The 72,089-nt window shown below is 33.7% G+C and overlaps 2 protein-coding genes across 2 annotated transcripts; both read left to right on the plus strand.

The window, feature by feature from the left end:
* The first annotated feature begins 15,227 nt into the window (after nt 1–15,227).
* On the plus strand, nt 15,228–15,818 carry LOC126721310 (uncharacterized). Its single transcript, XM_050424362.1, has one exon. It carries the CDS (start codon nt 15,228–15,230, stop codon nt 15,816–15,818), a length of 591 nt encoding a protein of 196 aa, XP_050280319.1.
* A 5,064-nt stretch (nt 15,819–20,882) lies between these two features.
* On the plus strand, nt 20,883–21,752 carry LOC126721311 (uncharacterized). The gene has a single exon (XM_050424363.1). It carries the CDS (start codon nt 20,883–20,885, stop codon nt 21,750–21,752), a length of 870 nt encoding a protein of 289 aa, XP_050280320.1.
* The last annotated feature ends 50,337 nt before the right edge of the window (nt 21,753–72,089 follow it).

Genomic DNA, 72,089 nt, shown 5'->3' on the forward strand with positions numbered 1-72,089 from the left:
ATCCTTAATGGGACTTGTTTTGGGTCAGGTCATTGCTAGAGTGCAATCCCACCTGGTTTTGGAAATATTGATTTGATCCTTCATTGGACTCAATATCATTCGACTATTTTTCAGTTCAACCCCTATGATGTTTTTTTCAACATCATATCTTCAAAGTTTATGTGATTCTACGACTGTTATATATATATATATATATAGACACACACACATATATATGTATGTTATTTTCATACATTTAATAAAATATTTATATCAAGTGTATATAACATTAATAAAATTTAAAGGATTCTTAACTCCTAACCATGAAATCCACATTTTTGGTTTCTTTTAAAAGGGAAAAAAAATATTGTCCTTATTTCTAATTTTCTAAAAACATTAAAACATAAATAAAGAAGGTTTTTACTAAAAATATTTGTAAACTTTCCTGTTTTATATATATTATAGATGCTTATATTGGTGATAATTGCACCAATAAACTTCACATCAATATATCTACCTTTACAGGGCAAAAGGATTGAGTTCCATAACTCACATATTTCAACTCATCATCTTAATAATAACATAAGCAAAGTGAACTATTTCTACAAATGTTTCAATGGTTCGATAAAAAAAATCAAAACAAATATTTCATTTAAAAATTTTCCATGTTATGCATGGAAGAAACTTAAATTTTACCATTCAATCTCTTTGTGATTTTTACAAAGGGAGACAATGGTGGGAAATGCGTAAACATATGCATAAAAATATTTATTAATATGTTTATATTGGTGATATAACATTTGCATAATACATAATATGAAATGTATTTTATATTAACCATCAATATAAATTATAAACATATCATAACACTAGCTTATACTCATGTGCATGTACGCGGTATAATTTAGAATAACAATAATTACTAGTAAGTAATGGACTGTACGTATTTATAGTATTACATTAAAGACAAATAATTTGAATTTTTGATTTCAATATTTTCTAGGATTACTTGCTTGTAGATATAATTGATATAAATTAAAGAATAATTTAAAGGACACATAATAGAAATTGGATTGCATTTAATTATCTAAAGTCAATTAGATTGAATTGAATAAAATACTAGCTTGTAACCAATGCATACACATGGATGTATTGAAAATAATAAATATAATTGAATTTATATTTAAATTCCCACCTAAGTTTAATCCTGTTGATGATCATTTTTTGATTTGTAAGGATATAGTTTGGTAGAGTATGCAAATTATTAATGCTTGAGGACTTATAAAAAAAATGTTCATTCTTGATAGTTTTGTTTTAGAAAAAAAATTGTTTCTTCTTAACTTAATTTTGTTATTGTGATGCAATAAATGTATTTCAGCTTTACATATTCCAAATAAGACATGAACGACTAATTTTTAAGATTATGATTAAATTTCACATTAAAATTTTGTTAGAAATGATCATAATTTTTTAAAGACAAAGTTTGACTACAATTTTCTTTAAAATAATTAATATTACTACATATTTTGGAAAATGTAATCCAATTATGCCAAATTAATATCATAATACAACTATTGCAGAAATGACTTTAATTGGTGACATGAATGGAATAGTTAACTTGAAGTATTAAAGTCAATCCCACTATGGTATGAAAGTAACAACGTGCACCTACTGGCTAAGGAAATAATGGCATAAAGGTTATTCTCTCTAATATTATTATTACCAGATTCACCTACCACTTTTTACTCCTACAAAATACAAATTTCAAATCTGATTCAAATTTGAAATCTACCTAACCAATTGCACTATATATATACACGCACTAGAAACCACTTCTCAATTATGAATGAAGGTTCCTAAACAAATCCATCCATAATGACCATGAAACATTTCAATGAATTTATTTTCCACAACATAAAAAAGCATTACCTACTTATCATTTGGTGTTCAAGTAATAACCTAGGAATATTTTTAATCATAATATACAATAGAAAAGGCATCAAATGAGGTAAATAACATGCTGAAATAGATAAATAGCATGAAAAGGAAGCACAAAAGAGGAATACAGCACTTAATAAAGCCTACCATATTACAAAATTTTCTCATGTGACTACACGACAGATTCTCAACTTATCACCTCAGTTTACTAAAATTTCATGGTATTTAAATATCAGAACTGGTTGCAGTACTTATCACCACAATTCATAGATTGGCAAAGTAGACTAACAAATGTAATTTAAAATAAATAAATAAACGTTATAGAGAGCTTGGTTTTACTTGATCACAAATAAATGTCATCTAAATATCAGAAGATTAGTTAGTATCTGTATGTTTTTAGACCCCTTAAAACACAAGTTGTTTAACCTGGTTATTAAGCCAAGTGATTACTTAGATAAATTATTCAGATCTAGGTTAACACATTCAAATCATATCATTTAAATAATGCAGAAATATAAAGAACACACGATATAATAACCCAAGAAAACCAAACTGGTAAAAAACCTGGGGAGGATTTAACCTACCTATCCTTAAGGTAAAATAGATCCACTATGAAAGAATTGAAGTTTTTACAATAGAACTTAGACCACTAACATCCTATTGCTACCTCGAGTAGAAAACTCACTACCATGACTACGTGACAACTCCAAGTCAATGGACTACTTCTTTCCTTGATCCACTGCAACCACAAGTACTCCCACTTGTGACTTTAAGACTCCACTCAAAGGTTTCAGATCTTCTTTAAAAAAATTTATGCAGCAACTGAAGCGATTACCAAGTTCTCAACATAATCTTGATTTTGATAACCCTAAGTGTGTATGAAGGTAAACACCTCTAGATCTCACAAAAGATTCAACACATAGCACATCAAAGACTTCTAAAACGTAGCTAGGGTTTTTCCTTTTATACTTGGAGTAAAACATAAATCCCTACACGTAAAACCAGGCTTGGGCTGAATTGGAAAATTCTGCAAGAAAAATTAATCTGCACGAGGTTCGATTGATCAGGTCTAATTTACGATCGATCAAGCCTTGCAGATTTAGTCCAATAAATTATGCAATCGCTCGATTCCAACTTTAATTTAAATCAAACTTTGAGCAAGTCTAAACCTAGACTAAATGTTTTGATCATGGTTTGCCAACATATACAAATTGAAGTTCTAATACATTATGAGGCAAAACAAGAAACTTCTATGATTACAAGCTTGTTTTCTAGGAAATATGAGAGTTATATGATGTAACTCTTTAGGTGATAGTCTCTTTCAAACTTATGTGATGAATTTTGTAGAAATTGTGATTGATTACTATCTACATATCACCTCACATGTATCTCAAACTATTGTTAGTTGCACACACTACACAAGTTAGTCTTTGCTAAACTTAGTACAAGATATTGTGTGTGATCTTGTTGTGGCCATCCATGATTAAATGTTCCCTGATTTTAATGCAAAATATGTTCAATGTTTGAGTTTTGAGGAAAAATTGTTTGAAAAACTTGTTTTAGAAAGATCTGGGTTGAATTCAAGTGTTTTTGAAAAACTTTTAATCTCATACTCATGCATTTCATTCATGAAACACTATGCTTTAAGGAGTTTCTACATTAAATTGCTCTGTTTTTCAAAAATTTAAGTTTTCCAAATTTTCAATCAATTGAAGCTGTCTCTCGACCGATGGAAAATGCGATAAAAACTTTGGTTACAATCTGCCTGGCTCGATTGATGCTCAATTGATTGAATTTAATTTTCGATCAATCGAATCTAATTTTCAACCGATTGAAATTCGAAAGTTGAGTTTTATAAAAAGTTTTTTCTCACGTGTTCTTCACTATTTCAAAAAGCTTTTTCAATCTTTTCCTCACTTTCTCTCCTCGACCGATCCAATCTAAATTTTTTTTTCATTTTCTTCCTTAAATCTTCAAGGGTTTTTGTCCTCAAGTGAAGGTAAGACCTAAATACCCTTTCTTTTTCATTAAAATCACATTTTTCTAGCATTTTAATTAGGATTGTTTTTATTCAATTTCAATCACTGGGTTCTTGATCCTAGATCATATACATGTGATTCTCACGCATTAATTTATTATTTTTGTGTTTTGAGAAAAATTTGAAATTCTAGGGCTTGAAAATTTGAGAAATTGGGTTTTTGTTCAATTGGGCTAAAATTGTTGAAATTGACTTGTGTTTTTGATTGATTATGACATTATATGATGTTGTTTAACTAGTGTAATGATTAATTGATCAATTTGGTTTAATTTTTGAAAAAGGTTTTTCAAAATTTGGGGTTTTTTCTCTAAAACTCTGTGTTCAAGTCAATTGATGGTTTATGAAGTAAAATTGAACAAATTTCTATGCATTAGAGCATGCATCATATGTGCATTCGTTACATGCATTATATAGATTGTTATTTATTGAGTTTTTTGTGCTCTAACCCTCTCTAATGCAGTCTGTCCTTGTATTTTTTTTCCCCCTTTTATTCTTCTTTCTTATCATTATGGGTAGGAAAACTAGAGCAAATAAGAAAACCACCACCCCCTCTACCCCTGTGTTTGAGAGTGATAGGTTTAGAATCGAGAAAAACCATGAAACCTATGAGAAGCTTAACATTTATAAGTCGGTTTGGGCTAAGCGTAAGGTGATTCTAGATGAGCTTAATGGGGAGATTAGGAGGAACTTTGAGAGTAGGGGTTGGTTACCTCTTTTAGATGTAGAACATCCTCCTCCTCCTGCTTTGATTAGAGAGTTTTATTCAAACCTCTCTGTCCACTCCAATGATTCCAACACTCAGCATGTGAGGAGTTGGATAAGGGGTGAAGAGTATGTCATTACTCCTTCTGTAGTGGCCACTGCTCTTGGTGTACCTTTAGTACCGCAACCTGTGTACCCTTACACTAAGACCCCTCCGCTTGATGACATTATGCCCTTACTCATTGGTACTTCCATTAGATGGGGTACTAATCCTTGGATCACCTCCCATGAGCTTATTGAGCTCAATTATCTATTTTTCCGGATTTTTTGTCATTCCATTTGGCCTATCTCTCATTTACACACTATTCCTCTCGAGAGATGTGCATTTTTGTATGCTCTCGTCACTAATGCTCCTATCAGTTTTCCTTTTCTTTTTATTAGCTCTTTCGTTGAGGTTCATAGGAGTAATGCAAAATCTCATGGTATTTTCTTTCTAGTTTTTATTCATAGGATTTTGTTATACTTAAGTTTAGAGGATTTTCCTGCATCCGAGCATGTTCATATTATAGCTCCCATAGGTGCCACCTTCCTTCAGCAAAGAGCGGCTCAGATGAAAGTTAGCTCTAAATGCCCTAGGGTTGAGTCTTCTATAGGTGCATCTAGACCTCCTACATCTAGTGACCCCACTACTGAGGAGTTTTTGGATCCTACAGCTGCTATTGAGCCTCCTGCATCTTCATCGAGCGATGATTCTATACTGAGTATGCTGGACACTATCATGACCGTTCAGGCGGCGCATGGTTAACTCCTTTTGGATGTGCTTATTGAGCTTCAGGCTTTACAAGCAGATTTGGCAAGTACTAAAGGATCTACTCCACAGCCTCCACATTTTGATGATGAGTCATGATTGCCCTTTGGCAATTCGTCATTAAAAGGGGGAGTACATAGCATGTTGATAGGGGGAGTTTTTGCTTTGGAGCTTTAGATTGTATCTAGGAGCTTTATGTGTATTTTTATTTGGTTTATTTTGGCTTGAGATGTATTTATTGTTTATGGGTTGTATATGTTAGGGGGAGACACTATGTTTTATGTTTCTTTTATTGTTTCTTGTTTGACATATGATACATTGGTTGTTGATTTATATTATGAGGTTATTCCTGGTATATGTCTTATTTTATGTTTTGTGAAATCAAGAATTTATTTTGTTTTACTTGTATTTTCCACACATGCATTTCTGTGTTTGTTGAATTGTTTTTGGGCATTTTAAATTTGAATGGGTTGTTTGTAACTTTGAGCATTTCATTTTTGTGATGTGTTTTGTCACGGATTGCCAAAGGGGGAGTTTGTTAGGTTCTAAGACTTTAGGAACTAAATATATTAGAACTTCATTATATATTATGTTGGCAAACCATGATCAAAACATTGAGTCTAGGTTTAGGCTTGCTCAAAGTGTGTTTATTTGTAAAAGTTGGAATCAAGTGATTGCAGGATTTATTGGTCTAAATCTGCAAGGCTCGATCGATCGAAAATTAGACTTGATCGATCGAACCTCGTGTAGATTAATTTTTTCTGCAAAATTTTCCAACTCAATCTAAGCCTAATTCGATGTGTGGGTTTTATGTTTTACTCCAAGTATAAAACGAAAAACCCTAGCTACATTTTAGAGATCTTTGGTGTACTGTGTGTTGAATCTCTTGTGAGATCTAGAGGTGTTTACCTTAGTACACACTGAGGGTTATCAAGATCAAGTTTATGTCAAGAACTTAATGATCGCTTCAGTTGCTGCATAAAGAACTTTAAAGAAGATTTGAAACCTTTGAGTTGAGTCTCAAAGTCACAAGTGGGAGTACTTGTGATTGCAGTGAATCAAGGAAAGAAGTAGTCCATGGACTCGAAGCTATCACATGGTTATAGAAGTAAGTTTTCTACTCGATATAGTAATAGGATGTTAGTGGTCTAAATTCTATTATAAAAACTTCAATTCTTTCATAGTGGATCTGTTTTACCTTGAAGATAGTTAGGTTAAATCCTCCCCAGATTTTTTACCGGTTTGGTTTTCCTGGGTTATCATATCGTGTGTTCTTTATATTTCTGCATTATTTACATGATATGATTTGAATGTTTTAACCTAGATCTAAATAATAAACCTAAGTATTCACTTGGTTAATTAATTAGGTTAAACAATCTAGTTTAGAGGGGTCTAAAAACGTACAGTATCAAAAAGCAATTGATATTAAATCAATGAAGTATATGATGCTCCTTTTATGTTTTCTTTTGCTTTTCCTTATTGTAATATTGAATCAATGAAGCAATCATTACGTACTTTTCTACTGGAAAGAATCTGTGTATTCATATGAATAGTAAAATAAACTTTTGGAATTAGGTCTCAAGCGGTCTCAAGTTTAATTATTACAGTCTTTAATAATGAATCGATTACATAAGCCTTGTTCACAGTTTCACAATTTTTAATAATGAATCGATTACATATTTCACAGTTTTTATAAGATTTTTTTTATAATTTGTATAGTACACGTGAATCAGTACACTTATATACACAGTGATATATGCATGCTTTTAAGCATAAAGTATCCTAATCTTGCTTGAAAATTGACTGTTGTACAAAAACAGAAATAAGCTATTGATATCTCCAACCAGCCACTACTACTAATATTAAGAGAAGCATAACATGAACCACCTTGCATAACATGAACCACCTTGCGACAAGGCAACTAATTTCAGCCGAAGTTGGGTTGGGTGCGGGATAAACATTTCACATATTGAGCGGTCCCGTTTAGGGATGGGACTTCATGCTCTTGCTCACCTTCAACCAGCCTAGTTTTCCCGAGTTGCAGCCTCTTAAATTTTGAGCTTTTCATAATCACAGAATTGTGTATATTTATATGCATCTGTACAGACCAGGTTGCCCATTTTGCAACCTCTATTTTCAGCTTGCATCTCAAAGTTTTGCAACCTATAGCCAAAGCTTGGACAAGAAAAATATGTTTTTGATATATTCTCATAAGTTGTTTTTATCATCTATGTGCCCAATGATTCTAGTTTTTATTTCATATATATACCTATATTTAGGATATTATCCAAACTTAGTAGGGGACATGCAAACTTCAGCATTTAAATTTGACACAGAACTGGTTACACTTCCTTTCACTGTTGTATCAAAATTTTTTTCATAGTTCTAAAAAGATTCTCATTGCACCTTCAAGAATGGCGTACAACATGCAAAACACATATATGAAAATCCATATATTACAAAGTGCTGCAAGTAACCCCAAGTGCTCTATTACAATGTCCATTTCCTCTCTAACATTTCCTCTCCCAACATTTAAAAAAGAAACACAAATCAACGCCGAGAAATGATAAACTATTACCGACAGCTTAACAGAGGATAACAAATACAACAACCAGGTGAAATGCTTGTCTTTTTGAGATTCTAAAAAAGATACCTATCGGGACAACAGAAAAGCCATGTTCTCGAATGGGGTCAGCCATAAATCCTCAACATATTAATCTACCATAAATCTCGTATTTGTTAGTTAATTAATGAAACATTATCATTTAACAGCTTTACCAGCCGAAGAAACAAGCAAAGAGAATCACTCCAGACTAGCTATAACAAAAAATATAATTTATATATAGGAAACTTAAAAATTAAAAGAAATCAAATGTTTCTTTCCCAGCAACCAAACAAAGCATTAGCAGACACCACACATTAAAATGACAAATATTGAATTTATTGTTAATAAATAAAGATTGGGGAATAGAGGAAATTGAAGATTGGGGTACCTTCTAATTCGCAAACAAAGAATGGGGTTATGTACTTTCTAATTTGAAATTGAAGATGCAAATCACCCATTTCTTACTCGATTTCATCAATGTCGAGATTGGTCTTGAATTAACATGGACTAACTGGGTTTTATTTGGACTCTTAATGGTTGAATGGGTGAAATCTGTTTCGTATAGGTTTCCGATGATAGGGACGATTGTGACGAAAGAAAAGGAAGTAGATGGCAAGAGAGAATGAGAATGACAGTGAGAGGGATAGGCAGAATTTTGGGATTGGCAAAGGAGATTGAGAATGACGTTTAAGGGTCGTCAAGGGCCGGGTCGGGCCGGCCCGACCCATTTTTACTTGGCCCATGGGCACAATAGGCTGGACATAATAGGCTATTAACTAGTTAATGGGCTGGGTCGGGTTGGGCTGAAAGAAAAAACCTCAGCCCATGACCCTACCCATGGACAATACCCATTTTGTTTTTAGCAAGTTGGGCTATCGAATTGGGCCTAATGGGCTACCCATGGGCTTGTGTTAGCATATTATTTTATTATTTTTATAAGGAAAGAATCAATTTTTTATAAGGGAATAATCAATCTATTTCTTTAAAGGAAATAATTAAAGAATTTAATACTTAATTACAAATTTTTTTACAATCAAATCTATTTATTTATTTATTTTTTTTTTTTTTTTGTTGATGGAAACCTATTTAATTTTTTTTATTAAGGCTTTAAATAGTTTTTTATTTTTATCTTTAATACAAAAAATGTCAAATGGTTAATTCAAATTTGCTAGACTAGTAGAAAAATATATATTTAGTAAACTAAGTTTAGCACAATTACTTTGAGTATTTTAGTGGCTGAGGGAATTCATAAGAAATTTCTCTATAATATCTCAAGATCAATCCTTCATACACTTCTTATATATTTTTGTTATAAATTATAAGTTATTGGGTTGGGCCAATGGGTTAGGCCAACGGGTTGGGCTATTGGGCTAGCCCACCGGGTACCCATGAGCATAAAAACTAGGCCACGGCCTGACCCACTAGGCTAGTGGGCTACCCATGGGCCTCAATAACAATGGGCCAGGCCGCCTATTAGCCTAGTGGTCCGTCGGGTTTATGGGTCGAGCTATGGACTGTGGGCTATTTGATGACCCTGAATGACGTTGAGAGGGATAGTCAAATTTCTAGGATTGAAAGTGAGAGTGAGAGTGAGAGTGAGAGTGTGAGTGTGAGTGACATAGTGTGTAATATTATATCAACATAGAACTTGAGCTTGTGAAGCTCGAGTTTGAGGTGGCATTTTAAAATTGAAAATTCCAGGTTAGCCACTGCCATAGTTTCAATTCTTAATGGAACTCGAGTTCTTAAATTGTGGTAGATCCCTATATATTTCAGAAACAGCGATAGATTCCTACATATTTTGCCAAAAAGTGGTATTTGGCCATTTTGGCCCAAGTTTTGGGAGTGTTTCATTGATCTTAATTTTTTTAATGTTTTATTAATCCTTAATCTTTTGCTCCTTATTTTTATTGTTTTAAATAGTGACTATAAAGTTATCTGTCTCTCTATCGCTAAGAAAGTGAGCTTTCTCTCTTCTCTTAGGTAGTAGAAGTTTTAGTCCCTTCTTTTTGAAGGAGAGTTTTGTTCTCTATAGGTAGCAAGTCTATCTCTAGAGCTTGTGGGTTTTTTTCTTCGTGGGTTTAGGAAACACATCTGTCTCTTGTGCTTTTCCTCTTGGCTAAGGTATGGAAGATTTGGCTGAAAAATGGAGCAAGTTTTCGCTTTCAGAGAAGGAAAGTGCAGGATTTGTTCTTAACAAAGATCAACGTTCTGGTGAGTTCATTCTAGCAGCACAATTTCTAACCCCCACAGTTTCTAAATATGGAGGCCATGGCAAGAACCTTCAAACAGTTGTGGCGTTCTACGAATGGATTCAAGATTTGCAACCATAATGATCATAGGGTTCTGTTTGTCTTTGACAACCTAAGTGATGTTGACCGAATTATTCAAAGTCAACCTTGGAGCTTTGACAAGCACCTAGTAATGCTACAGAGATATGCAACGGATACCCCTGTCCGTGAATTGGTTTTTACGAAAACACTCCTTTGGGTACAGGTTCATGATATTCCATTGCATTTTATGAATAAGGACGTGGCTGAAAGTCTCCGTGAAGTTGTTGGTGAAGTTCAGAAATCCATGAAAGCAGTGGACGATGAGGGAGTTATTTCATCCGGGTTCGAGTTCTAATAGATGTTACACTACCTCTATGCAGGGGTAGGGTAATCAAAATGGAGAATGGAGAGAAGAATTGGGTGAGCGCCAAATATGAGCAATTGCCGAATTTCTGTTTCTGGTGTGGACGTCTGACTCACAGTGACAAGAATTGAGATCTGTGGCTTGATAGCAAAGGCACACTTCTACCAGAACAGCAACAATTCAACTCTAATCTGAGGGCAGCTCTGTATACGTCTGTGGGAAAGTCAGTCATTTATGTTCCAGGTTTTTACGAGGGCAGAAAATCAGGTACACACAAATCTCAAGAAGCTCGGGCACAATCTAAACCAGTAGTGGCAGCACCAACGCATGGCCCATCGGAGGTGATTCAATCAGACATGGAGACTGAAACCGGTGAGGAAGGAGGGGAAAGTATTAAAGTTGGTGACTTGGCAACTGCTGAAACCAATAAATTGGAGAATACGTTACCACAGGATATTGATTCCTTTCCAAATAGGGACTCTATCTCCAACGGATCCTCTCCTAATTTATCTCCAATTAATTCAGTGGTACATTCAAAGGCTGAGACATCATTCCCTACTTCAGTTACATCGGCTGAATTATCTGAAATTCAAATAAGGGAAATTGATGAGGACATGAATAAATATGGACAGAATACAGGTGTGAAGGTGAAACCGATATCAACTATAAGTGAGAACATTAAGCTGCGGTTTCAAAGTGAATCACTTCTGGAAGGAGGCAAGTCACATGAGGGGAGTAAGCAAGTAACACGTGAGTCACAAATAAAAAATACACGTGGTAGCATCCTGAAGGGTTCTCCAAAAATTAACCCTACCTCAGAGGGAGAATCAAGAAACAGAATAGGGCAGGGGTCAGGGGTCAGGGGTGGCAGCACTAATAGCAAACCTGTTTATGGCAAGCGAAGCGGAGATGATCATTTGGAGTTACTTGGTAAACGTAGAGTGGTTTCAAAAGATGATGAAAATTTTTCTTATTCAATGGTGGAGGTTGAGGTTCAGCCCCGCCAATCGCAATGAGTTGCTTAGTATGGAACTGTAATGGGCTTGGGAACTCATGTATAGAAAACGAGCTTGCTGAAATGGTGCAGGCAAAAGATCCCTCTATCGTGTTTATAGCTGAAGCATGGGCAGATGAAGCAAGGCTAAACAATGTGAAAAGGAAGATACAATTTGAGAATATGTTCATAGCCCCTAGAACAAGTAGAGGGGGCGGTTTGGTGCTATTTTGGAGATCATCAATTGCTGTGACAGTTGAGAGGTCTGATAAAAATCATATTGATGCGATAATTAATAAGGATATGGAAGATGAGTGGCGTTTCACTGGCTTTTATGGTGAACCAGAAACTTTCAGAAGAATTGAGTCTTGGAACCTTCTTCGAAGTCTAAATCAAAAGTTTCAAACTCCATGGCTATGTGCAGGTGATTTTAACGAGTTGATTAGAGGCAACGAAAAATTGAAGGGGAATAGGAGGAGTCATACATAGATGCAGCTCTTTAGGGAAGTAGTTGATGCCTGCAGCTTCATGGACCTTGGCTACTCGGGTTCAAAATATACTTGGAGCAAGCACTTTGCCAATGGTCGGTCACTATAGGAGAGGTTAGACAGAGCTTTTTGCACCAATGAGTGGCTCCAATGATTTGCAGGTACTAAGGTCCATCATTTAACTTGTACTACATCTAATCATATCCCCATATGGATTGTGCCCAATGGTCTTGAACCACCTCCCATCTCAAGACCCTTCCGCTTTGAAGAAATGTGGCTAACGGATAAAGGTTGTGGGAGAACCGTAGAAGTAGTATGGAGAAGCTCAATTCCATGTGATCCCAACATCAAAGTGATGAGGAAAATTGATAAATGTGGTCACGAATTAACTCAGTGGAGCCGGAAGAATTTTGGGAATGTAAGAAGAGAGTTGATTGAGAAGAGGAAACTACTTGCTAGGGCCGAAAAGGAGGCTATCCAATTTGGTGTAAATTTCTAGGTTAGAGAGCTTTCAATGGAGATCAATGAGTTGATGGTAAAAGAAAACAAAATATGGAGACAAAGAGAAAAAAGTTTCTGGTTGGTTGGGGGATAAGAATTCTAAATACTTTCACAGTAGAGCAACACAAAGGCACCGTCGAAATAGAATCACAGGTATCAACAATTCACTTGGCAAATGGGTTCATCATTCTGAGGAGATAGCCAAAGCTTTTATTGAGTATTATCAAAATCTCTTTACCTCATCAAATTCAGTTCTTGGAGACAATGATCTGAACTCAATTCCAACACTTGTCACAGCCAAGATGAACAGCCAATTGTCACAGGAATTCATGGAGTGGGAAGTGCAAGTGGCGCTTAAACAGATGGCTCCTCTTAAAGCTCTAGGCCCCAATGGTATACCTCCCCTCTTTTATCAAAATTATTGGAATCTTGTTGGTGAAGATGTGACAAATAATATTTTATCTTATCCCAATTCAGCAACTCTCCCTCACCCTTTGAATCATACTTTCATCACTCTAATCCCCAAAATAAAAAACCCAACCTCCATTTCAGACTACTGACCTATAAGCCTTTATAATGTCCTTTACAAAAAATTTTCAAAGGTTTTAGCTAATAAGATCAAAAAAATTTTACCGTCTATTATTTCAAAACATCAAAGTGCTTTCAAAAAAAATAGATTGATTTCTGACAATATTCTTGTAGCCTTTGAAACCCTTCATAGTATGAACATTCAAAAATCTAGCAAATATGGCTATATGGCGGTGAAATTAGACATGAGTAAAGTTTATGATAGGGTGGAGTGGTCTTTCTTGAAGGAGGTTATGAGAAATTTGTGATTTAATGAACAATGGATAACCCTCATGATGATTTGTGTAAAATCTGTCTCATATTCGGTTCTAGTGAATGCTGAACCAAAAGGGATGATAAGGCCTTCAAGGGGAATTTGCCAAGGTGACCCCTTATCTCCATTCCTCTTTTTACTTTGTACGGAAGGTCTTCATAGTCTTATATCTAAGGCAGCAAGTGAGGGGACTATCCATGGATTCAGCTTGAGTAGAAGGAGTCCAAAACTAACTCATTTGCCCTTTGCAGATGATAGCTTACTATTTTGCAGGTCTAGCAGGAGTGAATGCCAGAAAATTTTGTAAACTTTGGAGTCCTATGAAAGTATGTCTGGCCAAAAACTTAATCGAGGCAAAACTTCCATCTTTTTTAGCAAATCCACCACAGAGATTGTGAGGGCAGAAATAAAGGAAGCATTAGGAATGGAAGAAATTAAACACTATGACAAGTATTTGGGTTTGCCATCACTTGTAGGGAGGCACAAAAAAGCGAGCTTTGATTATATTAAAGAAAGATTTTGGAGGAAATTGCAAGGGTGGGAAGAAAAATTATTGTCACAAGCAGGAAGGGAAGTCTTGATCAAGGCGGTGGTCCAAGCAATCCCAACCTATACAATGTGTTGCTTCAAACTTCCACTTGGCCTTTGCCATCAAATTGAAGGGCTCATCAGCAAATTTTGGTGAGGGCAAAGGGCCGACCGAAGGAAGATTCATTGGGTTAAATGGGAGGATATGTGTGAGCCAAAATCTGAGGGTGGTATGGGTTTTAAGGAGCTGCCCCTCTTCAATGATGCACTTCTTGCAAAACAGACTTGGCAACTCTTACACAATAAAAACTCTTTGTTCTATAGAGTTTTCAAAAAAAAAAAATTCTTCCCAAACTGCACTATTATGGAAGCTAAGGAGGGTCATGAGGGATCTTATGCTTGGAAGAGTATATTGAAGGGGAGAGAGGTCATCCAGCGAGGGGCTAAATGGAGAGTGGGAAATGGGAACTCTATAAAGCTTTGGGGTGATAAATGGCTGCCCTCACTTACTGCCCCAAGTCTGCAAGGCCCTTTGCCAGCTGAATTGCAAGATGCCACTGTAAGTTCATTCATAAATCCCTTCACTCGAACTTGGGATGTTTCTATTCTGCCTAATGTGTTCAGCCAAGAAGTATCTAAGCAAATTCAGAAAATACCTCTAAGCCGTAACACATGTGAAGATGTCCTCACCTGGCCCTTTGTTCAGTCCGAACCATATTCAGCAAAGTCAGGTTATTTTTTCCTTAAAACTGAAGCTCGGACCTACACTGCACCGAGACAACAGCAAACTGACCCAAACAAAACTCTATGGAAAAATATTTGGAAGCTAGCACTGCCTTGCAAAGTGCGAAATTTTCTGTGGAGGGCATGCCGAAATGCAATTCCCACCAAGTCCAACCTGGTCCGTCGCTGTGTGATTGAGGATTCAACCTGTTCTCTATGCTCCCACCATCAAGAGGACGTCCTCCACTCCTTATGGTCATGTCCAAGTTTGGCGCAAGTATGGGATGATGATCCACAATGGAATTTCAAGAACACAATCAGGTTTCAACACTTTCCACAGCTTCTGCATCATGTTCTAGAATCGGACTGCAATGTGGAATTCTTTTCAATGCTGGTTAGGACAATCTGGTATAGGTGAAACAAGGCCAGAACATCTCCTCCAGCTATGCCTTTAGACCTGGTTCCTCAGCGAGCTTTCGAATCCCTAATGGAGTTTCGGACAGCCCAGCCAAGGAAGGTTTCAGCTCCTGTCAGACCTCGGATCAGGTGGACTCCTCCTCCTGAGGATTTCTACAAAATTAACTTTGATGCAGCTGTATTCCAGGAAGATAATAGAGCAGTTATTGGTGTGATCGTCCGTGATAGCAATGGCTTGGTAATGGCTTCCCTTTCTCAGAATATTCCTCTCCAAAATTCTGTTGCAGAACTAGAGTCTTTGGCGGCATGTAGAGCTCTTGAGTTTGCTTTGGAGCTCGGGTTGGATAAGGGAATTCTGGAAGGAGACTCGTTGACTGTAATGGCTGCTCTTAAGGATGACTCAGCATCTCTGGCTTCTTTTGGGCTTCTAGTTCGTGACGCTCAAAGTTTGGCAGGCTTATTTAATTGTATTCGCTTTTTACATGTTGGTAGGGATGGTAATGTTGTAGCTCACAACCTAGCTAGACATGCACGTCATGTCATTGGTTTTTCTTTTTGGATGGAAGATGTTCCTATCCATACTCTTGTTGCTTATCAAGCGGATTTGCCTTTTACCTAATAATATTCATGAACTTCTTTCTCAAAAAAAAATTAAAATAAAAAACTAAAAAACCAAAAAAATTGTTGAGCTAAAATTCCTTTGTTTTCTCATTATCTCCTTCGTAATTACATCATTAGTGACCCCAAAAATGAGAGTTCTTTTATTTTTAATTTCTAAACTAAAATATGAAAATCTAATAAAAATATTTTTCAGGAAAAAATAAAATAAAAATATTTTTAGTTATGACATTCAAAACACAATTTCAACTAACTTGGTTAAAATGTAAGTGAAATTGCTGTTTTGAAAAAACGATTTCAACTTACTTGACTAAATTTTAAGTGAAATTGTGTTTTGTAAATATAAATTCAACATTTAAAATTATGTCCTCAAAACAAATTTTTTTTAAAAAAAGTGCTAAATTCTCAATTCTTAAAAAAGTCAATTTGAATAATAATTATTATTAAAATAATATAATTTAGTTAATTTTGCCCGGAAGCAACCAGGCTTAAACACAACTAGAGATAAACTACCTATAGGATTAAGAGAACTAAGATAAGTATCCAGTTTTAGCTGCCTATTGGCTGGGTTAGGCATTATGACATTATTGACCAGGACTATGTGCCTGCATGCTCAATTCCCTCGGGATATGTGCACAAGTTCTATATGATGTAGGGTTGGTGTCTGCATGTTTAATTCTCGGAGGATATGCTCACAAATTCTATAGTCAGACTTGCTTGACTAGTGTGTGGCTTGTGCCTACATATTCAATTCCCGTAAGATATGTACACAAGTGGCCTTGGCGTTCCGACTCACGAGGAAGTCTTAGATGAGAAATCCACTAGGGATGATGAAAGACTCACTGGGGAGTATGATTTGCTAAGAAGTGTGTTGGTGACCCATGGGGGAGTCTTCTCAGTATGTAGTTCACTAGGGAAGATAACTTGCTGAGAAGTTTGGTGGTGTCACATTGAGGAGCCATCTTGATGATGTCGACCTACAAGGAAGTCTTTGATGGTGGGCGATCCACTAGGAAGAAAGGCTTATTGAGGATTGTGTGGGGTCCATTGGGAATAAGATAACTCGCTGAAGAGTTTAATAGTGACTTTGATTCATGGGGAATTCTTTGATGGTTTTGACCTACGAGGAAGTCTTAGATGATGGGTAGTCCATTGGGGAAATATTTTCTTCTTCTCCTTCATGACTTACTGGGGATATTTGGTGGATTATACTCAAGAGGGGGTTTTATCCACTTCATGGGGGAAAGTTTCTTCATAACCCTCGAGGGGGTTGTCCTTGTGTCTTAGACCCTTGGGGGAGTCCTTCTGTGATACTGTACTTTACTGGGGATTTAGTTGATGATCTTAACTCATGGGGGGGTTTCCTTGGTGATTTTCTATCCATTGAGTGATGTTTCTTGATGCTTTCAATCCATTGGGGATGCTTTGAGGGTCTTTGTGTCTTTTGGCCAACTGAGGGTATTTCTGCCTTTTTTTATGCATTCTTGAATTTTCTTTGGCACTCCCTATCTCCTGGGAACTCAAAGGGGATATATATACACACACACACACTAAACTACACATAGTTTAGTGGGGAGGCCTAAACTACATGTAGTTTAGCCACTAGATGCATTCTCATCTCTTCAAAATTTTCCAACGATTACCAACCGTTTCTTTTCTTTTCTTCTTATTTCTCTTCATCTCCCTCATCTCTTCACTTTCTCTCTAAATCTCCAACTTCCCTCTCTCTACAAAAACACTGCCTTTCTCTCATTCTCCCTCACAATCTAATCTTTTCTCTTCATACTTTCATCCAAAACTCTATTTCTCTCTCAAACTCCATGGCACCCAAGTTCAAGAAAAGCTCCTATGTGATATCCGACGATGTGTTCAATCTTACCCGTTGGAATGGGGCTGTGATGTTGAACGATCCTCCCTCTTTGACCCACAAGCTGAATGATCATCTCTTAGAGAATGCACGGACCAAATTGGTGAGTTTTCCAAACTTATCATTTTCAAGTTTTGCTTTGATCTTCCATTTTAATACGTTTTTGGACATATAAATGCTTGGGTTTTGTTGCGGGATGCATAGGTCTAGATGAAAACTCGGCACCTTAGGAAGGGTAGGAACATGTTTAGGATGAGTTTTGATCGAAATGTGCTTGAAAATGTCGAAGAAGACTTCTTTATCTGTACTCATGCGTACGTGGATATCGTCTTGCGTGTGCAACTTTTACTTATGCGTACACATACTTAACTAATGCATACATAGGCTCTCTTCATGCGTATGGACGCATGATCCAAGTACGTGTGTAGCGTCTCTGCGTACACAAATGCGGGCCCGCGTATGCATACTAGCACTCAGAACCCTATTTTGATTGTTTTAACTCCTTTTCCACTCATTTTCTTGCCTAATTATCATTTTAATGCTCTATTTTCATCCTTTTGCAGGCCTTGCCCGTTTTCTCAGGTAGAGGCAGCACCATTCGTGTTGCTTCATGGTATCGGGTCATGACCAAGGAGACCAAGGGCTACATACGTGCTGCGGGCTTCGAGCCTATCATCAGTTTGCTACCAAAGAACTCTGCAAGTGCCATTTTGGTGTAGTGCTTAGCTGAGAGGTGGCGGGACACTGCCCACACCTTACATATTGTTGACCAGGAGACGATAGTGACTCCCCACGATTTCCACCGAATGACCGGTAGGTGTGATGGGGCACTCATCAATTTTGAGGGCAAGTCGGGCATGTAACTAGGTATAGAGTTGCTCGGGAGGAAGTACTCGATGGATACCGTCAGCTACTTTGATATTAGACGGATTAGCGACCCCTTCCGTAGGAGACTCCTAAGGATTGTGCCTGGATGGGGGCATTTTTGCTGTACATCCTGGGGCCTATCTCTTTGCCAGTGGGGGGCAGATAGTGTCCGTGAGGTGGCTATCCCTCTTTCGTGACTTTGAGGGGGCCCGGAGGCTAACTGGGGGCAGGCATGTCTCGCCTATCTATACTCATCCTTTGACACTTTCAGCAGGTGCACTCTGTGCTAGCTTGTGGGGCCTTGGAAGCTCCTTGAGGCTAATTCTCTTTTCTTTTCTTTTGTAGCCCATGTATTTCCCATTCTTGCAACTATTTTCGTCCATATGTTATCTAGGCTCGAAGAAAACTGCATATCATGCTCTTATACCTTTGTCTTGCAAACCGCCAACTTGCAAACTGCATTCATATTTATATCTCGTAAACTGTCATCTTGCAAATTATACTCATTCATCTTGCAAATTACACACATTCATCTTGCAAACTGTCATCTTGCAAAGTGTATCCATTCATCTTGCAAACTGTCATCTTGCAAAATGTGTTTTCTCTTTTTAGCCCTAGGCCTTGAAGTACGGTCTTATTGCTCATGGAGTGGAGGTGGATCTAAGGAGCTTCTTCTTGATTAGGACTCACTTTGACAGACTTTCTTCCGAGGAGCTGAGTTAGACACATTCACTTTCACTTGCTACATTTTTTGAGAGAGAGAGAGAGAGAGAGTTGTACAAAAGTCAAAATAGAGTCCAAAGAGAGCAAACACCAGAATGGAGAGAGAGAGAGAGAGAGTACTAAAGTAGTAGTAGTAGTGGGAGTTGGTGTAAGGTGTCTTTCTTTCCATTTCATTTGTATCAAACCCCTAGTGACCCAACATATCACTATATTCATTCCTTTTAATACTAGTCTCACAAATTATTTTACAATATTTTTACAAATTATTAATGTGGCAAATTTTTACTAATTTTAATTCGGGTAACCATTTTTATCACATTTTTATTTACCAAAAATTATTTTGTAAATGCAAAAGCCAAATCAGCAATTTGTAAAAATGTTGTAAAATAGTTTGTGTTTGTGGTATTATTCCATTTTTTTTTCTTTGGCTAAATACTATTTTTGTCCATATATTTGAGGAGAAGTGCCACCATCTACAATATTTTTACAATACTTTTATAATAAATCTTATGTGACAGATTGTTACAAGTTTTTAATTTGAATCCACTATTAAAATTACTTCCTTGCCCACTAGTAATAGTTAGTAACAATTTGCCACTTAAGATTTGTTATGAACGTGTTGTAAAAATTTTATGGACATAGCATTTCTCATATTTTAAGGTCATTGTTAATTTAATTTCTACATTTTGGTAACATTCAATTTGATTTCGGATGGTTGAATAAGATATTTGAGGTTCAATCCTCGCTTACACCAAAAATTGATTGATGTTTTAGTTTGATGATAAGAAGCTATCATCAGAAGCAAACAACAGAGGTTGAAACTCAAATACACACACACATACATATGTTTATTTCATGTTAAAAATAATATGAACCAAATTAACTGCTACTAAAATATAGGAAAAAAAATTAATAATAACACTAAAATGTAAGGACGAAATACCCAAACTTTGGTTTTTGGTTATTTTGCTTCTAAGAAAAGAAAAGCCAGTTTTTGCTTGTGGGCTGAGGTACTGCCTTTTTAAGAAGAATTATTATAATTTAAAATTTTGCTTTTTGTTTCTTATCTAGTTGTAATAGGCAAATAGTATACACAATCTTCTAAGAAAAGCTAGGTTTCTTTTTTGTTTTAGTAAGAAAGAAATAATTGATCTAAGATCACATTATTTATTACAACTTATTGAAGTGGTAAGAAAGAAATAATTGGTTTCGGCAAATTGTTATAGGTTTTTAATTTGAATCAAGTACTGAAATAACTTTCTTACTTACTAGTAACAGTCAGTAACAACTAGCCATTTAAGATTTATTGTGAAAGTGTTGTAAAAAATGATATGAACGTAGCATTTCTTATATTATAAGGTCACTATTAATTTAATTCCTACATTTTGGTAACATTCAATTTAATTATAAAGGAATTTGGAAATATAATTTCAAGAAGTTTCTCTGTCACTAGTGAAGGTTGGGTTCCCTAACCTCTCCTAGGTTGTAGAACTGTTGTCCCTCTTTGAAGTTGCTATTTTGTCCCTTAGGGTAACAACGTTACACTAAGGTCTTGTTGTAGGGTTTTCTTCTTCGGGGTTTAGGGACACACTTCTCATCTCTTGCACCATGGAAGATCTCACTATACAGTGGAACGGGCTCTCTCTATCACACAGGGAAGGTCCTAAGCTCTGGCTACACTCAAATTTGGCTTCTTCTGAATATACTATTGCTACAAAATTTTTGACAAAGCGACCTTTAAACACTGATGCAATTGCAGCAACTTTCAAGCCGTTGTGGAGATCCAAAAATGGCTTTAGGGTGAAAAACCTTGGTAACCATGTTATCTTATTCACCTTTGACAATGAGGAAGAGGTGGATACGATTATGGCCAACGAGCCATGGAGTTTTGACAAGCATCTTATGGTCCTACAACAATATGGTAAAGACTCAATTGTGGAGGAACTATCATTTAATCTTACTCATTTTTGGGTGCAGGTCCATGGTATTCCTTTAGGATATATGAACCCAACGGTGGCAGCGGGTCTCTGTGAAACTATTGGGAAAGTGATCAGCCACCCAAAAATACCCATTGAAGATGGTGGAGGTTTCATGAGAGTGCGGGTTCTTGTTGATGTATCTCAACCCTTATGTCGTGGAAGAGTTATTTGCCTTGATGATGGTAAAGAATTATGGGTTCCCTTCAAATATGAGCGGCTGCCTAATCTTTGTTATCGGTGTGGACGGCTTACACATAATGACCGTGACTGTGAGTTGTGGTTAGATAGTGAAGGTATTCTCAAGGAAACAGATAAGCAGTATGGTCCATGGATACGAGCTTCTCCATTTGCGAGCTCTAGCAAGGCAGTGATTACAATAATGAGGTTCTACCTTAAAAATAAGGACACACCAAAAGGAGGTAAACTTGATGGCTTATCACAACGGCTGCCGGTGAAAGACATGACAAAACGTGCAAGTGAAGTTCCTCAAACTAATTAGGAAAGTGTTGAAATGGTGGGAGCAATTAATTCAAATTCAAAAAATTCTTTCCTTACTCAGAATGGTCGGGCTAGCCAAAATCAATCAATCCTGGATTTGGTGCATTCACAAGTTAGCATGGATACGTTGGAGAAACAAATTGAGGAAATTGACCAGGAATTAAGTAAGTTTGACTTACCCGTGAATGAAGATCATAAGCAGAGTATAGAAACTGAAAATACTTCCCTTCAATGCACCCCTCCACTTACAACAATATCCACCCCTAGCCCGTCATTTACTCCCCCTCCTTCCCAAAATTCTAACTACACAACTGAACCACAACAGCATCCTAACCCGATCGTCCCACCATCACTCATTACTCCCAAAATTCCCATGAACAACAAGACCCCACCACCCCTCAAAAATTCCAAGACTCCCAAAAATAATCCTGCTTTTCCCAAACCAGATGTAACCCATGCAAATACCCACCCCATAATCACACGTACTCTCTCTCCTCCTTAATTTCCTAACCATCATATTACACCTCATCAACTCCCAAAGCCAACTTCACCACCCCACCATACTTCCAAAAATACCTCTGTTTCTTCCTCGCAAAACAGAGCACCTAGCAACACCCCTTCCTTCGCCACATGGAAATGTATCCCACGACCTGTCTCACAAGAAGCTGGGATTAATTCTGAACCACTAGGGCAGAAATGAGCAGCACCACATCATGCACCTCAGTTTGAGTTACCAAGTAAGAAATAAATGGTTTCTTAAATTGATAATGAAAACATCTTGATATTGGCAAAGGCTGGTTCCCAGCCCTGCCAGGAGAAATGAGTCTACTAGTATGGAACCGTCGTGGGCTTGGGAACCTACGTACAGAAGATCAGTTTGCAGAATTAGTGTGGGCAAAAGATCCCTCTGTCGTGTTTTTAGCTGAAACATGGATAGATAAGGATAGGCTAGCTCAAGTTCAAAGACGGATAGATTTCAAGAATATGCTCAAAGTTCCACACAGAAATAAGGCGGGAGGATTGGTGATTTTTTGGAAGGAAGATTTTGACTTCTCAATTGAGACTTTCTCTCCAAATCATATTGATTCCACGATTAATAAGGGTAAAGACAATGAGTGAAGATTTACAGCCTTCTATGGGGAACCAGATGCGCGATTAAGCTATGAATCATGGGCAAAACTTCGTACCTTAAAATCTCATAGCAGCTTGCCATGGATTTGTGCAGGTGATTTTAACTAAATTACAAGACAATCTGAGAAGTTAAGAGGACGGATTAGACCACATAATCAGATGCAACCTTTTAAAGATGTACTTGATGACTGTGGGTTCATGGATATGGGTTTTGTTGGTGCACCATTTACATGGCACAAGCACTATGCAGACTATACAGTTTGGGAGAGACTAGATCAAGCAGTAGCTACTAATGACTGGTTTTCAATGTTCCCGGGAACTAAAATTCATCACTTGCATGTCACTACTTCGAACCATAAGGCTTTGTGGATTGTACCTTAAAAGATGAAGTGTGATTTTCAAAAGCCCTTTCATTTTGAACAAATGTGGATGAAGGATAGTGGGTGCACAAATACTATAGAAACAGTTTGGAGAAAAAATATGAAGGAGCCGTGGGATACAAAAATTGTCACCAAGATAGATCAATGTGGTAAGGCACTTACACGTTGGAGCAGGCAAGCTTTTGGAAATGTCAAACATGAGATTGAGAGGAAAAGAAAAGAATTATCTAAGGCAAAGAGAAGAGCAATCAGTGGAGGAGACCCAAGACCTATGAAAACTTTGCAAGAAGAGATAAACTTGCTGCTTGATAAAGAAGCCACAATGTGGCAGCAAAGATCTAGAATTTTGTGGTTAAAAGATGGGGACAAAAACACAAGGTTTTTTCATAGTAAGGCTTCCCAAAGAGAAGAAGAAATTACATTACTAGACTCCATGATGCTGGCGGTAATTGGTGCACAAATTAGCAACAAATCAAGGATACTATTGTAGACTTCTACACAGATTTGTTCACTTCAAACAGCCTCGATCACTTGGAAGAAGTTATAGATGTTATTTCTGAGGTAGTCACAGCTGAGATGAATGCAAGCTTAACTTCTAAATTTACAGCTTTGGAAGTGGAAGTAGCCTTGAAACAAATGGCCCCCTTAAAGGCCCCCGACCCCGACGGTATGCCCCCTTTGTTCTATCAAAGCTATTGGCCTTTACTTGGTAATGATGTTTCACAATCTGTTTTGCACTTTTTGAATTCAGGTTCTTTACCTACTACCCATGGTCATTCTTTTGTTACTTTAATCCCTAAAGTGAAAAATCCAGAGTCGGTGTCACAATTTAGGCTAATCAGTCTGAGTAATGTTCTATACAGGGTGTTTTCTAAAGTCTTGGCAAAAAGGCTGAAGAAAATAATGCCACAGCTTATTTCAGAGCATCAAAGTGCATTCCTCTCTAGTCGTTTGATTATAGATAATATCATGGTAGCGTTTGAAACTTTGCACTATATGAGAAATCATTGTGCAGGTAAGATAGGGTACATGGCTCTAAAACTTGACATGAGTAAGGCCTATGATAGAGTGGAGTGGGAGTTTATGGAGAAAGTGATGAGAAAGATGGGTTTTAATAATCGTTGGGTGGATCTAATGATGGAATGTATTACTACAGCCTCCTACTCTATTTTAATTAATGGTGAGCCTCATGGAAATATCAAGGCAAGTAGGGGCCTACCACAAGGTGATCCTCTCTCCCCATACCTCTTCCTTATGTGTACCGAGGGACTTCATGGTCTCATAAAAAAGGCACCAAGCAATGGGGATATTAAGGGTGTTTCTATATGCCAAAACGGCCCTAAACTAACACATCTTCTCTTTGCAGTCAATAGCTTAATTTTTTGCAGGGCTAAGGAAGATGAATGCTTAAAGTTGCTTGAGATTTTGGCGACCTATGAGAGAGCCTCAAGGCAGCAACTTAATAGGGCAAAAACAACACTCTTTTTCAGTAAATCAACCTCATCTGATGTGCAAGAGGTGATCAAAGAGGCTCTTGGGGTACAGGCGGTTTAGCAATATGAAAAGTATTTAGGTCTGCCTTCCTTTGTGGGTAGAAAGAAAAAGGAGAGTTTTGCCAATCTAAAGCAAAGAATTTGGAAGAAATTGCAAGGGTGGGAAGCTAAACTACTATCACAAGCAAAGTAAGAAATTTTACTCAAAGCTGTTGCACAATCACTCCCTACCTATACGATGTCTTGTTTCAAGCTACCAATCACTCTTTGTCATGAGATTGAAGCTTTGATCCGAAAATTCTATTGGGGGCAACGTAGAGATGCTAGAAAGATACATTGGGTAAAGTGGCAAGAGTTGTGCAAACCAAAGTCACAAGGTGGTATGGGCTTTAAAGACCTCTCCCGGTTTAATGATGCTCTTTTGGCCAAACACACTTGGCAACTCCTTCATGATCATCACTCCTTATTTTATCAGGTCTCCAAGACACGATTTTTCCCGGATTGTAGTATTATGGAAGCAAAAGAATCACGTAACGCTTCGTTTACATGGAAGAGTATCCTTAGGGGTCGAGATGTAATTATAAGAGAGGCTGTCTGGCGGATTAGGAATGGCAATTCAGTTCATATATGGGATGATAGGTGGCTACCAGGGGCGGTCAATAATAAAATCATCTCCCCGGCTATTGTAGCAAATAATAATGCCATGGTTAGTTCCTTGATTGATTACATCAACCTAAGGTGGAAAGGGGAACTCATTGACTCCTATTTCTTTGAGTGGGAAGCTAAAATCATCAAGAACATGCCTCTTTGCCTAGTCAAGAGGATGTTTTAATATGGCCTTTTAGCCCAAACGGAGAGTATACAGTTCAAACGGGATATAAATTTCTGCAGAAACAGTATATGGCTAGTGAACCTGGATCCTCGGATGATACCAAACTACAACCCCTTTGGAAGAAGATTTGGGGGTTAAAAGTTCCTAGGAAGGTCAAACATTTGGTATGGTGTGCGTGCAAGAATGCGCTGCCCACTAAGACGAATTTGCTTAAATGCCAAGTGGTAACTAATGATGTGTGTGAGCTGTGTAACCTGCACACTGAAGACTCAGCTCATACCTTATATCACTACCCAAAATTGGAGAATCTCTAGTAGAGTACCCCTTTATGGTGTCACAGCACCATCAAGTAATGTTTGTTGTTTGTGCAGATAGTAGGGACTCGGAGCTGTTCTCATCAGTGGCTTGGACTTTGTGAAAAAGAAGAAACAATATCAGGCTTGGGAAAACCTCTATCCCGCTGGAGCAAATGATGAACAGGGCTCGTGATCACAAGTTGGGTTGCTTGCCTGATCCCACAATAGTAACAGCAACACTGAAGCAAATAGTGACAACGTGGACACCTCCACCTTCACATGGCTACAAGGTTAACTTCGACGGTGCACTTTTTGAATGTGAAAGCAGAGCTGGTCTGGGAGTAGTCATATGAAACCATGATGGTTTAGTGATGGCCTCGTTGTTTGAAGTTGTTCTGCTACCAGCCATAGTCATCAAAGTGGAAACTTTGGCAGCACACCAAGCTGTGGAGTTTGCACTAGAACTAGGATTTGAAAACATTGTCCTTGAAGGAGACTCTGAAGTCTTAATCAAACTTTTGAACAGTTACAGCAGGTCTTTGGCGCCCTTTGGTCACATCATCAATAATATTATTTTTCTTGCTCTGCGCTTCACTTGCTTTAGAGCTACACACGTCAGAAGACATTGTAATAAGGTTGCTCATTCACTAGCTAGAAATGCAATCTCATTTTCCCCTTTGTCCGTCTGGATGGAAGATGTTCCACCAAACCTTTTACCTGTCATCTAGGCTGACTTAAACAGCCTCCCTTAATAGTATATTGTTGATAATTTTCTCAAAAAAAAAATTGATTATAAAGAGTTATCATTAAAAACAAATGCCAAAAGATGAAACTTATATATATATATATATATATATATACATGTTCTCGATTATTTTTAAATTGACTATAAACTTATTACAAGTTAAAAAATAATATGGATCAAATTAATTGCTATAAAAAATGTAGAAACAAAATTAATCATAACCCTAAAATGTAAGGACCAAATACCCAAACTTTGGTTTTTCTTTTTTGGGTTATTTTGCTTCTAAGAAAAGAAAAGTCAGTTTTTGCTTTTGGGCTGTGGTATTGCCTTATGACGTTGTAGTGGTTCCTTACAACTCCAAAAAGCTCGTAACTATAACAAATTGGTCACGAAAGGAAAATTGTGGAGTCTCATACTAATTCTTTTTTTTTTTTTTTTGAAGAAACTAGTCTCCTACTCATTCAGTCACAAAACCCTGTACCTATCTCCACATATTTCTTTTCCTTCGATCACTATGCAACACTATGAGACTAATTTAACTAGCACAACCCATTGCTAGGTCTAATTAAGAGGATGTGATAGCTTGGATTCAAGTTGATGAGTTCTAATGTGTTAAGGTTATATTTTCTATGTAATTGGTTAATCCTTCAGCAAAACATATTTTACTTGTAATTGGGTAGATCTAAGTTGGTTTAATGTATCAAAAAGTATGTTGTTCAAATATATTAAGTGGTATCTTTATAGACATAAAGTTTGATCTAAGAAACAAGTGAAGAAAAGTTGTTTCATTAAAGCTCAACACTAGCTGCCATCGAGGACTAATGAAGAAGCTCAATACAAGCTTGATTTATTAAGAATTATGATTTCAGATTTCTCAGATCTGAAATTCAGCCCATGATAACTGGAGTGATTAGAGTTTCTCTCTTTACAACCCTAGTCATATATAAGGTTTATTTTGAAAGTCATCAAGTAGTTAAATAAAGACCTAGAACTCATATACTCTATGTGAAGCTACTACATTTATATGCCTTAGGGTTTTGTAATCAAGTACTTCCTAATCTTCATTGTTTATGAAGTGAAGAACTTTGAAACCAACAACAATCAATCAAGTTGCTGGAGTTAGTCACGTATTGGGATCCGTGCAAAGGAATTAGTTATAGATTGGAGATTTGTGCAAAGCAAAGAAGACTATTACAAGATTAAGTTCAATTGGGTATTGAAACGAATGTTCAAATGTAGGTTGGTATTTTGGGATAGGTCCACGTAGTGGTAAGATTCCTCATATTTGTAACTACTTGATTTTGATTAGTGGATTCTTGGGAGTGGTGATTTTAAATTTATCTGGTAGGGTTTTTGCCTTGTGAGAGGTTTTCCCCATTCATCAACAAATCACCATGTTATTTATTTTCTGTTGCATATAGTTATTTGGTGATTTGTTAGTGCTTCCATGATTTGCATGTAATTTACTTGGGTAATTGAATTAATTAACTAGGGTCAATCTATTTTAAACCAAGATAGTGTAATTTTACTTTGTATAATTAAGAGGTTACTTTCATGGGTAGAATAGCTAGTTAGCCATACTAGCTAGTTTTAGAGAATCTCCAAGAGAAGAGGCATATTTTATTATTTTTACCCAATTTGGAGAATTAAATCCACTTTTTTGTTTTTGTTTTACATACCTATTTTTTAAAAATATATTTTTCAATAGGCTCAATATTCTTATTCTATCTCATTTAAATAATATTTTTTTAATCTTGTTATGAGAAAAGAGAGAAAGTAAAAAGAGAAACCATTGGAGGAACATTCTTTGGTTTTATTCTCTAAATTAGAGAGGACTTTGTTAATATAGTATATGTTGGAGATGATCTTGTATGCATTTTGACTTTGTTAATATAGTATATGTTGTAGATGATGTTGTATACATTTACATGGCTTGATCACGAATAAAAAATAAAAGAAGTAAAAGAGTACACCTAATGGTTCCTATAAACAGAAGTGACAGTTTTTAGACCCCTTAAAACAATTGATTAAACCTAGTTAATTAACCAAGTTGTTACTTAGTCCAATTAAACAAGTCTAGGTTATCACAATAATAAAGATCAAATCAAGTAAAGCAGCGGAAAATAAATAACACAAGATATGATCACCCAGGAAACCAAACCGGTAAAAACCTGGGGAGGATTTGACCTAGCTATCCTCAAGGTAAACTTGAATCCACTATCAGAAAGAATCGAAGTTCATACAAAAAGACTTACAAGCACCCCCGCTCGACTTCCTAATGCTACCAACCAGTAGAACTTACTGACACGACCACGTGTCCGAATCCACGAACTCCTTCTTTCTTGGATTCCCACCAGCTACAAGCACCCCCGCTTGTGTATTCTTTAAGCTTTAATGGCAGTAACTGTTTTGATCATCAAGGTGTAGAGAGTATCTCTTCCTTGAAAACCCTAAGTTCGTGTAAAGGAAAGCTCCTCTAGATCTCACAAGAGATTTACACAAACCGTAATATGAGCAACACTAAAACGTGGCTAGGGTTTGCCTTTTATACTTAGGACAAATAAGAAACCCTAAAAACGTTTTAAAACAACTAGGGCTGAGTTGTTTTAAAACCAATCTGCCCGAGCTTCGATCGGTCAAGCCTAAGCTTCAATCGATCGAGCCAGGCCGAAAGCCACACTGCTTTCTACTTTACACTCGATTCCAACTTTACATTGACATACAACTTTGAGCTAGCTTTAAACACTTCTAAACACATTGTTTTGATCATGGTTAGCCAACATTACAAATTAGAGTTCTAAAATACATAAAGTCCTAAACTTTAGAACCTAACAAGAAGTATTTGAGAAATTATAACTTTCTGTCTGGGAGGAAGAGGTCTTTTTCTATAATTCTTGGCAAATATGATCAAAATTAAACTTATTCCACCATTTTAATTTAAACTTTCTGGTGAGTATAGGAAAAGGATACTGGGGATGCTTTTTTATCTTGTATTCCTATCTATGATCCATGGAAGATCTAGAAACTTGTAAAAGAACTACAAAAGATGTGGGAAATCCCTAAGATGTGGTATGTTTGGTTCTTTCTTGAAAGTCTCATAAGCTTTTAAAAGATCAGAGGGGAGGATCATAGCTTTAGGACCATAGGAATTCCACCAGTCAATGAACCATCTGATACCATTAACTACCCAAAAGAGAGCACAATAGTAATATTGAAGCATAAACAATGATAAAATAGATGATAAAGAAGAAGATATCAAAATAGATATAGTCAAAATAAATTAAAACAGAGTATGGAATATGAAAACAGAAACTAGTAAAATCTTACTTGAATAAAACTTCTGTCTTTGATTAAAACTGAAAACTTTTGTCTTTCCATTAACTACCCAAGAGAGAGCACAACAGTAATATTGAAGCATAAACAATGATAAAATAGATGATAAAGAAGAAGATAGCAAAATAGATATAGTCAAAATAAATTAAAACAGAGTATGGAATATGAAAACAGAAACAAGTAAAATCTTACTTGAATAAAACTTCTATCTTTGATTAAAACTGAAAACTTCTATCTTTCTTACAAGCTTTAAAATAATACTGTCTGAAGAGTTACAAGATTACAAAGTAAAATCTGTAAAGGGTTACAAGATTATATCTGTCTAGAAGGGAAGGGTTACAGGATTACAAGAGAGGAAGGATTACAAGAGTCTTTTTGAGGGAGAGGGAGAGCTATCTTAGACCTAAGCTTTAAACTTGAGAATTGAACCTTAAAATTGTGACCTGTCTTCTGCTTCAGAGTCTGTCCTTTTATATATGAAATAAACCATGGTAAGTCTTCAAAAATAACCTGAGTTAAGTAAAGTGAACTCAAGTTAATCTATCGATAGAATTGAATAGTAGTTTGTCTATTAGTTCGCATGCTAGTGAATAATAGTTTTCTATCTGTGAGAATCTGCATGTAAATAATATTCTATCAAAATATCTTTCTGGACCTGTCTGCATTCTGTCATTTTATCTTTTGGTCTTTTGTCTTATCTGTCACATGTCATAGGGGTCTTTAGAATCTTGGAATGCTTCTGGGTGAGTCCTGTAGTTTGGAGAGGAGGATTCCATTACTGTGTCATCTACATCGTCTGATATTTATGACGCAGCTTCAAGCAGTTGCTTTTTAAGCTGTCTTCTATCTGAAACAGAGGCAAGCTGACACTAAACTTGACTCTTTTCTAGAAAGAAATTAGAACTTTCTGTCTGGGAGGAAGAGGTCTTTTTCTGTAATTCTTGACAAATATCATCAAAATTAAACTTATTCCACCATTTTAATTTAAACTTTCTGGTGAGCATAGGAAAAGGATACTGGGGATGCTTTTCTATCTTGTATTCCCATCTAATGATCCATGGAAGATCTGGAAACCTCTAAAAGAACTGCAAAGATGTGGGAAATCCCTAAGATGCAGTATGTTTGGTTCTTTCTTGAAAGTCTCATAAGCTTTTAAAAGATCAAAGGGAAGAATCATAGCTTCAGGACCGTAGGAATTCCACCAATCAATGAACCATCTTGGAATCATCATGTCTTTCTTTCTGTACATATCAAACTGGAAAAACCAAGTACGCCTGTTAATATTATTTTGGAATAAAAGGAACCTGTCCCAAGCTTCCATATAGTCATAATAATTGTAAAATTGAGGCTCAAAAAGCACAGAAAAGTTCCTAGTGATCCAGGGTTATGCTTTCCACTGGGAAGGAGTGAGGATCTGTTTCATAACAACTTTAGAGTAACCAACTCTGTTTGGTTCTTGGGAACAACACATAAAATGTGCTCATAAAATGCTCATAAAATGTCTGGGTCTTAAAATTTTCTGTCTTAGGATGTTCCCATCCTGGGCGTATGAGTTGTCTGACTAGGGAGAGGGTGTCTGTTATGTGCTGGTATTCTGGTTCAATCCATAAAATAAAATTCCAGTAGTCTTTTGGGAGTTCAATGCTGTGATCTTCTTTTGGGATTTGGGTTTGGGTTTCCTGAGGGGTAGAGAATCTATATTTTGGTTGGTTGTTTGGATGTTGGATTGGGGCTTGGGGAGAGTGGTTGGAAAGGATTTGGACTACAAGTTCATGGGGTTCTTTCTTGAGATTTATTTGAAGAGAAAGTGGGTGAAGTGAAAGAGGGACAAGGGAGGAATCTGCTAGGGGGAGGAGGAATCGGGGGAGCAGCATAAGACTGTCTGGTTCTGGGTTTTGGGGATTTGCTCTTATCTGCAGGGGAACTCATCTTCCCTATAGAAATTCACAAGTTAGAAAATCAGGAATCGAATTAGTTTCCCCTTTAATATATTCAATTTCAAAGTCAAAAACACTTAAAATAGCCTGCCATCGAGCAAAACTCTGTTTAGAAAAAAGATTTTGAACATCTTTTTGTAAAACTTCTTTAGCACTTTTACAATCAACTCTGATTAAAAAATTTTGATTAAAAAGATCATTTTGGAATTTTGAAACACATGGAATGATAGATAAAATCTCTTTCTTAATAGTGCTGTAATTCTGCTGGGTAGCTAACCAAGAGCCAGAATGAAATCTAACAATTTGTTCTTTAGCATCATTTTTTGCTACCTGTTTTAGAATTCCACCATAACTTATGTCAGAAGCATCTGTCTCAACAATTTTGAAAGCATCAGGAGAGTGAATAACAATACAAGGAAGTTGTTTAACATATTTTTTAATCTGTCTAACTATCATAGTATGTCTATCTGTCCAAGGTGGAGGATTCTTTTCTAATCTTTTATACAAGGGTCTGCATATTTTTCTTAATCCCTGAAACATAATTTAAACTGCCAAGAAATCTCTGTATTTGATTTTTATCTTTTATCTCGTCGAGGAATTTATCTGCAAATTGAATAGCTCTGTCAATAGGGTTTAAGGTTTCCTTATAAATATTATGACCTAGAAATCGAAATTTATCTTGAAATAAACTTATTTTAGAGGATGAAACAACTAATCCGTTTTGTTTGATTACTCTGACAAATATATTTAAATGTTTCCAATGGCCATCTATTGATTTAGAAAAGATTAGGACATCATCTATATAAACAATGGAAAAATATGTGAAAGGTGTAAATATGTCATTCATTATATTTTGAAATTCACTAGGTGCATTCTTCAAACCAAAAGGCATAACATTCCATTCATAATGACCGAAAGGAACTGTAAAAGCAGTTTTGTATCTATCTGTCTCATCTATCTGTATCTGCCAAAATCCACTTTTCATGTCAAATTTGGAAAATATGGTTGCTTCATGAAGTCTGTCAAGAAGATCTTACTTATTGGGAATAGGATATCTTATCCACTAAAATGCTTTATTTAAAGGTTTATAGTTTATAACTAATCTTGGAACTCCTCGCTCCAATTCTGCCTGTTTATTAACATAAAAAGCAGCACAACTCCAAGGAGACTTGCTCTTTCTAATTAATCTTTTAATTTAAAAGATCTTCAATTTCTTTCTTACAATATTCTAGTAATTCATTATTCATTTGTATTGGCCTAGCTTTAGTAGGTATCTGTGTTTCATTAAAATCTTTTTCATAAGATAAATGTACTTTATGTCGATGCTTGTGCCAAAAAGCAGTAGGGAGATTGGAACAAATCTCTGTCTTAATCTGTTGTCTGAATAATTTTATTTTAGTATTTAGTATGGGGTCTATTAATTGATCAGCAATTATTTTGTATATTATTTCTGACTTCAAAGATTCCAAATGTCTATTTTTTCTGTCAATTCTTTCTTTATCAATTTCCTTCATTATGGTATTAAGTGAATAAATATCTTTCGGAATCGGTGGTAAAATAAATTTAAAAAGTATATCTTTCCCTAGCACATTAGTTTTAATACCTTCTTCTGTCGTTAAAAAGGGGTAAAGTAAAGTCATAAAGAGATTTCCTAGAATGATTTTAGAAGAAAGGTTTTTAATTAAAACAAAAACTGTTTCAAAGCAAACTCCATCATTACATATGTGAACACTAGGTATTTTATAATTAATTATTAACTTTTTGCCATTAGCTTGAGTTAATCTTTCGGATGATTTTTCATAATACTTTAAAGGTATTAATCCTTCTTGTATACAGTTCATGTCAGCTCCTAAGTCTATCAAAGCTATTTCCGTTAAAGAGAACTCTTTGTTAATTATTAGAGTGATTTTTGTATGCCATTTTTGAAAAATTACTCCGTCAATTAAACTCAAAGATTTCTGTTTGTTGTTGTCATTATCTAAAATATCTTCTTCTAATGAAGAGGTGTCTATCATGGGTGTAGGAAGTTCTTTTAAATTTATCAACTCTACAATATTTTGTTCATTTATTTCTGTGGAGTTATCCTCTTTAATATCTTTAATTTCTTGTTTTACCATTTTTGCTTTTGTCATTAAATCCTGTAGAGTTACTGGTTTTATATCTACTCTATCTTGTTTCATTTTTGTCTTTTCTTTCTTATCTTTAGCTTTCTTTTTCTTTCAACATTTTGTAACATGGTATCCATATTTCCTACACTTAATGCAAGCAATAGGTATGTCTATAGAATCATTCAATTTTATTAAATTGTCTTTTTTATCTTTTAGGTGATTGGGTAAATTATCTATCAATTTCATTAATATGTCTTTTTGTTTCCTTTTCCTTTTATTAACCTTAAGTGGGTTGGTGGATTTTAACTCTTTCTTTACTTGATCTATTTCTTGTTGACTAACATTAAACAGTTTCATTAATTCATCTATTACATCTTTCTCAAATTCTAGTTTACTTATACGTTTTATATTTCTATTATGTCTATCACATTGTTTTTTGGTATGTCCATATTTTTTGCATTTATGACAAATAAAAATAGTATTACTATCATATCTGTCAGTTTTCTCATTATCTGATAACTCAGTAGTATTTAAAACTGTTATGTCTCTTTTTATGTCTGTTTTTAAAGGTGTATTTAAAATTTTTATCTTTTTAGTTAATTCTATCAATTTATCCATTTGGGTATATATTATATCTCTTTCAATTGATTTTAGTCTTTCATCAATTTTTTCTTTTAAACTATTACACTTCTTGTCTTCTTTATTCACTACTTCCACTTTTTCCACTTTTACTTTTACTACACTATCACTATTTGCTTTTTCTTTTAAATTACCATTATTATTGTTTTTCCTTCCTTTGTTGACTACTTTTCTTGTTTCAAGTCTTTCTTTTTCTATTGCATCTAACTTCCTACATAGAGATTCTTCAAGAGTACTATTATCTTTCTTACTTGTCTCTATTAGGCTCTTTTGTCTTTTTGTGTCTAGCTTTTTACATATAATTTGTACTAAACTAGATACTTATTCATTGTTTTGCTTTTCCATAGATTATGATGAAGGTTATAGCATGAAAGATACAGATTATAATTGGTCAAATAGTAATATGGATTATGAAACAGATTCTAATTCTAACAGTGATATTGATGATTATTACTATAATAGTAACACAAATAATTGGAGTACTTTAACAGGAGATAAAATCAACTGACAGACTAATAAACACAATAATAGTTTTTTAGACAGAATTAATAGAAAATTAGAATCTTTAGAAAATATTGACAAATCCGCTATATATACTAAAGTTGAAAAGAAAAGTGAGTTTTTTGGAACTCTATGAAAGGATGAAAGCTTTAAATTTACCTTTGAAACAAGAAAGCACATTTGAACCCCATCAAAGATCATCTTTAACAAAAACTATGACAGATAATTGGTATATAAATAATAATTCAAAAGAAGTTATAGATAAGAACTTACAGACATTGAAAGCAACTGACAAAAGAGTTGATGAAGAAACTAGCCCAATTAAGGAAAGAGTAACACGTATAGAAGATAAAAGAAAGGATCTCATAAAAGAAAGAAGTACTATAGAAAGTGTCAGAGATATAATAAATGAAGACAAAGAAATAGGTAAGATAAGGAAAGGTATAGTAAAAGAGACACTAGGAAAATTTGAAAGACAAAATAGTGAAAAGAAGGAAGTCATACGTAGGAAACTAGATATAAAAGATGAGACAGAAAAAGTTAACAATAGTAATGACAGACTAAAAGAAATGGTGGAAAAGCAAAACAATAAAGAAGTATCTAGTTCAATACAAATTATATGTAAAAAGCCAGACACAGAAAGACAAAACATCCTAATAGAGACAAGTAAGAAAGATAATAGTACTCTTGAAGAATCTCTACATAGGAAGTTAGATGCAATAGAAAAAGAAAGACTTGAATCAAGAAAAGTAGTCAACAAAGGAAGGAAAAACAATAATAATGGTAATTCAAAAGAAAAGCAAATAGTGATAGTATAGTAAAAGTAAAAGTGGAAAAAGTGGAAGTAGTCAATAAAGAAGACAAGAAGTGTAATAGTTTAAAGGAAAAAATTGATGAAAGACTAAAATCAATTGGAAGAGATATAATATATACCCAAATGGATAAATTGACAGAATTAACTAAAAAGATAAAAATTTTAAATACACCTTTAAAAACAGACATAAAAAGAGACATAGCAGTTTTAAATACTACTAAGTTATCAAATAATGAGAAAACTGACAGAAATGATAGTAATACTATTTTGAAAGTTCAAAAACGTGTACAAAACACCTTTGAACGTTTAGACCCCCAAAATACAACTTAACCAATTCAAGCAATATGTCAAACAACTAGTGTGCGGAAACTTAACACATGCTATAATATGAAATTGGTTAAAATCTATCTAAGCCATAACATAATAAAACCACAGCAGATAATATAAAGGCAAAGATAGAGAGGAAGGAAGATGCAAACACAAAGACAACACGCGATGTGTTATCGAAGAGGAAACCGAAGTCCTCGGCGAAAAACCTCTCCGCCGCCCTCCAAGCGGTAATCAATCCACTAGAAAATACAGTTGGGATACAAGGACAGCAAAAGACCCTCCAAGCCTAATCTACCCAGTGCACCTAAGCCCTCCAAGCTTCTTGCTCCAACGAGGTTGCGCCGAACCTTTTTCTTTTCTAGCTTCCCGGATTCCGCTACTAGACCGTAGCATCAACCAATGAAGATTGGTTCCTTCCTGATTGGTTCCTTCCTAACTGCTTCCCAGAAATCCAAACAACTGTCTCACAGTAATGATGATGGTGAGAACCAGGTTTGGTATAATGCCTCTCAAGGATTTGACAATGGAGAGGAAGAGAGTAGGGGAATTTGAAGAGACTCTAAGGTATAGATTGTGGGTGAAACAATCTTGTTTTTCTTTAGGGTTTCTCTCTCAAAATTCTCTCTGGAAGCTCTCTTTCAATCGTGGGTAAAAGGGGTATTTATACTGGAGTGGGAGAGGAATGTGAAACGTCAGGTTTTACAAAACAGGGGTGGCTCGCGGCTTGACCTCGCGGCTTGACTAAGTCGCGAGATCCAGTCGCGAGTTAACCGTATGGCCAGTTGTCCTGTTTTGTCCTGTAGTGCTCCAGCTAGCATGACTGTTCATCTTCCAGCATGCTTGGCACGTGTGCTGCTTCTGGCGGCTTGCAGCCGCGAGTCACCCGCGAGTCCCAGCCACGAGTCTCTGTTTTCTTGCACACTCTTGAGCAATCTTCACTCTATCTCACTCACTACCCTTACAACAAACCCACCTAAATACAGGGTTACTAAATGCTGAATTACAAGCAAATTTGGCATAGAATAAAGCTAATTAGATGGTTGAATAAATTCAACCTTAATATTTGTATTTGTCATAAATGCAAAAAATATGGACATACCAAAAAACAATGTGATAGACATAATAGAAATATAAAATGTATAAGTAAACTAGAATTTGAGAAAGATGTAATAGATGAATTAATGAAACTTGACAGTTTTTAGACCCCTTAAAAACACAATTGGATTAACCTAGGTAATTAGCCAAGTTGTTACTTATTCCAATTCAACAAAACTAGGTTATCACAATCAAAACAATCATATCATGCAAAGCAGCGGAAAGATAAATAACACAAAGATATGATCACCTAGGAAATCAAACCGATAAAAACCTAGGGAGGATTTAACCTAGTTATCCTCAAGGTAAACCTGAATCCACTATCTTGAAAGAATTGAAGTTCATACAATAAGACTTACAAGCCCCTACGCTCAACTTCTTATTGCTACCCACCAGTAGAACTTACTGACACGACCACGTGCAAACTCCAAATCCACGAACTCCTTCTTTCTTGGATTCACCACCAAATACAAGCACACCTGCTTGTGTTTCTTTAAGTTTCAATGGCAGCAACTAAATTGATCATCAAGGTGTAGATAATATCTCCTCCTTGAAAACCCTAAGTTTGTGTAAAGAAAAGCTCATCTTGATCTCATAAGAGATTTACACAAACAGCAATATGAGCAACAATACAACTCTCTAGCAACCAAGACTTTAGAGAGGTTTGGGTACAAAACCCTAAAACCAAACGAGGCACAAAAGGCACTCTAATCTCTCTCTCTTTAGTCTTAAAAACGTGGCTTAGGGTTTCCTTTATATAGTGGGAGAAGTAGATCTGAAACCCTAATCCTTAAAGGGCTTAAGCTGCTGTTTGGGCTGACTTAAAATTCTGCATATATGATTTTCGATTGATCGAGCATGTTCTTTGATCGATCGAACCAGGTAGAATATAAAGTCTTCTTCCTGCAGCTTGTATGTTCTTGAATCTTGACCTGAATCACCTTGAGCATTGTCTAATAAAACCTATAGACTCTAAGATCTATATCTAGACAAGTTTGTGTTCACAATTTGCCAGTTGTTCTAAACATTTAGAACCTAACAAAACTATTTAATGGTAGTCAACAAGAAATAGATCAAGTAAAGAAAGAGTTAAAATCAACCAACCCACTTAAGGTTAATAAAAGGAAAAGGAAACAAAAAGACATACTAATGAAATTGATAGATAATTTACCTAATCAACTAAAAGACAAAAAAAGAGTATCTAATAAAATTGGAAGATTCTATTGACATACCTACTGCTTGCATTAAGTGAAAGAAATATGGACACCATGTTATAGAATGTCGAAAGAAAGAGAAAGAGAAAGCTAAAGATAAGAAAGAAAAGACAAAAGTGAAACAAGATAGAGTAGATATAAAACCAGTACCTCTACAGGATTTAATGACAGAAGCAAAAATGGTAAAACAAGAAATTAAAGATATTAAAGAAGATAACTCCACAGATATAAATAAACAAAATATTGCAAAGTTGATAAAATTAAAAGAACTTTCTAAACCCATGATAGACCCGTCTTTAGATAATGACAGCAATAAACAGAAAATTTTGAGTCTAATTGACAAACTAATTTTTCAAAAATGGCATACAGAAATCACTCTCATAATTAATAAAGAGTCCTCCTTAACAGAAATTGCTTTGATAGACTCAGATGCAGAAGTAAAACGTTTACAGTTAATTAATCATAAATTGCCTCATATTTGTACTAAAGATATATGTTTTGAAACTATTAAAGACCTCTCTTTCAAAGTTTTCTTGATACATTTCTTTTTAGAGACAGACAAAGGAGCGACAGAAAAAGGAATTGCAACCAATATACATTTTATCTTATCCTTTATCCTAAAAGAAATTTATTCACTTAATAATATCACTATTTTAAAAGATATTGATAAAGAAAGAATCTATAGAACTGAAAGAAGTTTGTCATCTTTGAAGACAAAAATGTTTGATGACCCTTAATAGATAATGACATAAAAAGACTCAAACAAGATATAGAGACAGAGATTTGCTCTCATTTTCTCATTGCTTTTGCACGTAGGCACTTACAAATAGTCCAAACACTTTGTGAAAAAGAACTTAGTAGAAAAGGCATAAAAAATGAAAATATGATTACAAATTTTAATCAATATGAATGGACTAACAGTTTGATAGAAGTACCCAACAAGATTATAATAAATAACATACATCTTTTATAGTATCCTCAGATGCTCATATAATAGATGTTTTAATAAAAGAAGCTTTGACAGATTCTATTAAAGAACATATTAATTGTGGTAATTTCTTGAATAAAGACAGGTTTAATTTCTTAACAAAGAGAGTTAATCATAAGTCTCTAATAGATTTTCCCCAGAGCATTATAGTAGTTGATGAAAGACTTTATGGAGAAGCTTTATTCTCACAAAATGAGACATATAGTAATACATACAAAACGGATAGAATCATGGCAGATTTTGTAAGTTTTTAGAATTTAGCACCTTTAACATTAAAAGACTTCATCCTGATTACTCTTGTACCACTACTCAGCATGAGCACAAAGATGTACAGAAAAAAGTTTGTTTTATTATATATGCTTTTCATATAAAATATTTCAAAAGAATTTCACAGAGATACATTGGCAAAATCATTTTAAAAATAAATTTTAAAGAAGCTTTGTACATGACTAATTCTTCCAGACATAATCCTTTTCCCAAAACCCAATTGTAGACTACTATGAATAAAAGATCCTCTCAAACAGACAAGGGCAAGGCACCAGCGGTGCAACCCAAAGGTATCCGAAAGCCTTTAGTAAAAATTTTAGATTTGCATGAAGGTGTCTCGATAGAGACAATATCCCTTCAGGATACGTTGCTAGCAGAGGCAATGTATTCATGTGGCAAAAAAAGTGTAATTCTGCAAAAAGTGCTCCGTACTGATCTCATGTTTCAGGACGGAGAATTTACAGACCTTCCTCTTCATATTAAACTACTTCTTGATAACTTACATGCAGCCTTCACCCTCAGACAGAAACCCTTATTCCAAAAGACCTTTCAGGCTTTGGAATTACATCTTGTTAGCACTAGTGCATTTATTGAAGCACTTGGTGGTCAACTCCCTAGCAAGGAGGATGGAGATTCAAGCTCCACAATGACAGAATCATAGTCTCTAAAAAGCTATCTTATGGGAAAAAGCTTTTCAAATCTCCACCCTAAGATTCAGTAAAATACGAGACTTGACATTAGAACTTTACTTCCTGAAATCCAACAGAAAATATTAACTTATAAAGCCCTAACAAGTTCTTATGACAGATGAATGCATCTTTTTAAAGTATTAGTTTCTATAGCATTTATCAGAACAGAAGACATGACAGACGATACCTGGCTATCTCATAAAGCTACATGGTATGAAAGTTTTGGAGACACAGACAGAGTTTATGAAGGACTAGGAGACAGATACAATCCTTATCCAGGATTCCTTATCAACACAGAGACAGAAGATCCAGTAATTCATGATCCTTTATATTTATATGAAATGCTAGAAGTAAGGTTTATCAGCAAATTAACCATAACTTCTGCAAATCAAATTAGTTTATTTCCCAAAGTCATCCAAGAAGCAGCTGCACAAATTGGAGGACTTAATTATATGAAGATAGTAATCTGGAGTACTCTTCCAGCTTAGGACATTAGCTATTATATGGAAGCTCAGCCAGCACACATTTTAGTCCTTATCCATGATTGGGGTTGTATCCCTGAATACAACTGGTATACAGGAGATACTTATTTACCACTTGATGATCCAGATGCGCTGGCTTAAGAATGGTCTGATTTCATGAGTAATAAGATTTATGAAGTACAGAAAGAATTAGACAGAGGCTTCCACTTATATGGTTACACCAATAGGATAGCTGTGTATGGACCAAGACCTTCAGCAAGAAGGCTTATTGGGAAAAGAAGGATTATTAAGGATCCCCGACTAATGACAGCAAAGGATCGTGTTCCTATCTACCTTCTTATTTCATACTGCGCTCTATGTAATAGTTATGGAGTGATCCATGAGCATGAGCAATATGAGGACAACTCTAATCCGCTAGATTACGATAACTACGTGGATATAGATTGATAGACAAACAGATAGAATGCACAGACAGAAAGAATGCTCTCCCGAACAGACAACGGTGACAGATCACTATTCACTGGCAATAGATCACTATTCACTGGAGACATATCATTATTCACCAATATGCATGAATAGCTTCTAGACAGATCCATTACAGTACAGACAAATACAGATAGATTTTAAGTCAATACTGTTCACTAGCATGCATTCCCTAACAGAGTCCCAAACAATACTATTCATGAGTAGTAAAACTTTTACTATTCAAAAAGATTCTACTAACAGATTAACTTGAGTTCACTTTACTTAACTCAGGTTACTTTTGAAGACTTACCATGGTTCACTACATCTATAAAAGGACAGACTTTGAAGACAAAAGACAGGTTCAGAATTTAAGTCACAATTTTAAGGTTCAATTCTCAGGTTTAAAGCTTAGGTCTAAGATAGCTCTCCCTCTCCCTCAGAAAGACTCTTGTAATCCTTCCTCTCTTGTAATCCTATAACCCTTCCCTTCTAGACAAATATAATCTTGTAACCCTTTACAGATTTTACTTTGTAATCTTGTAACTCTTCAGACAGTATTTATTTTAAAGCTTGTAAGAAAGATAGAGGTTTTCAGTAAGTTTTCAGTTTTAATCAAAGACAGAAGTTTTATTCAAGTAAGATTTTACTAGTTTCTGTTTTCATATTCCATACTCTGTTTTAATTTATTTTAACTATATCTATTTTGCTATCTTCTTCTTTATCATCTATTTTATCATTGTTTATGCTTCAATATTACTGTTGTGCTCTCTCCTGGCTAGTTAGGTCTAAGATAGCTCTCCCTCTCCCTCAGAAAGACTCTTGTAATCCTTCCTCTCTTGTAATCCTGTAACCCTTCCCTTCTAGACAAATATGATTTTGTAACCTTTACAGATTTTACTTTGTAATTTTGTAACTCTTCAGACAGTGTTTATTTTCAAAGCTTGTATCAAAGACAGTTTGTTTTCAAGTTTAATCAAAGACAGAAGTTTTATTCAAGTAAGATTTTACTAGTTTCTATTTTCATATTCCATACTCTGTTTTAATTTATTTTGACTATATCTATTTTGCTATCTTCTTCTTTATCATCTATTGTATCATTGTTTATGCTTCAATATTACTATTGTGCTCTCTCCTGGGTAGTTAATGGTGTTAGATCCATGGATGGTAGATGTATGAGTTTTATTTCTCTGCAATGAAGAAGTTACTAGGAACATATATTACTACTTCAGCCACTACTTGCTCCTTGATAGTGTTGGTCAGCCTCAAACTCGTTGGCAAACCATAGTTTCACGTTGGTCAGCCTGTGATGTTAAGCCGATGGACAGGCGTTGTTTGGGTGGTCCTGCAATGGAGTTTCCCAGGGAGGTGGTCTCGATAGCAAGGATACCAGTGGTTAGTAATAGTTTCGCCAGTAATTATTAATTGCTTGGAAATAGAATAAATACGTTTATCAATTCATCATCTGTTTGCTTGTTCACACTTAGGCTAGGCACACACTAATTTGAAACATGGACTATGATGATATAGATTATGATGAAGGTTATAGCATGAAAGATATAGATAATAATTGGTCAAATAGTAATATGGATTATGAAACATATTCTAATTCTGACAGTGATATTGATGATTATTATTATAATAGTAACACAAATAATTTGAGTACTTCAACAGGAGATAAAATCAACCGACAGACTAATAAACACAATAATAGTTTTTTAGACATAATTAATAGAAAATTAGAATCTTTAGAAAATATTGACAGATCCGCTATTTATACTAAAGTTGAAAGGAAAAGTGATAGTTTTTTGGACCTCTATGAAAGGATGAAAGCTTTAAATTCACCTTTGAAACAAGAAAGCATATTTGAACCCCATCATAGATCATCTTTAACAAAAACTATGACAGATAATCGGTATATAAATAATAATTCAAAAGAAGTTATAGATAAGAACTTGCAGACATTAAAAGCAACTGACAGAAGAGTTGACGAAGAAACTGGCCCAATTAAGGAAAGAGTAACCCATATAGAAGATAAAAGAAAGGATCTCATAAAAGAAAGAAGTACTATAGAAAGTGTCAGAGATATAATAAATAAAGACAAAGAAATAGGTAAGATGAGGAAAGGTATATTAAAAGAGACACTAGGAAAATTTGAAAGACAAAATAGTGAAAAGAAGGAAGTCATACATAGGAAACTAGATATAAAAGATGAGACAAAAAAAGTTAACAATAGTAATGACAGACTAAAAGAAATGGTGGAAAAGCAAAACAATAAAGAAGTATCTAGTTCAGTCCATTAACTACCCAGGAGAAAGCATAGCAGTAATATTGAAGCATAAATAACGATAAAATATATGATAAAGAAGAAGATAGCAAAATAGATATAGTCAAAATAAATTAAAATAGAGTATGAAAAATGAAAACAGAAACTAGTAAAAGCTTACTTGAATAAAACTTCTGTCTTTGATTAAAACTGAAAACTTTTGTCTTTCTTACAAGCTTTAAGATAAATATTGTCTGAAAAGTTACAAAATTACAAAGTAAAATCTATAAAGGGTTACAAGATTATATCTATCTGGAAGGGAAGGGTTACAGGATTACAAGAGTCTTTCTCAGGGAGAGGGAGAGCTATCTTAGACCTAAGCTTTAAACCTGAGAATTCTACCTTAAAATTGTGACCTGTCTTCTATCTTCAGAGTTTGTCTTTTTATAGATGGAGTGAACCATGGTAAGTCTTCAAAAGTAACTTGAGTTAAGTAAAGTGAACTCAAGTTAATCTGTCAATAGAATCTTGAATAGTAATAGTCTATCTGGCAATCTGCCCGGGTACGCATGCTAGTGAACAGTAGTAACTTTAAATGTCTGTCTGTACTTTAAACATCTGTTCATTTTTGCCTAGACTTTCTTGGGTCTGTCTGAAAATCTTCGTACTGGCAATGACTTTGGAACTTTGGAACAGTAGTGACTTTCAAAAATCTGTTTTGTCCTTGTCTGAACTCTTTTTACGCATGCTTGTGAACAATAAAAATGACTTGGGGACATCTGTCTGTATCTGTTTGGAAATCATAGTGATTTGGTGCAAGGGAATAGTAACATGGCACAGTTGTCTATCTTGTTTGTTATTTTGTCCAATTGGTAGTTATTCTATCATTATGTTTGTTAAACCTTTTTTATTACCACTTGAATACGCTGTCATTGTTGACCTTGTATTCTGAAGGGATATTGTCTCTATTGAGACGCCTTCATGCTTTGACTGAATTGAAATCTGTACTAAAGATTTCTATTTTGGCAGAATGTGGTCTGAGATTTTAGCCTTAGAATGGCTATCTTACTTGCCAGGCAATTGACCGTTAATTTTAAAATTAACTGATTAAAGACCAGTATGGAAGTGAGAATAAGGTTGGAATAAATATATTTTGAGAAAGGACAAGCAAGAGCTAAAAGTTATGATTTTGTAGTACAAGGTAAAGATGTTGTCATAGAGATAGAGGAAATGTTTGAAAGCTAAAACAATGGAAAGATACGTAGGGACAAAAGGACTAGAATAGTCAACAATGGTAGGAAAAATATTTTGTTTTCATAAATTTATATATATATATATATACACACATACTTAAGTATATATATATGCTTAAGTACTACTGCTACTGGGTAGAATAGTATTATCTACCATTGTAGGAATCTCATCATCATCTATTACTAGGTCACTGTTATCTGTACTTTTATCCTTGAAGATGGAAATTTCTTTCAGTAAGTGTATATCCTTGGGAAATGGGGGTAGGAGGAACTTAAAGAATAATTCTGTTTTCAAAATATTAGTACATATTCCATTGTATGTCATGAAAAAAGGGTAAATTAAAGCCAAAAAAAGGATTTCCTAATATAACTTTAAAGGACAGTTAAGAAGAAAGGTGTTCTGAACTTGATTCCATTATTATATATGTATGCCTTAGTTAGTTTATTACTTATTTTAAGTCTATCACCATTAGCCTGAGTTAATCTATCTGTTGTTGATTCATAATACTTAGAGGGTATTAATCCTTCTTGTATGCAAGTCATATTAGCACCTGAATCAACAAGGGCAATAACTATTAATGAAAATTCTTTATGAACTACCAAAGTTATCTCTGTGTACCACTTCTGGAATATCATTTTGTCAATTATATTTAAAAATTCATCTTTATCATCTTCTTTATGAGAACTTTCACCAATATAATTATGTCTGTCAAGAAAATGGGAGTCTGTCAAAGGTTCATTACAATATTTAATTCTATCTTTTATGCTAATTACTTGCGCAGTTATCTATTCAACCATGCCTTTTAATATGAAATTTTCTGATTTTAATTTTTTCAGTTCATTTTTTAGGTTATTAATATCTATTTGTAGGTCCGTCACAGTTATAGGTTTATTGGGTTTAAATCTATCAGTAATTTCTGTAAAATTATAAGTTGACTTATAATCTTTTAGATCTATTTCAAATCTGTCAGTTTCAGTTAAAGATTCTTTTAATTTAGATAAATAATCTTTCTTAGACTGTAAATCTGGAAGTCTATCTATCAAATCCATTATTATATCTTCTTGTTTTGTTAAGACACTTATTTTTAATTTTCTTTTACAATAACAATTATCAGGATTATTACAGTTACATAATTTAACATTTTCATCATTTGATGAAACATCTGTAGATGATGATAAAATTATGTTACTATTATCTATCTGGTGAATTTCATTATATGTTTCATCACTATCTGTCAGTTCTATTATACTCATTAATTTTTCCTTTAATTTTCCTGATATATCAAGTTTATTTATCTTTCTTTGAAAGTTACAATATCTACTAACGTGTCCCTTTTTCCCACATCTGAAGCAAGTAATGTCACTTTCCCTACATCTATCATGTTTCTTTCTTTTGGATTTTTCTTTCTTGTCTTTAGACTTACCTTTATAATATCTTCTATTATTGTTCTTGTATCTATCACTTCTATCATCTTTCTTTTCTTTTCGTCTTTTCCTCGAGGGTGCAATTAATGGATCAAAACCATATTGCTCACAAAAAGTTCCTAGCTCTTTTTTAGCATATCTTTTTTTCTTTTTCTATCTGGTTTTTTAGCCTTAAGTCATTACATAGCCATAGACCTATTTTATTAATTGAAGATATTATGTCTCCATATGTCAGGCTAGGATAGTCTATAGTTCCATCATTATTAGCTATATCAAGTCTAACTTTCTGAGCAAAGAAATAAGGTAAACCAGCAATGAATTTTTCTTTCCAGTAGGATTGTTGACAATCATTCCCACTTAAAACTTTTGACATAAAAACATCTTTATACCATCTAAAATCTGAAAGTTGTGGACATCTTAAATTAATTAAAACATCTGAAGCTCTTTCTTTATATTGATTGGGATCACCAACAAAATGTTTAGTTATGGTAAAAATTAAAGTATTAACTACATCTTGTGAAGGCTGTCTATCTGTTATTATAACACTTCCACCTGTTTCTCTTTTAATAGCTTTTAATATTCAATTTATGTGATCATTATTTAAATAATGATCCCACCAACCTTTCAACTGGCCAGTAAAACCAGTGACAATTAAATGAGCTGTTTGATGGTCCTGTTTTCCATGATTCTTGTAAACATTAGTGAGCAAAGTCATTTCATGTAAAAGGTTTATTATTTCATATTCTGACATTCCATCAATATTCCATTCATAAATTAAATCTGGCTAATAAGATGAATTAACATAAGTATGTCTTTCTTCAAATTGTAAATCAGGGGGAGTAGGTTTAGGATACCAATTCTTTCTGGGGTGTAATTCTTCAATTCTTCCTTTTTTACGATCTTGCGACGAAGATGCTAAAGTTAATTTATTAATTTGTAATTTATCTATGAATTGTGATTCCAAATTATTTATGTCAGATAAATCTATCAAATCTGTCAATTAATTGTCTTCTCATTCTTCATCCTCCGAAGAGTCAGCTCGTCCTGTTGTATTTAACGTTATAATATTCTTGTTTTTTAATGGCTCCATATCCTTTAATGATTCTAGTTTCATTAAGTCTAGTTTTTTATTTATTTCATTAAGTAAATTATCAGTTTTCTCTGTCATGGGTTTCTTTAAAGGTGCTCTAAGGTGAGGAGGTATTTCATGAGGGATAAACAAAGGGGTATTAGACGTATTTTCCTTTTTTATAGAAGTAGAAGGGGGTATTATTATGTCCTCTATGTCTTGTAGCTTTTGACCAATTGTTTTCAGATAGGTATTGGTGTAATTGTTTAGTTGAATTATTCTATCTAGGTTCTTATTATCATCACTTAGGCTAGGTCTTTTGATAGGAGTAGCCAACACTTGGAGTCCACTATTTTGACTCAATATAATTGATTCAAAGGGTGGATAAGTCTAATACACTTTCTCATGATTTTCTGTCTTTGTCCATGACAATATTTTCTCTATTACACTTATCTTTTTGTTATGATAGTCCAAAAGTCAAAGAAACTGAAGTGTGTCTGTAAATCTGTCATCATTTCATAGTACTTAGTTATTAAACTATTTCTTTCTTGTCATTGTATTCTTCAAAGAATTGGTTCTTTCTATCTTTATTTTCGGGTTTTAAGTAATCATATTTTAGTAGTTCTTTATCTAAAACAAATTCTTTAGATAAAACATTAATTTGTCTATCATCTGTAAATCCTAATATATCTATGTGGGTAGGAGAATCAGGTTGAGGTTGGGGCTGATAAAGAGGTTGGTGAACATTAGGGGTAGGTTGTGTGGTATCTGTTGGATAATAAGTTGTTTCTGTCTGGATAGGGGTTTTCTTAGTGTTTATAGGGGGAAGGTGTATAACTAGAGGAAGATTCTGAGGAGGTAAAGGTCTGGAATCAGAGAAAGGTGTCCTAGAGGAAAAGGAGCTTCTAGGGGTAAACATCATAGGGGTCCTTCTGCCTATAGAACTACTAGGTCTTATGAGACTATCAGTATGTCTGTCATTATTGTTAAAAGAAATACTAACCGTACCATCTATATTTTGGGCTATGAAGTCTAGTTCAGTGTTTTCTATATTTGGTGTGGGGGGAATGGCCTCAAGTTGCCATCTTTCTGGAAGGGTTATATCTTTCCACTGTATTTGTTGAGGTACCCGTAATCTAGTATTTTGGGTTGAGGCTTGCAGAAGGAGAGTCTAACCTTTAGGGGAAGGATCAACTATGGATTGAGGGTGGTGGTTTTCATCAGTTTATAATAAATCCTATAAATAACAGCTAAAGGTTCTGAGCCTTCTTTCATGTAATAACCATTTGTTTTTATATTCAAACTTAAAGCATCCATAATATTTTTGTCAGATAGGCTTAAAGCAAAGTTAGGATAACAATTAAAATATACTGGTCCTTTATGTAAACGTGTTTCCATCTTTCCTAGGAGTGAGTCATTAAATCTTAAATGTCTGTCATCTCTTAAACAAAGTAAAACACTTGCATTTAAGGCTTCTCTTGGTAATGGTTTAACAGCTACTTGAACCAAACCAACATGTGAAAATGCATATTTTTCTCTATGTCTGTTAACTGAGTCTATTGAAAATAACTGAATTGTTTCATATTCATTAAATAAAGAGTAAGTTCTTTCAATAGTTTTTATAGTGTAATCTATCAAGAAAGATAATTTAGAAAAAGAAGTTTGTCTGTAGATTTTATCAGTTCTTTCTATTGGTATATTCCATTTATTCCATTCTAATAAAATTTTGTCTATATCTTGCATGCTATATTCTTCAGAATTAACTATCTTATCACTTTCCATGTTCAGATTAGTGTGTGCCTGACCTAAGTGTGTCCTAGCAATAGATAATGAGCAACTAAACATATTCATTCTATTTCTAAGCAATTAATAATTACTGGCAGAACTATTTCTAACCACTAGTATCCTTGCTATCGGGACCACCCAAACAACGCCTATCCGTTGGCTTAACATCACGGGCTGACCAACGCAAAACTATGGTTTGCCAACGAGTCTGAGGCTGACCAACGCTATCAAGGAGCAAGTAGTGGCTGAAGTAGTAATATATGTTCCTAGCAACTTCTTAATTGCAGAGAAATAAAACTCATACATCTACCATCCGTGGCTCTGATACCATACCATTAACTACCCCAAAGAGAGCACAACAATAATATAGAAGCATAAACAATGATCATACCATTAACTACCCAGGAGAGAGCACAGCAATAATATTGAAGCATAAACAATGATAAAATAGATGATAAAGAAGAAGATAGCAAAATAGATATAGTCAAAATAAATTAAAACAGAGTATGGAATATGAAAACAAAAACTAGTAAAATCTTACTTGAATAAAACTTCTGTCTTTGATTAAAATTGAAAACTTCTTTCTTTCTTACAAGCTTTAAAATAAATACTGTCTGAAGAGTTACAAGATTACAAAGTAAAATCTGTAAAGGGTTACAAGATTATATCTGTCTAGAAGGGAAGGGTTACAAGATTACAAGAGAGGAAGGATTACAAGAGTCTTTCTGAGGGAAAGGGAGAGCTATCTTAGACCTAAGCTTTAAACCTAAGAATTGAACCTTAAAATTGTGACTTGTCTTCTGTTTTCAGAGTCTGTCTTTTTATTGATGGAGTGAACCATGGTAAGTCTTCAAAAGTAACCTGAGTTAAGTAAAGTGAACCTGAGTTAAGTAAAGTGAACTCAAGTTAATCTATCGGTAGAATCTTGAACAGTAATAGTCTATCTGGCAATCTGTCCAGGTACGCATGCTAGTGAACAGTAGTAACTTTAAATGTCTGTCTATACTTTAAACATCTGTTCATTTTTGTCTAGACTTTCTTGGGTCTATCTGAAAATCTTAGTACTGGCAATGACTTTGGAACTTTGGAACAGTAGTGACTTTCAAAAATCTTTTTTGTCCTTGTCTGAACTCTTCTTACGCATGCTTGTGAACAGTAAAAATGACTTGGGGACATCTGTTTGTATCTGTTTGGAAATCATAGTGATCTAGTCATATATAAGGTTTATTTTGAAAGTCATCAAGTACGGAAATAGAGACCTAGAACTCATATACTCTGTGTGAAGCTACTACGTTTATATGCCTTAGGGTTTTGTAATCAAGTACTTCCTAATCTTCATTGTTTATGAAGTGAAAAACTTTGAAACCAACAACAATCAATCAAGTTGCTGGAATTAGCCACATATTGGGATCCGTGCAAAGGAATTAGTTACAGATTGGAGATTTGTGCAAAGCAAAGAAGTTTATTACAAGATTAAGTTCAATTGGGTATTGAAACAAATGTTCAAATATAGGTTGGTATTTTGGGATAGGTCAAGGTAGTGGTAAGATTCCTCATATTTGTCACTGCTTGATTTTGATTAGTGGATTCTTGGGAGTGGTGATTTTAAATTTATCTGGTAGGGTTTTTGCCTTGTGAGAGGTTTTCCTCATTCATCAACAAATTACCATATTATTTATTTTCTGCTGCATATTAGTTATTTGGTGATTTGTTGGTGCTTCCATGATTTGCATGTAATTTACTTGGATAATTGAATTAATTAACTAGGGTCAATCTATTTTAAACCAAGATAGTGTAATTTTACTTTGTATAATTAAGAGGTTGCTTTCATGGGTAGAATAGCTAGTTAGCCATACTAGCTAGTTTTAGAGAATCTCCAAGAAAAGAGGCATATTTTATTATTTTTACCCAATTTGGAGAATTAAATCCACTTTTTTATTTTTGTTTTACTTACCTATTTTTTAAAATATATTTTCAATTGGCTCAATATTCTTATTCTATCTCATTTAAATAATATTTTTTTCTTTATTTTTTTAATCTTGTTATGAGAAAAGAGAGAAAGAAAAAAGAGAAACTATATTTAACTCTTTGTGCATTTATAGTGGCTCTCTTGGTCAAGAGAGCCATTATTCATGAACAAAACTATCTCCTTTTTAGAGAAACCATTGGAGGAACATTATATGGTTTTATTCTCTAAATTAGAGAAGACTTTGTTAATATAGTATATGTTGGAGATGATCATGTATACATTTTGACTTTGTTAATATAGTATATATTGTAGATGATCTTGTATACATTTACATGGCCTGATCACGAATAAAAAATAAAAGGAGTAAAATTAAGAGTACACCTAATGGTTCCTATAAACAGAAGTATTTGATAAGGAAATAATTTTGAATTTTAATATATTTAAATGACTTGAATAAAGCATGAAAGAGTAAATTTTTCTACTAAATTTATGAATGGATTTAAGTTTTATTAATATCTAATTTTGAAATTATTAGTTGTAAGATGTTATTTTAAATCTAGAACATCGTAAGTGTTTAGTTTGGTCCTTACAAATGAAATTTATAATGGGTTGTTAAATTTATATGAAATAATTTATATTAGATTTTTTTAATTCTTTAATTTTAAATTCTCAAATCTAAAAACAATTTTATGAAATTGTGTACCATGTTGCAAATAGAGTGGCAAAATAAGATAGTATGAATTTTATTCCATGTTAATACAATTCTTCAAAGCCCAACTTTTGCCATAATCATTAAAAGGCTAGTTAATGAGTCCAATGGTGAAAGCATTATAGGCCCACGTAGAAGATATGAAAGTAAAGAAGACAACAATGTAAGAAAATTAAAAACATGAAGAGGACCCAAGGATGAAAATTTGAAAACAACTAGGCAGGCTTAGATACTGTTAACACAGTAAAGTCATTTAATCATGCCATTATTGAGAGGAAATATCATTCTAGAGCATAATTTAATTATGTTGGATGAGACTTAACTGACCTACAGGGGCGGCTCCAAGACCAACCCAGGGGTTTCAAATGAACCCCATGATTTGGTCCCAAAAAAAATAAAAAATTATATATAATTTTTTTACTTCTATAATAAAAATTTGAACACCCTGACTTTAAATTTTTTGTTAAACCCAATTGAGATAAGTTTGAACATGAGCCATAGTTTTTCTCTACGTTTGATTTTGTATTTATGTTTTCTTAGTTTTTCTCTATGTCTGATCAAATATTTTGATAAGTGCTCTACACATTTCCAAGTTCAAGAAATCTTTTACTGTTTACTCCAATTCCAAGAGAGTGACAGCGTGCATATTTAAAAAACCATACACTTCAAATGCAAAATTTTATTACTGGAGTATTATTTTTCTTAGTTTCACGCTTAGTCCTAGGCCCCAACCCTACTCCTAAGTCCTAAGTGTGTTACTATTATTATTTATTTAATATTTTTATTAAATTGATATAACTTATAAATATAAATTATATAATAATAAGTTATTATTAATTTGATAAAAATGTATGATTAGTTATTTAATTCTATTCGCTTATGCATCCAATGATTGTTGTCTAACGATCTTTTGAATGTTAATATTTGTAAAGACCAGATAAACTGGCGGCCCATGCCCACTTAGAATAGTGGCTGGATCAGTTCAACCATGGCCCAAAACAATGAATTTGTAAGAGAGGGAAACAAACAACTAAAGGGGGGGCTTGTTCGAGGATGATAATAAGGAAGAAAAGGAAAATGTTATTAGATGGATGAACTAATTTCTCAATACAAACTAGCCCGAGGAGGCCACAATTACATAAGAAATATTACTGTTTACTCTCTTCTCTAAGTGTTCTTTTTGTTTCTTCTCTATCTCTAGATACTTGTTTTTTCTTGGATCCCTTTCTCTGTAAACCTCCTTTTTCTTATATAATCCCCCCTCCCTCATATCTCAGCCATCCATCTTTACCTAACCAACCTCCTCTCATGACACTTGTCTCTTTTTACATCTGGAGAAGGTGGTGGAAGGAGTCTGCTTAGCTATGACTTACACTGTTCAGGCCACTTCCTTATCAATGCAGCTGATAAAGCTGTTGCTCACCATTTATTGCGAAGGCAAAAAGCTACTCCAAACTTGAGGCTTCCCTTATGATCACTAATTCTATCTCTTCAGATTCTTCTTTCTACTTGGAACGCCTCAGAGTTCTTTGACTCATCCCTTCATCTTCTCGGGTGAGTTTCCTCCTCAGGCCCATGGACCATGGCATCTCCACACCTACACTGCAACTCTTCAACTTTATCCTCGGTCCTCGGCCACCCACAATATTTTTTAAGATTATTGTACAATATAGTTGTGTTGTATATAACATGGAAGTTATATATGCAGGGGAAAAAACAAAAAAAACAAAAAACAAAAAACAAAAAACAAAAAAAAAAAATCTTTTTATTTTTTACTCACGCCTCCCCCGCCAATAGATTCATGGCTCCGCCATTATTGACCCCCTAAATGAAAAACGTGGAGCCACCACTACCAACCTAACCTGGATTTTAGAGATTGGTGAGTTGGGCTTGGGTCATAACAATTACAAACCTGCCTAACCCGACCTAACCCACTTATATATTTAAAATTTAAATTTTATATATATTTAATATATAATTAAAAATATATTATATAATTAATAATTTTTTATTTAATTTTTCCCTTGTTCGGCTTCTATATAAAACTCAATTACCTTGCAAACCCTAACAATCTTATTTCTCTTAGCCACTTCCCACTCCCATCTCCCACTCCACTCTTATTTGTTAATAACTAAGTTCGGATACTAGTTCATGTATATTTTGTTTATCAACACAGTTGGATATATTTTGTTTATAACTAAATCAGAATACTAGTTCATGTATATTTTGTTTATTAACTCAAGTGGCAAGTGGGAAATATTCTTTTTTGCTCAATTTAATAATAATAGTATTTTAAAAATTTTAAAAAAAAAATTGTCCAACCCATGGGTTCAACCCAACCCAACCCAATCCATGTGGGTTAGGTTGAACCCTTGAAATGGGTTGGGCGAGGTTGGATTTTTTATAACCCACCATGGTGGGTTGGGTCGAAAAATCCCCTAAACCTGACCTAACCCAACTCATACACACCCCTACTTGAGAGCAATGAAAGTTATAAAACTAAAGGTAAAAGATAACTTGTCCTTGTCAAACCTAACCAAGAAGGCAAGAACATTTTGAATAGTAACATTTGAAATTACGTATATCCTATAATCACTCACCCACATTGAGGGTGATAATATTAATGTTATGAGCAAACTCTCTCTACCGAATATGGATTATTCACACTTGGGCATATTTTGCAAGAAATAAAGACATTGGTGGCTGATCTTCGCAATAAATATTTCTAATGTGTTTGGCGATTTGGTAACTCAATGGCGCAATCTTTAACTAAGTTTGTTAGTTTATCTCTAAGATGTAACTTGAATGACCTCCTCTTGCCTTAGAGGCTCTATTGTTTGATGTAAATGTTTCTCTTTTGTAAATGATAGTCTTTTCACCCTATAAATAAATAAATAAATAAAAACCTAAAAGTAGCTAAGTTTCACTTTCACCTGTCAAGAGTAGAACTTCTATTCAAATGCCAAAATTGGAGCTAGATGATCCACCTAATAGAGAGATTATTGATTTATGTTGTTATTGTTATTATTATTTTTTCTTTGCACGTAAAAAGGTAAAACAAATAACACTTATTAGAGCATGTACCCACAATAAATCAAATGATCCAAAATTGTCACAATTAACAAGAAATGTTTTTAAACCCTGTTTCCCCCCCCCCCCCCCTTCCTTCCCCTGTTAGTGAATTTTATCGTGATTGATGGATTGTAAAATTAGTGTTAATAGTGAACTTAGTGAAAGTAATGTTATTCTAATCGGACTTGGTGCCTGTTTGTTTGCACTTTTAGAAGGCAAAAAGTGCTTTTTGAAACCCAAAAAATTATATGAGCGTTTGGTTAGATTTTAAAAGCAACTTTAGCTAAAAGCAGCATTTTGAAATTGTGAAGGAAAAGGACTTTGGCAGTGGGTAGCTTTTCAGAGTCTTTTGTAAAAGCTAATGCGCATTTCATCAATATTACCGTTGGGGGCAGTGTTAAATTACCAAATTTCCCACTGTGCTACAACAAAGGTCCTCTCCGTGCTGCTCTGCTACAAAACAAGCCTCTTCGTGTTGCTACAAAGGTCCTCTCTGTGCTGCCGCAAAGGTCCTCTCCGTGCTACTCTACTACAAAACTCACCTTAATTGATTTTTAATGAAATTAGAGAAAATGAGAAGCAGAAAGAAGATGAGAAGCAGAGAAAGAAGATAAGGATGGGAGAATATAAAGGTGGAAGAAGATAAGGGTGAAAGGAAACGTGTGGTTGAGAAAAAAAAAGTAAAAAAAAGAAAAAAAAATGAAAGTAAAAGGTAGAGTGGGATACGTGTCCATGTAAGGAAATTTACAAAATGAAAATTAAAACTGTATTAGGACACAATAAATTATCACAAAAGTTTCAAAACAATAGAGGTATCAAATCTTGTATTAGACTAGGATTGACCACAACTAAAAACAAATAGTATTGTGAAAATATTGTCACATTTTATTTTATCTCTGGACTTTTTAAATTAGTGCTATTTTCTTTAGAAAAAAAAATAGTGTTATTGACACAATATTTTCATAACAATCTCATAGTAAATTTTACATAGTAAGTTATTATTGGTTCTCATTTGGACCTACTAGTAACATTATTATTTTTTTATCTACCATTAACAACTTGTCATATAGACTTTAGTGTGTCCATAACTTGTATTAAGAGAGATAATTTTTGAGAATCCATTAAGAGAGATAATTAAAATAAAGAATTCTCTTTTATATATATATATATATCTTGTCCTTTTTGGTAATTTACAACTCAAACCTCCACTTTTATAAGTGCTAGTCAAACACTCAATTTTTTCAAAAAACACATTTTAACAGTTTTTACCAAACACTCAGCTTTTTCAAAAAGCCCAGTTTCATATCGCACTTTTTGAAAACCTCATTGTTTCAAAAAGTCCAGTTTCAAAAAGCTGAACCAAACTCACCCTTGACTTCAATCCAATGCACTGAAAACCCTGAACTTAGGCTTTACCCATTCTAATTACAATTTATCATTCAATGCATTGTAAAAAACATTACATCTCTAACATGACACTGTTCCATATGATCATATTTACCCTCACTTCACACTTCTATTCAAGGTCAACTGCCAAAACTTTGCATTGTATTTAGATTTTATCCATATCATTTTTTTACAAGTTTTTAGGAAAATTGATTGTCAATAATTATTTTACATGTTCATAATAAGCTCATGGCATTTTTTTTCCCTTTTTGTGAAACAATTGTGTTGGATTATTGACCCAATATTTTTGAGGCCTTCTTAAATTTGGGAAAAGAATGTAAAATCTTCATAAAACTCTAGTATGGGGGTCTAGCAGTCTAGCGCTTCGTCCACCTAGCAATCATATGAGACTCATTAGCACTAGTGCTATAGGCTAAATGAGAGAATCCTATGGTTAGGGCTATCCACGGATCGGGTTGGATCGGGTTTGGGGTTGACCCGTAACCGACCCGATGGAATCGGGTGAACAGAAAATGGACCCGCGGCCAACCGGATGTTCGGGTCGAACCCGGTGGCACGGGTCATCGGTTAAGCGGGTCGAAACCGTCGGGTGATTTCAGGTCTAAATCTCAACAAAATAAAGATCAAAATCCAGAAAGAAATCAAAACCCAGAGTCCCAGACAACGAAGAAATCAAAGTACAAATAACATAAACCTAAACCAAAAAAACCAAATCCATGAGACTGAAACGAAAATGAGGTATATAAGACTAAACCCACACCAACACCACCCAGAAAGAAATCAAAACCCAAAGTCCCAGACAACGATGAAATCAAAGTTCAATTAACACAAACCAAAACCAAAAATACCAAATCCATGTGACTGAAACGAAAAGGAGGTATATAAGACTAAACCCACACCAACATTCCTTCCCCCACCATCACCACATCCAGAAGATCAGTACAATTTTTTTTTTTTTAAATCAAAAAATTTTTTTTTTACTAACCCAGAGGCACAAAGTGCAGAAGATCAGGGGAAGGATTCATCAATTTGTGGAGATTCAGGTTAAACTTTAAGTCAGCAACGGCGGTGATAAACCCAACTCGGCGACAGCGGCAGTAATAAGGCTAGGGATACGGGCGGTAATAGAGCCCAACTTGGCGAGGGGCGATGGTGGCAAAGGGTTAGGGATTTGAGAGAGATCAGAGAGGGTGAGAGATCGGAGAGTGGGAAATTTTCTGAAACGGGTTGAGTTGAGAAAGGGCAGGCGTGTTCAACCTAGAAAGTGAGAAGTGAGAACCCAGGTCCATGATTTTCCCTTTTGAAATTCTGGGCGGTCAGGTCGGTTTATACGGGTTAGAATTCAAGGGACCCGTAACCGACCCGCAAAATCGATTTTGAAAATAATCAGACCCGCACTTGACCCGTTTAGGCATTCAGATTCACCCGTGGGTCTTCGGGTCGGACAGATGGGTCGGGTCTGGCGGGTTAATGGACAGCCCTACCTATGGTATATCTTGTTAAATAGGACATGACTTGCTCTGATGTTCATGTTCTACCATTTTTCTATTTAGCCAAAAAAAAAAAAAAAAGAATTATATATCAGAATACCCATCCAAAGAAAATGTGTATGAGAAAAATAAATAACAAAATTAAGTCTTAATCTCACCTTTGTAAAAATTACATAAGACTAAGAAACAAGCAAACACTAAATTTTTCATCCAAAACTAAAAAAAAAAAAACAAACAAACAAACAAATATTAGATGGAGTCAGCTATCTCCATGATAACATATTAGCATTGGGTCAGTCAGAGAAATCAATTTTAAACTCACTGAAAAAAAAAAAATCATCGCACATGCATTTTCACACGTCGTAATCGAATTGATATACACCTTTAAACAGAAATCTTCAAATCATCCATATAAAGGAATTTCATCCCAAATTATTATGGAGACAATAATCGAGACCTAACTTATCTTTAACTTAGGGTACGTACGTGGCTATATATATGCCATTTGCATTTATGTATGAAATAAGTACTGCATAATTCTTGATTCCTCGTACTGTAGAGTGTAGACTTTGTCAGTGCCTCAGAAGAATATAATACCCGAAAAGGTTGAGAAACACAAAATGTTTGCCACTTCTTTGGCAAGCATAATTGAGTCAACACATATTTTTAATGGTATTTACTGTATATTTGTCGTATTAACAGCAAAAGGCTATCAAGATCCAATTGCCAAATACTTGAGGTACTCTTCAAATAGTAGAAATTAGGAATGAAACTCAAAATAAGGTACTGTCTCAGGTGTCGTGTAGTGTTTAACACCTTCCTTATATGTAACAGAATTTTTAAGTCCACGTCTTTAGTTCAGGACTACATTTATCTTCCTTCTTAGTTTGAGAAACTTTCTTGTCAAAAAAATAAATAAGTTTAGTAAACCTCACAGCAACCATTAAAGTTTCGTTCAAGACATGTTACAACTATTGATCTATCAAACTAAAAAATTTCGTAAACAACACTTATCGTCCCAAAGATTAACTTAGTCTGGGCCTTAACTCCACTGCCTCTTATTAATAAACTTACTTGATACAAATAAAAAGAAGGCTCAGGTAATATTTATCGGTTTTATTTCCAACATATATACAATACTTAAGATCAATTTGTACAATAACATGAGTATATGACACATGTAAATATTAAGCGGTATTTTAATGTTAGAAAACTGATAAGCATATATATCTATTATATTTTATTTTATATATCTGAATAGGTTGTGTAGTAATTATTTTTCATAGTAAAAATTCCACTTTTAATTCTTATATGATGGTTTTTAGTAATTGGATAAACCTTAAGTACAACTTGTTGGGTTTTGTCAAACTCATAAAATGATTAAATTATAAAAAATTTGAACTATGTAGTATTTTTTTTTTTTTTTTTTTTTTTTTGAGAACATATATAGTAACTATTTGAGCGTTTGAAACTTTAAAGTGTAACCTAAAACAATATTTATTTATTTTATTTATGACAAAATTTAGCGACAAAATTGGTTGTAACCTTAGGCTATGACCTTACTTAATATATTTTTATTGGAGGTGAATTTTGACAAATCCACCATTAAATTACATCTTCTCCTTATATCCTCCATGATTGCAAAATTTCTAGAAAATTAAAGATCAATAGCTATATCATCAATAAATTGTTTAGATTGCAAGTTTTTGTAGTTCGAAATTATGTATAAAATATAAGCTTATAGATTATATAGTAAATAATATTTGATTGACATAAAATTTGATATGTATATTAAAAGCGTAAAGAACAAGCAGTTCAACGGTTAGATTTTCAAAATAAATTAATAATATTTATTTTATTGAATAAGGTTAGCTAAACTTTGTCTTTTTATTTATACACATTAGAGAAGAAAAAAAAGCTACTACATTAAAATTTTGAACTCATAACACTTTTGAAAAATAACAATATTTTAGCATTTTTTCTCTTGAATTAAATTTTTTTCTTATTTCCTTTTTCTATTATTATTTTTATTTCATAAATTTTGACCTTAAAAATATTGATATAACCAGTATTATACCCGTGCGATGCATGGCTTAATTAAAAATTATATATGTTGAAAGTTGAAACTCTATTAATAATTTATAAGTCACACAATAAAAACAAATTAATTTTGCAACATGTATGCATAAATATATTGAGTCACTTTGTGTATACATGGTGTGTAGTATATAAATTTTACCTATTAAAATATAAAATTATGATATATAATCAAAATATTTAATTTATTTTAAATTACTTAAAACATTTAATAGAATTTAAGGTGAAAGATGTCAACTCAAGTCACCCCTCTCTACCCATTTTTTGTTCATAAAAAAACTACACACGCATATATATATATATATATATATATAAATTACATATTCAAAACAATAGTGAGAAACCTATCAAATTTTGATTAAACAAATAACATATTTCTATCATTCTTACCTCTTCTACCATATTGGAAAGTTGCGTTGCAAGTACTTTTTTCTCTCTTTGTCTCACTTGTTTTTGTGCCATGCATTTGATTCTTTGGCATATCTTTATGCTTATTTAGACTTGCATATTTGCAAATTCTATTGTGTCTCCAACTTGCATGTCCAGCATGTATCTGAAATATTATTTCTCCATTTATATCAATTAATATTTATATATATTCAAAGTTAACCAATAGTAAATATATATTCAAAGTTGACCAATGGCAAATGTTATCATTTTAACATAAATATCAATATTAACAAAAAAAAAAACAAAAAACTAACCTATTCTTTTTCAATCTTTATAAAGGTCAAAATTAACAAATTGCAATGACTCAATCATTTTCTCTTTCTCATCAAGGTTGAATTCGGATTCTTCAAAACTATATTGAAATACAACATATTAAAATAGTTTATTGTTGAACTATTTTAGTTCACAAAATACTAATTTAAGAAAATATAAATTGAACCATCAGAAATAAGAAGTTCTAAAATTGTACTAACCCTTTTCTTTTTGTTAGCAATAATCTAACATCAAATTAATGTCAAGATTAAAATATATATATATATATATATATATAATGTGTATGTAAAAGAACTTTAATGAAAATAATTAATAAATTATAACAAATACATAAGCCAAAAAGAAGATTGTCCACAAAATTGACATTGAGGGGATGGAAACAACATATCACCATTGGAACCATGTCATAAACATTTAATTCATATATGATATACAAAGTCATAGAACTTCCAAAAGGAGAATAAGAGATTTGTATAAATTAATATATCAATTCTCATGGAAGACCCACCACTATGAAAGCATGTCTAACAATATTTAATCATTGATTCTCAAACCATAAGCATATAAAATATATCAAATTTAAGGAAATTATCTTAAACAAAAGCAACAAATACATAAAACCTTTTTGAATATAATAAAAAAAATTGGAGTAAACAAGTAAATACTTGTGAGGTTGTAGGTGTTGTAGGTAGAAGGAAAGACTAAATCAAAAAACTGTACAATTGGTAAGAGAATGAAAAAATACATCAAATAACCGTGTGTGTGTGTGAATATATATATATCCTAAACTTCTTGAAGAAGTTGACATGGAAAAAAAAAAAAAAAAAAAAAAAAAAAAGAGTCTAGAAAATCAAAAAGGATATAGAACTTCTCATATCAAGAAGTTCATATGAAAAAAAAAAAAGGAGTCCATGTGGTTAATGACATTAAATTTTATATATATATATATATATATATATCCTTAAAAAAAAGTCCATAAAATCAAAAAGATATAGAACTTCTCATCTCAAGAAGTTGATGTGGTATAAAAAAAGTCCATTTCGTTAAATTAGAAAAGATATAGCTTGTTAATTTAGTTTTTGCTATTCAAACTAATTAGATGTCTTAGGTATAGTAGTTGTATGCCACCAAATAACTAAATTTAATTTTTTAAACAGAAATTTGATAAATTTCCTATAAAAAAGTCCATCTCCTCTCAAGAAGTTGATATGGTATAAAAAAGAAAAGTTGATATGGAAAAAAGAAGTCCATTACGTTAAATTAGATAAGATATAGCTTGTTAATTTAGTTTTTGCTATTCAAACTAATTAGGACTCTTAGGTATAGTAGTTGTATGCCACCAAATAACTAAATTTAATTTTTTAAATAGAAATTTGATGATATAGCCTGTTGATTTAGTTTTTGCTATTCAAACTAATTAGGTCTCTTAGATATAGTAGTTGTATGCCACCAAATAACTAAATTTAATTTTTTAAACAGAAATTTGATAAATTTTCTGTAATTTGATACAGTCACTTAGTATAACCACGACTTCTAAGTCAAACTTTTATTATATATACTACATTTTATATATAAATAAATAAAAATAAAAATAAAAAGTGAAACAACAGAGAAAAAATAATAAAATAAAGGGGGACTTTGGGTGGGGCCGAGGCAGTGACAGCTTGACCTTATATCAATGTGCGCCAGGCCCGGCAATAACAAGGCAATGCACACACACTAAGTACTTTCTGGGTTTTTATTGACAAAACTTGGTCAGTTTCTTTTTCCCACTCGTTGGTCTTACATTTAGGATGTTTTTGAACTCCATTTATTTTACGAAAAATTGAAAATTAAAAATTGAAAACTGAAAATATTATAGTAAAATAATTTTTAAATGTATAAATAGTATCGTGTGACTCATTTTTAATGAAATTTTGGTCAAAAAGAAGTTTGTGAGTCTCATGAACAGTGCACGGAACTTATTAGAAACACGCCACAATCACAGAACGCGCATCTAAAAAATAGAAAAGGAAGAAAACGCAAACGCAAGACGCTACCTTTTCATCAGTACCCAAATAGGTACTTAAGAAAAAAAATAATGCTAGGATCACACTTTTTACTATAATTTTTATTACAACTTTTTTATATGAAAAATTGTAAATGGTGGAGTTGTGTACTTACTATTTTTACTTTATCGCTCATTACTTGTCACAAGCAAGTTGCAATAAAAATTATTGTCCTAGGATTTTCCTTTTATATATATATATATATATAAAGAAAAACCATCTCTAACTCCCAAAAAACCGGGACTATCCCAAAATGGAAACCCCAATTTCTCTCATTGACTCTCTTTCATTTGCGTCACTCTAAATTACTAAAGATCACAACAATCAATCATGAATTCAACTTTGAAAGACCAAAGTGTTTGTAGTTGTACTTGTACAAGGTATTATCTCCTTGGATTACTGCAAGAATGTGTCAAAACAATATCAAATCTTGTTATCAAGCCAAGGAACTCTCAGCCAAATCTTCCTCTGCAGATTCTGATAAGAAGAAGCGGTCAATGGAGGAGTCCAAGAGAAAAATCATGGATTTAAACTGCTGGGGTCCTAGCACAACCAAGTTTTAAATTGCTTTGTAAATTAGTAGTGTGTGACTGTGTGTAAATACTAAATACCGATTATGCATGAAGATTTGTCCTTTTATTTCAATGCATTTGAAAAATAAAGTTTTATATATGATTTTACAAAAAAAAAAAAAAAAAAAAAAAAGAATAATTCCAATTGTCTAACTGTTATATCATATACTATATATAATAGTAGAAGCTGAGAGAAAATTGATTCCTACAATTAAGGAGGTGATGACAAATAGGATAATTGCCTATCTAAAATTTAGACACGTTTAAGTTAAAAAAGCGATATATTATATCGTTTGACAATGTTACAACACCGTTTAAAAGCCTCTCACTATCAAAAAGAAAAACAACCGGTTAAAATTCAATTAAAAGCTCCCAATAAAAATTTAAAAAAAAAAAAACGCAAGAGAGAGAAGAAAAGAGCTCCAATACTCCAAAAAAATAAAACGCAAATACAGAGAGAGAAGGAGAGAGTTCCCTCGCCAGACTTAGAGCGCCGCTGCAAGCAGAAAGAAAAATCTATGGGCATCACTGCATCAACACCGTTAGGCTATATATCTGCCACTATTAGATTGTCGGAATCGGCTCCGATACGTTTTTCTGTATTTTTTTAGATTTGGGTATGAAATATTACTTTTTTTTGAGTTTTTTCGTTGGATAGGTTTAGATTTGATTTTGGTTTTGATTCCTTTTTGTTTCGGGCTTTTGGGTTCTCCATGAAAATGGGTGAGTTTGGTTCAACTTTTTGTAAAAATGTATAATGAAAAAGTGGAGTTTTCAAAAAGTGCATAATTGAAAAAGTGCATTTTCAAAAAGGTGAGTGTTTGGTAAAAACTGTTAAAAAGTGCTTTTTGAAAAAGCTGAGTGTTTGGCTAGCACTTATAAAAGTGACAGTTTGAGGGATAAATTACCAAAAAGGACAATGTATATATAAGAGCATCTCCTGCAGGTTAGACAAATTTTTGTGTTGTTTAGACAATTAACAGTGACATTTATCTTTAGCCTATCCACTTTTTTAATTTTTATTTTGTAATCAAATTTATTCTTTTTTAATATTTATTTTTCTTTTTCTATTCATTCTCAACAATTATATTTTTCAACAAAAAGTGTTACATCCACAATATTTTTTGCAATACTTTCACAAGAATCATAACAAAATCTTATATGAAAAGTTATTACTAGTTCTAATTTGAACCCATTACTGAAATTATATTTTTACTCATCAATATTAGCTAATTACTTAAAATTTATTGTGAAAATATTGTGGTAATATTTTGAAATTGTGATTTCTAATACTTTTCCTTTTTTTTCCTCCATATGTTACCTTTTCTTTTTTTTTTTTCTCTTGCATTTTATCCACCACACACGTGTACACTATTTTGTCCACATCCTCTCCTTTTTCCCACACCTCCACCTTCCAGAAGGCTCTCTCATTCTTTCATTCTTTCCTTTTTCCTTTTTCCTTTTCTGTTTGTTTCCAGAAGGCTCTCTCAATTCCAAAGCTCTCCGACTCTCTCAATTTCTTCTCTCTTTTTTTTTTTTTCCCCCACTTGATTTCCAGAAGATCTCCACTTCCGCTTCTTGACTTATATGAAGCAAATTGCTCGTAGACCTGAACTGAAAATTGAGAAGCCTCACGACCTGAACTGAACACTGTGGGTTCAATCTTTCTTCGTCTTCATCTTCTTCTTCCTCTTCTTCTTCTTTCTTTCTATCTTTCTATGTGTTTATGGTTGTTTGGCCGTGGGTTTGTGCTATTTGATTTCTGTATTTTTGGATTGTGGTTTGTGTTTTGGGTAATGATTTTTCTGTGAGTTCTTTGGGTTGATTTCTCATGGGTATGGGTTGGTTATGATTTCTCTATTCTTTGGGTTGATTTCTCACGGAGAGGGCAGAGCAGAGAGACTTACGGAGAGGGCATAGCAAAGCAAAGAGAAGAGATGGAGGCGTCGTGCAAAGGGAGAGCAGAGATGAGAGATGAGGGGCCTGAGAGAACTGAATAATTGATGGGTATTTCCGTAATTTTAATTTTGCAACGGTAACCCACTAAAAACGCGCATTGCGCGTTTTCATTTATGGACCCCTGAGGGTTCATAAAAATTTCCGCGTTTCTCCTTATTTTTGGTCTATGCCCAAAACGCAACTTTTATCAAAAAGTTGCGTTGTGGGCTTAACCAAACACATATTTTGGTTTGGCTTTTTTCAAAAAGCCCTTTTTGGGTTCAAAATGTGGAAACAAACGGGCACAATGTTCGTTTTCTCAATTTTTCAATTTATTTTGATATCACTAAGCCTTTCCTTGTTTTCTAAAATCTGTGTTCAAAGTTTTTTTTTTTTTTTTTTTTTCTAGGGTTTTGATTTGGAAAACTGGTTTTGATTTAGAAAACACCTTTTGATCTGTTTCACAGGGTTAGTAGACACTACACCAGTTTGGTATTAACTGTTTACTTAACACAGTTTCATAGTTATAAGAGATTAAGAAAAACAATTTGAAAACCCAAATTGAGACAGTCTATTAAAGAGAAAGGCATGGACAGTGAAATTTTTTTGAGAAATCTGTCATCCAACTACTTCAATCTAGCCTCTGCGTCAACATGTATAGTCTCTATTTTTTTGTTGATTTATATTTGGCGTCAAATATAATTTAGGTCTAGAGAGGGCAAAGACAGAGAAACGAGAGAGATCATGAGTAGGTGCGCAAATAGAGTTGGAATTTGTCAATTTGTCATGTAATTGTTGTTATAATTATTGTTTCTTTGTGTATTATTGTTATTTCCCTTTGTGCATGTTTTGATCTCATGTTGGATCTATAAAGAGTTGCAATTGTCAATTAACCATCTTCTATTGCATTTATTTTTAAATGAATTTCCTTTTCGTTTGTTACTACCTGATTAGTGATTACTAAAAAATAAATAATAATAAAAAATAAGAGAACAGAGTCAGTATTAGGCAGACTTCCTAATAATGATAATCCTTCCACCATCATCATGTCAAAATCGCTACTTGTAAGTTTCTCTCTTCATTTTTCAATTTGTTCATTAAATATGATCATAATTTGATATTCTATTTTGAGTGGTTTTGGTTTTGGTCTTTTCAGTTTGTGCATTAAATATGATCAAGTTTTTTTTTATATTTGTTTGGATTGGTTTCAATTTAGGTCTTTGTGTCTCTCTCACCAATGGCTGCCATATTTTTAAAGAAGAAAAGGAAGAAAAGAGCCTTTAGTTGAGATAATGAACCCATTAAGAATGTTACACTATTTAAACATAGAAGAAAAATAGAGATTGAAAGAGAGATAAATCTCAAGACAGCCACCATCGTCATGAAGCTGGAACTGTTACTGGTAAAGGTTTTCTTTATTCTTTTTAAAATTATGTGGTAACTATGATTTATGTTTGGGTGTTTGGTACTATAGGTTCGATTTAGGCATTTGGGCTAGATTTGATTTTGATTAAGTTTATTGGATTAGATTTGGTTTATGGTTAGGGTATTTGTGTTGCTTTGGTTTGGTTTGGTTTTGGATTTTCAAGTTAAAATTGTTTTGGGTAATTTTTCAATCACATAGAGAGCAGAGTATTTTTGATCTTTTCAATTTCTTTTATGCTTCTTGAATGAGTATTCCTGGCAAAGAGTTTCCAATCGTCCCACTCAGCGTTTATTTATTTAACTCTCTCTTGGATTCAATTGTAAATTTCATTTGTCATTGATTGATTTCTATTCCAAATCTGTGTAATAAAAAATTAAAGGGTTTTTCTTTAACTTTTCTTTTTTGGGTTTGCAAGTGAAAAGGCAAATCCTTGGAAGTAATCCAAGTTTGAGTAGAAACAGTACTACCATGTATAGTTTCCACTTTATTTGAACCATAGCTGGTAATTTTCTTTTGATTGCATGTTAAATATGCCTTTTGTTTGGATATTTGGTTGGATTGATTGATTTAGGTATTTGGGTTAGAGAAATTTTTTTTTTGTTTATTTGTTTTTGTTTTGGATTTTAGGATTGAAATGGTTCAGGGCTGTTATGTGATTAATTTTACAATCTACATACTATGCTACCAACCATATCTATGTTGCTGGATACTGCTTTTGGGTTATTCTTTTATACATTTCTTATATGAGTTATTCTGCTCTTTTTTCTATTCGTTTATAGGACTTCTTCTAGATGTTTCTTTACATATATCTTATTTGAATTTTCTTCAACAATATATACCCAAGGCCATAACATAATTTTTTCCCTTCTTCAAATATTGTTTCTGCCCGTAGTTTATGCGATTCCTAGTTCATTGTTTTCCCACAATTTCTTTTCCTATTCAAATACTATTACTTTGATTACATAGTTAATTGATGGGGTTATGCTCCTCCTTTGGATGCTTTCCTTTGGGGTATATAACCTTTGGCTTTCTATTTGTTTTCTAATTTATTTTGTGGTTTTTTTTTAATGTTTAAATGAAATATCTTTCGTTAATGTTTCCTTTACCTTTCTGCTTTCTCTATTTCTTATTGTGTTGATTATAGGGTTTAATCAAGATCATTAAAATTCCTTGAGAGAGAGAGAGAGAGAGAGAGAGAAATCTAAGGAAATTTACCTCTGTCAAACCAATGTCACCCTGTTTTACAACTTAAAGTCACCATCTTAACTTTCAAAATATTATTGTTAAAGTTTTAAATTTTATTTCCAAATTTGCTGCTAACATATGATTAAGGCTTTGGTTTTCAATTGGATGCAAAATATAATTAAGGCTTTGGTCATTAATTTCCTTTGAAGCACTATTTCTGTGTGATTTGTTTGGAGGAGAACAGGGAGATGGTTATTAATTTGAGTATGAGTGTGGGTTTATTTATGTAAATCTGAATGTATATGTGAATTGCAAATATGACTGCATTTTTTCTTTGAGAAAATTATTGTTGATGAGAAATGGTGATTTTAAAGAGCTAGGAGTTTGGTCCTGCCAAATCAAAGAACCAAAAAGTTAGTTACATGGTACTATACTTAATCTCCATGTCTCTCTCTCTCAAATATCTCTCTATAATTTCATTCAATATGTGCTTTTCAATATTAAAGTTTTGTTCATCTTCTTATACAAAAACTAATAATAAAAGCCCTTCATTCCAGGTTGATATGAAAGGTTTGGATGGAATACTAGGAGCTAGCTATTTTGGGATAGCAATCATTCTATAATTATGATGCTCCTAAAGCTAAGAAGCCAATAACTAGGACATCCAACTATTTGCGAAGGTGGTGGTGCGGATGTTGTAGATAGAGGAAAAGGAAGGTTATAAGAAGCCTATATATGAGATAAAGAAAGGGTTTTTTTTTTTTTTTTTCCCCATTGTTAGAGCACTCACATCAATGACTGTATAATAGAAAAATGTGTAAAATTTACATAGTTTTGCACAAAAATGACCCACATTAATCCATATATAACCGTGTAAATTTATAGGTTTGCTATATAGTGACTGTGTAGATTTATAGCAAACCTTTAAATTCACACCAATACTATTTATTTTACATTTAGTTTTTTTTTTTTCTTTACGTATCTTGAGGATGAAGGAATAAAGTAGATGATGGTTGTTGTATATGAAGAAAGATAAATAATTAAAAAAATCAAGAAAATTTGATATTTTAATAAAATGTAATGTAACTAGAAAACACATCAGACTTGAATTGGGTTGAATAGAAAGTATTGAATTTTTTTATTAAAAAAGAAAAAAGAAAAGCAACCCCCACCCCTCCCCCCCCCCCACAAAAACAAAAAACAAAAAAAAAAAAAAAAAAAAAAAAAGCCTTTATAATAGAAGTTGCTTTGTTAGGAATACACCACGCATTGTGCAGGTTAAAGGCTAGTATTTGTAATTTCTGAGTAAAAATTTAACAATTAACTTAACTCTTAATTAAAAATTCAAATTTATAATGCAGATAAAATGGATCATAAATTATTAGAAAAACTTATAAACTTTAAAAAAGTAATTATTCGGTTTAATTTGCATCAATAGTAGGTTGGATAAATGAACCTGAATACAATTCATTGAATTAGTATGCCAAGTGGATCAAATTGGTTTTGATACAGACACCAATATCTATATTAGCTACATAATAATATAATATAAATTTTTTTTTATTTCTAATGGACTTATTCTAATGGTTTCATAAATGTAAGTTTTTAAAAAACCGTATTTTATATATATAAAGTATATATTGAACTAAGTATTCTTTTATTTAAGTTCTCTCATTAACTTTTTATGTATTAATTCTTCTAAAATGAATATGTATCATTTTTTTTTTATGGGAAATAGTTATAACATGCGGTTAATTTTGCAATTTGAACTCTTTCTCTTTTAGACTCTCAATCTCTTTGTGCATGGGGAGGTGCCAATTAAGTTACAAGACTTTTGGTAATATGTACCATGTGCAAATATTTATTCGTCAAATTTTCTCCATTAAACAAATTAATTATTAACTAGTATAACTTGCCCCATAGGGTCCACATTCTCTTAAAAGTTACCATGATTTTTCAGTGAAATTTGCAATGTGTGGTATGCTTTTGTGTTATAACTTATGATCTCATTCCCTTTTCCCTCGTGTGTGTGTTTGTTTACAAATTAACTATTAACTAGTGATTACACTAACTCAAACCAACTTCTTGTTCAAAATGTATCCAACATAGTTATCCTTAGCTACAGCTGAAATAGAACCTCAAAATTACTTTATCTATGTTTTAGTTTTTCCCTTTTCTTTTAGCACTTAAATTTTGACACATTTGGTTCCTTTTCTATGCTAATATTTCCGGGATCTTGGTTGCTTTTCCACCGAGAGGGTCCGAAGTCTGTTCTCCATGATTTATATTCAAGGTTTGTTTTATAAAATGTGCAATTAAAACCATATATAGAGTCTTTAACATTCTGTCAAGCTTACTACCTAAAAAAGAAAAAGAAAAGGACAATTTTTGTCTAAAAGGGTAGGATTTCAAATGTAGTGGTAGAATCCAAATTAAATAGACCGTAACTACTGGAAAGCCCTTTGAAAATTATATCATAGCCAGGAACACAGTTGGTTGAACTTTAAAGGGACTTAATACTTTCTTACTATGCATCATAATGTTAACTTTATCTCAATTTATGTTAGGACATATGTGAATCATGTTAAGAACATATGTTATTTAGTGAGTGTTTGGATTCAGATGAAAGCCACGTTTTGCATTTTGCGTTTTACCTTTTTTTTTTTTTCCCCTACACGTGTTTCTGCTTTAGGGGACAAGAGCACTGTTCACACACTGTTGAGCACTGTTCATACACTATTTAGCACTATTTATGGGTTAAAAAAATATTAATAATGGGTCCCACGGTACTATTCATACATTTAAAAATTATTTTGCTACAATATTTTCAGTTTTCAATTTTCAGTTTCAGCAAAAATAAGTTGTATCCAAACGGACCCTTAGAATTGGCTAATCCTTTGACAAAATGCACTTTACTTGTAATTTGGTAGATCTAGGATGTGTTTAATATTTCAGGGAACAATAGTTCAAGTCCAAGTATTGAAACAATGTAAATCTATCCAAGAAACAAGTAAAGAAGTGCTGTATTTTAAAGCTCGATAGATAGCCTGACAAATTGTATCTATCGAGGTTTAAAAGGCAATTTTAGCCAGTTTTTCAGATCTGATTTCGTTCATATCCATGTGTATGTGTTTAGGCTTTCTTCTCTCACAACCTTAAACATATATAAGGATTATTTTAAAAGCCGTCTCAGTGCATGAAACTTGATGCAAAGGTTTTGTTCAAGCAAATAGTGACCGAAGACAGAATTTGCCCTAATTCATCTTTCTCTTGAAGAAGCTGCTATCTTTCTACGCTATAGGGTTTTGTAACCAAGGAGTTTCTTGATCTTCATCGTGTGGATGAACTGAAGAACTTTACAGCCAACATCCTTCTCAAATTGGTAGTTAGTCATGTACTTAGATTTGTGCATTGATTGGTTAGTCACGTACTGGGAGCCATGATTGAAAGGAGAGATTCTCACTGCAAAACAAGTCCAATTGTGTATTGGGGTAAAAGTTCAACTGTAGGTTAGTATAAGGTACTGAGATTCCTTTACTTGTAACCGCTTGTTGCGATAATAGTGAATTCTCGGGAGTGGTGACATTTAAATCACCCAGTGAAGTTTTTGCCTTAGAGGTTTTCCTCATTCATAAACAAATCACCATGTCAACTTTATTTTCCATTGCATTTAACTTACTTGGTGATTTATTTGTGCTACCACACATATTACATGTCAATTGACTTAATTAATTAACTTAGCTAATTAATTGGTTAATTTATTACAATGGGTCAATACATTCTTGATCTTTGCTGTGTGATCCATTGACCCTTGTTTGTCATGGATAGAGGACAATCTTTACTTATCCCTCCTTTATTTGATGGCACTAACTATGCATACTGGAAATTGTGCATGAGAGCTTTCTTGCAGTCATTAGATGAAAAAGTGTGGCAAGCTGTGGAGATAGGTTGAACCAAGCCAAAGGAAGCGTCGGCTAATTGGGATGATGCAAAAATCAAGGCAGCAAACTTCAATAACAGGGCATTGAATACCTTATTCAGTGCGGTCACAAATGAGGAGTTCAAGAAGATATCCTCTACCGAAACTGCGAAGGAAGCATGGACCATTCTCTAGACAACCTATGAAGAAACTAAGGCTGTCAAGGATTCAGAGGCTTACCACAAACTT

This window comes from Quercus robur, chromosome 4, assembly GCF_932294415.1.
Source record: "Quercus robur chromosome 4, dhQueRobu3.1, whole genome shotgun sequence".
Taxonomy (NCBI): domain Eukaryota; kingdom Viridiplantae; phylum Streptophyta; class Magnoliopsida; order Fagales; family Fagaceae; genus Quercus; species Quercus robur.

Bases quoted from the DNA above. Each gene is read 5' to 3' on its own strand.
- LOC126721310 (XM_050424362.1), top strand. From the start codon at position 15,228: ATGCCTTTAGACCTGGTTCCTCAGCGAGCTTTCGAATCCCTAATGGAG.
- LOC126721311 (XM_050424363.1), top strand. From the start codon at position 20,883: ATGGAAGATCTCACTATACAGTGGAACGGGCTCTCTCTATCACACAGG.